This window comes from Poecilia reticulata, linkage group LG13, assembly GCF_000633615.1.
Source record: "Poecilia reticulata strain Guanapo linkage group LG13, Guppy_female_1.0+MT, whole genome shotgun sequence".
Lineage (NCBI taxonomy): Eukaryota > Metazoa > Chordata > Actinopteri > Cyprinodontiformes > Poeciliidae > Poecilia > Poecilia reticulata.
This window is the reverse complement of record NC_024343.1, coordinates 27,842,855-27,914,943: the sequence shown is the minus strand read 5'-3', so window position 1 is coordinate 27,914,943 and position 72,089 is coordinate 27,842,855. Positions and strand designations below refer to the sequence as shown.

The 72,089-nt window shown below is 37.2% G+C and overlaps 4 protein-coding genes across 7 annotated transcripts in view; 2 read left to right on the top strand and 2 right to left on the bottom strand.

The window, feature by feature from the left end:
• fndc3a (fibronectin type III domain containing 3A) overlaps window positions 1-9,128 on the bottom strand; it is a 56,665-nt gene extending 47,537 nt beyond the window's left edge. Inside the window, exons 1-2 of one of the 2 annotated variants that reach the window (XM_008426371.2) lie at window positions 8,684-9,128; window positions 3,436-3,579 (exon numbers count right to left, since the gene is read on the bottom strand). In XM_008426371.2, the coding sequence (XP_008424593.1) occupies window positions 3,436-3,546 (111 nt within the window). In that variant the 5' untranslated portion in view covers window positions 3,547-3,579; window positions 8,684-9,128. The remainder of the gene's footprint in view (window positions 1-3,435; window positions 3,580-8,683) is intronic. The other variant, XM_017308326.1, reaches the window with a different exon arrangement.
• A 3,382-nt stretch (window positions 9,129-12,510) lies between these two features.
• On the top strand, window positions 12,511-27,480 carry rcbtb2 (regulator of chromosome condensation (RCC1) and BTB (POZ) domain containing protein 2). 2 transcript variants are annotated; one of them, XM_008426368.2, is made up of 12 exons: window positions 12,511-12,698; window positions 13,837-13,976; window positions 14,754-14,904; window positions 16,251-16,417; window positions 16,512-16,670; window positions 17,354-17,461; window positions 17,543-17,685; window positions 18,491-18,681; window positions 19,741-19,867; window positions 22,750-22,889; window positions 24,569-24,699; window positions 24,798-27,480. In XM_008426368.2, exons 2-12 carry the CDS (start codon window positions 13,851-13,853, stop codon window positions 24,936-24,938), a joined length of 1,584 nt encoding a protein of 527 aa, XP_008424590.1. In that variant the 5' UTR covers window positions 12,511-12,698; window positions 13,837-13,850; the 3' UTR covers window positions 24,939-27,480. The 2 variants fall into 2 exon arrangements, with proteins under 2 accessions (XP_008424590.1, XP_008424591.1); XM_008426369.1 differs by lacking the exon at window positions 12,511-12,698 and adding an exon at window positions 14,104-14,285 and having other exon boundaries at window positions 13,884-13,976.
• A 9,890-nt stretch (window positions 27,481-37,370) lies between these two features.
• Window positions 37,371-39,790, top strand: LOC103475007 (lysophosphatidic acid receptor 6). Its single transcript, XM_008426367.2, has one exon. It carries the CDS (start codon window positions 38,113-38,115, stop codon window positions 39,166-39,168), a length of 1,056 nt encoding a protein of 351 aa, XP_008424589.1. The 5' UTR covers window positions 37,371-38,112; the 3' UTR covers window positions 39,169-39,790.
• A 17,537-nt stretch (window positions 39,791-57,327) lies between these two features.
• nek3 (NIMA related kinase 3) lies at window positions 57,328-66,183 on the bottom strand. 2 transcript variants are annotated; one of them, XM_008426365.1, is made up of 14 exons: window positions 66,092-66,183; window positions 65,866-65,993; window positions 65,531-65,624; window positions 63,377-63,477; window positions 63,190-63,273; window positions 62,950-63,017; window positions 62,764-62,850; window positions 61,341-61,395; window positions 60,963-61,163; window positions 60,667-60,781; window positions 59,765-59,932; window positions 59,563-59,685; window positions 59,333-59,447; window positions 57,328-57,796 (listed from the first exon to the last, which is right to left on the bottom strand). In XM_008426365.1, the coding sequence occupies exons 2-14, from the start codon at window positions 65,980-65,982 to the stop codon at window positions 57,730-57,732; spliced, it is 1,395 nt and encodes a 464-aa protein (XP_008424587.1). In that variant the 5' UTR covers window positions 65,983-65,993; window positions 66,092-66,183; the 3' UTR covers window positions 57,328-57,729. The 2 variants fall into 2 exon arrangements, with proteins under 2 accessions (XP_008424587.1, XP_008424588.1); XM_008426366.1 differs by lacking the exons at window positions 65,531-65,624; window positions 66,092-66,183 and having other exon boundaries at window positions 65,866-65,951.
• Between the last annotated feature and the right edge of the window lie 5,906 nt (window positions 66,184-72,089).

Here is a 72,089-nt window from a genome sequence, read left to right as displayed (position 1 = left end):
AAGAAATGCAAACTAAAGAGTTTTGAAAGCCAGTTTACAGGATTTAATGAATGCATCATGACTCACTGAATGTGATATTTTTAAAACTATGCAGTTCAAAACAAAAGGCTTTTTGTTCCAAAAGGTTTTAAGTATGTAGGCAACTTTAAAATGTCTGGCCTATTCTAAAGCAAAGATGAAAATGTCTAATTTGAACGGAAACTACTGACCTAGAAAATGCAGACCGAAATATCTGGTCCTGACGTCATTTCAAAGAAAAGCACATACATTATGCTGCCCAAAAGGTTGCTCCACATGTCACTCTCCACTTTTCACTCTAATTGGTGTGCTGGCAGAGTTACATCCTCCTCAATAGCATATACTTTATATAAGAAAGAAAAATCTGTATTTGCCACTCTGATACAAATGATCAATGTTTATAAATGCATTTAAAATTAGGACTAGGTTTAAATTATTTTTTACAATAAATAAAGACAAAAGAATTTGATAATGTCCTTAAACATAGAAAAACATATCTAATTATTTGGGGTGCACCGATTTCCTTAATTTTGGGAGACAGGCAATCAGAGGATACTTATTTGTGAAGCCGATCTTACCCGCGAATCTTATCTACCTCAGCAAAGGTCTAAAAAGCAACCACTGTCCTCTTCTGCCTTTCGGTGAGAGGTTTGACTGATAGACCGGCAAACCAGGTCATGTCTGCACGTTTCCAGTTAACAATAGTCACCCCACTGTAACTCCTTTCAACCTCTAATGAATTTTCCGCTGATGTCTCACTACCAACTTACCGGCCTTCCTGTCCTTGCTGAAGAAAAATATTCCCACAGCATGATGCTGTCGCCACCATACTTCTCTGTGGGGCTGGCGTGTTTTCAAAAGCCACCTGCAGCATTCGTTCAGACCAGAGATAAAATTGCACGCCAGGAGACTACTAATTAGGAGACTTCTCCATTTTATTTATACGTTTTAGAACAAAGGGGGCTTGAATACATATGCAAATCTTAAACCATGGTTTTTTCCCCCCCCCTTATATTTAGGAATTCAGCACTAATTTGTGTTTGATCTGTCACAAAAATCTACATAGAATGTATTCAAAATAGTGGTTGTAAAGTGACAGTATGTGAAATAGCCCAATTCTTTTGCAAGGTACAAAGAAGCTGTACATGTAATAGTTTTATAATTATACACTAGATCTTTCTAAATGCATGTACCTGAATCTTTAAAATTAACTGTATACTGATAATACTGAAAATGGTGATTAAAAAGAGGAAAGAAAAACAGGCGTTATTCGTATATTAGCTGTGTCGGAAAATCTCTGAGCAGCAGAGTGGTAATGATGACAGTCAGGAAGCGGCAACAGCATTTTATTCCTTTAGCTCTCATAAAACTGAGTAAACACACACAAGGGGCATGTTCAGGCAATCAGGAAACCTTTGGGAGAGAGGTGGTAAGGTAACTGAATTCACAGAGAACACCTCCCTCCCAAATGAACAAAACAAGCAAAATTTGATCTCCAAGTGAACAAAGCCTTATTCAGGTGTGGGTTTTTCCACAGTGGAAAATGACTGAGGCTGGGTGGAAAGGCAGTTTTATGTGGCAGTGGTGATATTATCAAGCCTTGCCAGGAGTAAGACTGAGGAAATGACTGAAAGATCACTGTGGGGTCATTGCTATCCTCGGGAAATCAGGAGGGAAAAAAACCCCCAAAAAAACCGACGCAAATCAAACAAGTGACAAGCGAAATGACAAGAAATCACTCAGGCTTGTCAGGATAGCTTAATCTCACGCTGATACTGACGGGGCATGATGGGAGATAACCAGTATTATGTACATATATGGCAAAACGGCTATCAAAACTGAGAGAGATGCGGTTCATTAGCAGTGTGCAGCTGCTGCCTATGAACTCCGTTCAGTGAGAAACTGATGAGGACAGCAAATCCATTTGGTTTGTTTCAGTACTTAGTTGAGTAAGAACACAACCTGTTAAGCATGTTAAAAAGCTTTAAAAAAAACATAAGGGTTTCATAAAAAGGAAGATCAAAATGTTTTTAAAACACTCTCCGTTAATGCATTTTTCTATCTTACCAAGCAGGAATCTTTGAGAATTTAATGAAATCATTACCCAAAGAGGCATGTCGTCAAATAAATAATGTTAAGGTAATTAATGAATAGCTATCAGACTAATTCAAACAATGACATTTTTCTGCTGTCGATAAACAGCGCGACATGCAGGGCTTCAAACACTTGTGTGTTTTCTTAATGACACACAGGCCCCTGCAGGTTTATCCAAACAACCAAATACCACATCACTGCTTCCCTGCAACGCTCAACAGAATCTTACACTTTTTTTTTTGCCCCTGGTGTAACCACTTCAAGAGCTAAATATAAAACAATGAGGGATGCTTGACAAAAAAGAAAATTTATCGTTCTTCTTTCACAGTTCACCAGTTGCCAACTTGAGGCCACTGACAGAACATAAAAGAATTTCTCACAAATGTAACTCCAATGCATTGACCTGTAAGCAGACTAAAAGCAAAGAGAAAGGTTTCAAAATCAGAGGAGCCAAAGTGTTAAGCACAGTGGTGACATCATCATGTTGAGGGAGTTGGCATTGCGGAAAGTAGATGGTATAATGAAAGAGGAAGATTGCCTCTAAATTCTTCTAATTCACCTCCAGTGTCTCCTGTGGGGACTTCTATGGCTTGTTCTGTATTCATCTTATATGTGCTGTATTTACATCTCTCTTAATTTATATATCCATCTTTTTTATCCATCTCTCCCTTTATCATCTTTTATTCGTTTCACCAGCGTGCAAGTGTGTCTCGGAGGGTGTGAAGAACGTGTTATTGTCCAGCTTTTGTCAAGTTTGGCCTTTCATGAGACAGTGCTGAAAGTAGAGGTAGAACCAAGAAGGAGCACAAATGGGTAACAATGTGATATGGTATTAAGTAGATAGGCTGATGAAATGAATAACATTAACTGTGAACATGTACAATAACTACATGCAGTAATCTTCTCAACAGCAGGGTGTCACCCTTTGATGATGGCAGGTGAAGCTTTGACCTCAAATTAACAGCCGGTTAATTAGAACTTGGACACAATTATCCAAAACAACAAAATTGGTTTTCACATGGCTAAACTGAAAAACATTAATCTTATGAAATTTTCCCAACTAAATCTATGGACTATCCTTGAAATGATCCCTGATCGTTGGATAATATCAGCTGTACAAATCTCGGCTGATCACAGATCTCCCAAAATTAAGAAAATCAAGGCCGATTTATCAGTGTCCCCTACTCAGAACCTTTTTGATGGGTAACTTTTGGAAAAGTGGTTTTCCAAAATTAAAGTACAGCTCTAAATGCCAGGCATTTGGATATGAGAGCAACTGAAAGCAGAGAGCTAGTGAGTGAGCACAGAGATGTGTGTGTCTACCTGCTGGGGACCTTCTCCGTTGACCATGGCTGGGGGTGGTGGTGAGGCCAGGATTGGGAGTTCAGGGCTGAGAAGCTGGCCAGACTCCAGAGGTGGCGTGCGGTCTGCCATGTCTCCCTCATTCACACCACTGAAGAGGTGCTGCTGCAACAAACAAGACAATCATCAAAGGGAGAGTAATTGGTCAATGACAAAGGTTTAGGTGTCAGTTTTGAACATTATTTGGAATGTGCTGCTAAGAACATTTACTCAGATCATGCAAGGGATGTGGTTTCTGTCTGCCTGTTAGTAAGTTGCAATGAGTGAATCACTGAGATCAGTGACAAACTTCTGCAGTCACTGTTTATTTTTTTAAAACTTTCTACTCTTCTCTGAACAGAGTTAAGAATTTCATTTAAATGTCTTACTGCTTTCTTGTTAAGTGGGTTTACCACAAACAAAGTGCTAACATTTGCCACATCCTGTGATGTGCAACACAAATTAGTTGGTCAAATAGGTTAAAACTAGGCACGGAAGATATAGCTTAAAAAGAAAATATATTTTTTTTTATACCAATTACGATCTTAATTGATTTTTTCTTTTTTTTTCTTTTCTTTACCAAAATAACATTACATATGACAGAAAGTATCCTCCAAAACTTTTCATCCCATCTGGGTGTTGACCAGACATGACAAAGTCCAAATAAATACAAGTTGCAAAACAAGATGGTAGGCCCTGAACAGGAAACGCAAAAAGTGTATTAGTGGAAAACAAACAAAAAATAAAATAAAATAAAATCTTCATAAACAATTATGCACTCAGAACCAATGAGTAAAAGTAATGTTTGTAGTGTTCTGCATGGAAATAGGACTTTTAATAAACAATGTCTACCAGTAGGTCATTTAGTCATTTTGGTTCAATCAGGGGTTATAATCTGACTAATAATGCAACAGTTAGCTCAAATGGGTAGCAAAACTACAAGCAACAGAAACAGGGATATAATAAAAATTTTCATGAAATGATGCACAGTTAAATTGAAATACATGTGGTATTTGAGCATTCTAATTACTTCCAGAAATTCTCAAAAATATTTAAGAGAGATAAACTTGTCTGAAATGAAGCCTCTCATCACATGGCTACATTTTATTTTATATCCATATATCCATAAAATTATATGGCAAACCATGAGTCAAGCCAACTAGTAAAACAGAGCAGTTCATAAATGAACAGAAGAAATAGCTCCCTTCCTCTCTGTTAGGTGAGAGGTATCTGACTTATTAGAGATTTATTTTTAACCTTTTATTATTTCAACCACCATTTTGGGGCCTTATTTCTGCATTTAAACTATTCCGACGACAGATTAACATCAAGTAATCAATAAAGGTCTTAAAAAAGTAGATGTTTGTTTGAGCTTTATTTAATGTGTGAAGGAAAGCAAGCACACTTCAGATATAAAAATAAAAAAATCAGAATTAAATAACCGCAAATGGAAAACTGTTCACCCCCTCATTTCAAGAGAAGTTTCCAAGTATCTTCCCCACCCACAGCTGAGTCAAGCACTTAATACTACCCAATGTCTTCTCACACTCTTTAAATGACAAACACAAGAGCAAAGGCTTGCAGTGGTGCCACACTGTCTATAGTGGTAAAAAAATAGGCTTATTAAATCAAAGAATAAAAATGTTCTACATTCAAATCTGTAAAACTTCAGACTAAATCCTCACAGGGCAACATGTAAGAAAACACTGATATATTAAATACTCCGTCAAACAAATAAACACAATCGTCATCATAGAACAGTGGCATGTGTCCTTGAACCTAATTGGACTCCAGCGCATGCGTCCCTAAACCTCACAGTGATCTGGCTTATCTGTTCGATTAGCCCCTCCCCTCCTTATGCTGAAACAACAAAGTCATTTTGCAGTCGAATGGTGAATGAAACAGATTTAAGGGAACTATTCATACAAGTGTGGACTGACATGAGATTAGCAAAGTATTACGAGCAGATTTCAAGATAAACTGCAGACGGGGCGGTTCTTTCTCTCTGGTTCCAATCTGTTGGGATTAATCTTCTACAAATATTAGACTGTTTGTCCGTAAAAGGCCGCACGCTTTTTATGTAAATAGAAATGCTAAATCTGCTGTTTGATTCTTTAAAAAAAATTAAAAGTTGCACAATATGATTACATTTTAGTGAAATCACTGCTTATTTGACAGTTATACAAGATACATCCATTTCCTGCCTTGCCCTCAAGTCTCTCTTTCTGGATAAAAACGATTTATCTATGAACCTTTACACCACCCTCTAATAAAAGCCAGACAAAAACACCAGCTGACTCAAACGTTGCATTCTTATTGTGGCTATGATACACTAAAACCAAAGTTCAGTCCCTTCCTGTCAAAGCGCGCAACACACATAACTCCTGTAGCCAAACTGCGGCGACATCTGTTGTTGCCCTGATTATATATATATATATATATATATATATCTTTTTTTCGTGTTCATCCACAAAAACACCAGCTGCCTTTCGGTTACGGTTACAGTTTCAGTCGACACCTTGAACCAGATGTAGAGGATACTTTTTTAAAGCTCGATCGCCATTTAGTATGAACCGGGACCAAGCCAAAATAAAATTATTTTCTGGTTACTATGTCTTTAAAACAAACATATGCAAACAAAGTTCAATCAGGTGTAAATACATTTTAAAGCACTCACAACCGAATTAGATAAATCAGTCAAACTGCTTGTTGACACAAACATCAACCAATACACATGGAAACAACTCGGTGCATTTAGACATCAAGATGTTGTGAAGACTTGTTGAGGTTTAAAGAGAGCATCCGAATGGGGAAGAAGAGGAATTTAAATGGACTTTAAACATGGTGTGGTTGTTGGTGCCAGATGGGGCAGTCTGAAAGTTTCTGAAACTTCTGAATCTACTTCTGGGATTTTTACGCAAAACCATCTTTCGAGTTACCAGAGAACTGTCCGCAAAAAAAGAAAATGAGTGAGTTGGAGCTGTGTAGACAAGCTGGAGATAATGGCCAGTGTACAGGGCCAACAGTAGGTCGCATAATAGTTTGGGGCATATTTTCTTGGAACATGTTGCACCTATTCAGCATTTTTTTAAACCATCACAGCCTTCCTGAGTACTTCAGCATCTCCATTAGGGCTGCACAGTATTAGTCTATCCAACTACTGGGGAAAATGCATTTAAAAAGTTGCTTTTGGCAATGAAACAACTTGTTTTTTACAAATACCTTTACCTTGCAAAGCATTTCGCTGCAATAAACAAATATATTTCTAGGACAAATAAATCCATTGTATAGTACTTGGATGATCACCCATTAGCTGCACAGTGTACAGGGATATTGAGATAAACTTGCAAAGGGTTGACTACATAGTTACGAGTTATTAGACATTTATTTTATCCACTAAAAGACAGAAAATTAATCAAAACTTATGTGTAGAAAGTTTTGTGGGAATCCCTTTAATGAATTTTGGAATGAAGCAGTTTTTGGGATTTTGGGTTACTAATTACTCACATATTTAAACATAAATTGAGGGACTAGGTATATCCAACAATGTAGCTGTTTTGACTTTAACCATCACACACAAACTTGCCTGATGGTTAATTTAATATTCTAAGAAATCCGTTTTGTTTTTTTAGATGGTGTCAGGCAATGTGACAATCGAAAGGAGAAGGGGAAATGTGCATTAATCATAACTGATACTGACATTGCATCATTTACTAACAATATTGCAACCACATAAATTTAACTAAGCAGCCCTACTGTATACAATGCTTGAAGAGAGTTTGAATATATATAACATCTAACATAAAATGCAAGTCAGAACAACAAATCAAATTTGTTTCTTATTTCTGTACTTCACAGAAACCATGCTATTGTATTGCTTATTCACTTTGGTCAATATTAATATTGCATAAGGTCACTGCACAATCTGCTCCAAAACTTTGCTTTACAAACAGAAATGTAAGTATTTTTTAATTTTGCAGGAATGAATTCTACTAAGTCCTATAATTATAGATACATATGCAACTATTAGCAAATCTCTGGCTGCAGCTTGTGGACAATTTCCTTGATTTATGCCAACATTAGTAGCTACTCCCCCCCCTTAAAGAGCATCTTTTTATTTGATTTAGTGAATCCTAAATAAGGATGTGACCGTACCAGAACTTTGCAATCATTTTCTTTGAATTCATATGAAAATCATTTTTCAAACACAAGTTCAATTTATCACTTAAACTTAAAAGGTCTGTGGTAAGATAATGTCTTCCATTATGTATGTTCCAAAAAATAAAAATAAAGAATAAGCTGATTTAAAAGGCATTGATATGCCACGAGTTACAGATAGTTTAAATAAACAGAACATTAGCCGTATGATTTAACTATATTTCATTTAAAAATAAATGAAAGCAATGTAGTATCTTGCTTTAATTTAATATTATATTAACTTATACGTTAACAAAGGTGTATGAATTAAGTAAAATGAAAAACATTAAGACTCCTTTAGGTCTTTAAACCCCCATCTTGACAGTCTTGGTTTCACTTTAATGTTGTGTGAATCATCTGTAAATAACTCGTTTTTTAAACTAAAACGATGCTATAGATCAACTCACCCAACAGAAACCAATCCTTCAACCATGTAAAAAAAACAACAACATGTTTTTCAACGCCGTTTAAGCTAATACTTTAGCTCATCCCAGTCTGTTAAACTGAACAATAGCAATGCCAAAACTGTTCCACTACCAACTCAAATATTAAGGCACACGACTCAGCTAAAAACTGCCTCGAGTTTGTTTAAAGTTCTACTGAAACCCAAACCTAAAGCTGAAGTTCTGCTGCAACACCTGGAAATCATGTGTTCTGCAGACATGTAACAGCTGGCCATCAATTCAGGGAACCCATTAGATAGGCTTGTTGTTTTGCTCTCTTCGCGACTCTACAATATTTTTAATCAACATTAAAGTCATAAAAACACTAATAACATAATTCAGGGTCTGTGCTTCTTATTTTGTTAGCTAAGTTAAGCAGCCACCGTGCAGCTAACTGAAGTGACTACAGGTGTCTACTTAGCGTTATGTCATAGCTATCTATTATCCAAGTCTAACATAACCTTTCAGTCAGCACACTGACACATAATGACCTTACGGTGAATTTAGAGTTTCTTTAATAAACGGGAGGGGTTCATACATTATTGACTGTCGCAGCAGAAGTGGGGAATGTTACAGCTAATGTTACTCACTCAGTCAGTTGGCACAGCAGCAGCAGTCTTGACTGACACGCCGATGCACAATGATGTTTCCAACACAAGCTCTTCCTGGGAACCTTTAAATGTCAGTAGGCTACAAGCTCCAGCTACCTTCTGCGACACCTGAGACTGAGACCTCGCTAGCTACCTGGATAAACACAGGAAAAGGCTAAATTTGTCATGCTAGCATTAGCTACCTAATGCTACCTAGCAAAATAGTTCGCGAGATGATGATGATGTGCTTTTTTCTCGTCGTGTAAGCGACGGCGTCTCTGTGCTAACTGCGCCCTAATCAGATCAGGGCTAACCAGTCAACGACGACAAAGCGTAGCTGTCAGTTTTATCGAGATAACTTTCCATCCGCAGCCTTGCTCCACGAATAATAAAAAGCAGGAATTTTGCTTGCTGGAGCTTAGCGCGCATGCGCGACCGAGTAACTCTGACGAATCCCCTTTAATTCCAAGATAACGAAAATAAAATATACACAAGGTTGTTATACAGGGGTTAACTACCTTCGCAGGCGCGTGTGGGGTAAATTTGTGCTGAAATTAATGAACCTCGTTTGTTTGCGCAATTTTCTGTTGATTTTAAGGGGGACGCTATGGTTGACGTGTCTTAGAGCGGTTCGTCCAAGTCAGCCACAGACAAACAAATGTGTGCAAAGGGAGATAGCTTTTATTTTAATTTGCATTTGTAACTCTCTGCTGTATAATAACTAAACATCGTATGCTTTCTTAAAAATCTTAATCTAATCTAAATAGCTACTCATTTCCCACACAAACTTCATTCAGGTAAGAATTCAAGTAAAAAAGGTTAAGGTTCTAAATTTACAAAAAGTAAAAGGTTAAAACAGTAATATATGTTAGACTGCTTAAGAAAAAGAATTCTTTGAACTCTAATAGGTTGTTACAATCACAAGCTGCAATAAATTTTATAAGAATTTTATGTAGACGGAGTGATCTTATGTTGAACAAAAAGGGTAAGTGCGGAGAGGGGTTACAAAAAAGTGATGCACATTCTTCAGTCCACTTTAATTAGATGCCCCTAAGTAAAATCAATTCTAACGAATATGTGCTTATTTTCAACTCGAAAGATCCTATTCATAAAAGACCTCAGAGATTTGCTAAGAGAATCTTACTGAATAAACAATAACATGCAGACCAATTAGCACAGACAAGGCAAGGATAAAGTTGCAAAGAAGTTAACAGGGTCAGGTTATAAAACAGTATTCAAAGCTTTGTAGATCTCACAAATCTCATTCAATGAGGAAGCAGAAAGTGTATGGTAGAACTGAAAACCTATGGTCATCCACCTGAACTGACATTCCGATGAAGGAGAGCATTAAAAGCAGTTAGGAGGCCTGTTGTTCGAGATCTAAAGTTCCATTGGTAGGGTCTATTGGCAAGACATTGGTCAGTCACACACACCACAACCATGCCTCTGTGGAAGAGCGACAAGAAGAGAGGCATAACATTCACATTTAATGTTTACTGTAGGCCATATAGGGAACGGAATCACGCTGAAGATGGTGATCTGGTCAAATGAGACCAAAACTGCATTTTTACCCAACATGAAAAAACTATTATGAAAGATGGTGGTGGAATCATCATGTAGGGATGCTTGTTTTCAGGAGCACAGGATAGCCGATCAGGACTTCCTTCATCTTACTTTTTATTGAACAATAGGTGAAAATTACAGTATTTCATCTATCTATCTATCTATCTATCTATCTATCTATCTATCTATCTATCTATCTATCTATCTATCTATCTATCTATCTATCTATCTATCTATCTATCNTATCTATCTATCTATCTATCTATCTATCTATCTATCTATCTATCTATCTATCTATCTATCTATCTATCTATCTATCTATCTATCTATCTATCTATATATCTATCTATCTATTTTTTGTGTCTAAATAAAAGGATTGATTGATTGATTGATTGATTGATTACAATGTGTACGATATTTGTATTTCACCCATAGAGAAGGGTATTCACTCATATAAATGGGTTCAAAAGTATGAAATCCAAAAAGCTGAAATGTACAATCCAGTGTTTCGTGGCACCCATTTTTTTTTATAACGAAACAAAGCTCCAGACACGTTTTGTTTTGTAACTACTTGTATTGGAATAGGCGTCAGATATTCACAAATATGCGCATTGTCTTATCCCCCAACCACGCACAAATATGAGATTATCTAGAACTCCCCCTGCTGGACACATCAGCGTATTTAGAAATAATAATAAAAAAAGAAAAGTCTTGTTCTCTGTGATTGATTAAATGTTGAGCAAATACATGGGCTTTTAGGTAAATACTTTAGATAAGGTAATGTTCAAATTCTATTACCTGTTCTCTTTTTAGTTATGTTTGTAGTATTGTTGTAGTATATTTGTGGAAAAAAAGGAAATACAGATTTAGAAAGTGTGAGGTAGACTGGCATAAGGGACACACTGGCATATTTTTGTGAAATTAAATCAGTCTGATTTATACTTTCCTTAGAAAATTCCTTAGAAAATCTGTAAGTTGTAATATTTCTGATTTATGCGAACGAACAGTGTTTCAAGTATGAGCCATTTCTTTAAAAGAAATCTGACCGCCCAAAAGCATAAATTCTTTGTGGGTTATTGTGATTTCCTCTGGCGGTTGACTCATTTTGAATTTGCCTAATAAAATTATTCAGTGGAGCAGGAACCAAAGTGTGCGCCATAACAGACTACTCAGTAGGAGAGCAGAGAGCTTTCATAGTCACAGCTGTGCAAGAGGAAGCTTGCTATTTCTGAAGAGTTAAAATAAATGTGAGCAGTCCAGATTAATAAATATATAGCAATTACTGGTGACTTACATTATGATATCCTTACAAGATGTTTAGCATGTATGAGTTTAGTGAGAGCTCTACTGCCTTGCAGCTTGATATCTTTTTTTTTTTTATTAGTATAATTATAAGAAATTAAAATACAGCAAGCATACAGAGAAGAGTATACCAGATAACTAACAACAGCCAGGGGTCATTATGAAATCAGTTTAAAAGACTGAAGCGAGATAACAAATTTCAGGGTTTTGATTGTTTTACAGGTTTTTGAACAAGATGGTAAATCAAAAATAGCTATATAGACCAATCTTAAAATGATAATCATCATAATCAAAATAATAAACCAGAAGAGGGTATAAATTTGTTCTTAAAAGGTTCTACAATACCTGAAAGAATGACCTTAATCACAATATTGAAATTAGTCACAACATTATATTTTGTAACGAACTCATTGTAAAAGAATAAAGTACCATGATTAAATAATTGACTAACCAGTCAAATTGCAGCCTGGGGTCTTTCTGAATGCTGACACTGCGCATGCTGCCCAGGTCACTCTGTCAATAAACATGAAAAGATAGGCACCAACACCTCCCTCCCTCCTCTCATATAGATTATTATGCACACACAGCTTATATTGCACTTAATAGAACTTAAAATTAATGTTACATGAGCCACTACAAAATATAAAAGGATATTTATAAAAATACAAAAGTATATTTGCCATTAAAGCCTACTATATATCAATACCAATGCGGATGAAAACTGGTGTAATCACTGCAGTTTCCCAAGCATCAGAAAATTGCCACTACTGTCACATATGTTTTTTTCATGAAGACTTAAATAAGTTAACAGCTGTTAATATTTTTAACTTATGTTACTACTGTAAAGTAGAAAATAGGGAAATCAGTGCATAGATGAACAAGAGATCATTTGTTGTGCAACCGTATGAATGTTCAGCAGCCTCGTTGCAGTCGAAGTTCCTGTCTCCGAGTTTCCGTGAAGCCACCATCAGGCGACAGGAAGTAAACTGTTGGACTGCTTTGCTTTTCTTCAGGACGTTGATGTAGCCACCAAAGCTAGCTATGACAACCAACAGCCGCTGCCAATATGATTCCCTCTGCAATATTTAAGTTTTCCTTTTGATAAGAAAACTACTTTAAAGAGGAAACAGTAGCTGGAACAACTGTCAAGGTAACGTCAACAGTTTAAACCCCCCCGTAACTACGGGACTCTTTATGCTAAGCTCTGTGGTGTTTTGGTGCAAACTTTATTGTTGCTAGCTTGTTTGATGGAGTGTCTTTATTTGTATGTTTTTAGTATATGAAGTGATGGCAAACCTTTTGCTTAGTGCCATGGGTGATGTCTGAATTTATGCTAAATGCTGTTTGAAATGATTACTAATGAGGCGACAGCAGAACGATTCCTATTATTCATTAAAACGTCCTTGTTAGGATGTTTGAAGAACTTTGTTTTGGCGTTGAACATTGCTTGATCAGCCTCATTCTACTGTATGCTTTTCACTGACAGCAATGTACTATTATGTTGTAGTCATTTGTTAATACTTTTGAAACATTCAATAACACACTTTCAACTACTGAGACTGGAACTAGTTTTAATAAGCAGGGATGCTACTCACTGACACATTGCTGATATTAATCGTTTTTGTCAGTTGAGTTTATTTTCTTACAAAGAAAATAAACTAAAAGCCATAGCATTTTTTATTTCATCCATCGATCCATCCAGATCAGAGAATGATTATCCATCCATCCATCCATCCATCCATCCATCCATCCATCCATCCATCCATCCATGCATCCATCCATCAAACCTTAATCTTAAAAAAGGTTATTTAATGAGTAAATATAATAACTCAGACATTGATCACAATGTTCTCACCGTCTTAGTGGAATGCAAACTTAACTCAGCAGTGGTGTGAAACAAAGTTATCTTGTAGTTAATTGTAGATGGAAGACAGGATTTGTAGAAAACTGATATTAGCATGATTTAAAAAACTGGCTGATCAGTCATTGTGCTCTCTTTTTTTCACCTCCCAAAGTACTGTTCTATTACACAAGTATCCAGATGAGTATTTTTGATCCACGGAAATGCTTGTATTTTAAATGGTAGTTATCTGCTATGTTGTTCAGGAAGTCAGAGAAATGCATTGGAGTGGTACATATACTGAAATGGAGAGGGTATAGAATGTACTCCAGGTTTTATGTACAAGTAAGAGGGTGACAGCTTTTTTTCTGAATAATTGAAATCATGAAAAACGATAAGGACCATAATTACCTAAATGCTCTGTTTTCTCTGTGTTATCTTGTCACAGCTCTGCTGAGTAGCATGCTGGACGTGGGGAAGTGGCCAGTGTTTGCACTCCTTCCTCCTGAGGAACTACGGCTTATCCGCCAGGCTTGTGTCTTCGGTAGTGCTGCTAATGAAGCTCTCTATGTTACTGTTAATGATGAGGTAAGGCTCCGGCTTTAAGCAAAGGCACCTTAATCCTGCTGTTTGGACGGAGGTGTGCTGGCCTGACTTGATAGACCTAACCTACTTTGAGGATATTGATTTGATCGTTTCTTTTTCGTGTCAACAGAAGGGGAAAAACAATGCTTTAGGATCTTGATTCTCAGGTTGAGACGAGGGGCAGTTCTCGGCAGAGAGATAAGCAGATAGAATGAGACTATCTTTAGCCATATTGGCCTAATACCCCAGCATGCTCTATATTTAACCATCTGTGCATCCATGTTTGTTCATTCCTACAAGTGGACTAAACAGGTAACAGTTTCAAGCAAGCAGACATTTGTCCTGTCAATGGTAATATTTCTTTGGTGGCAGGTTTATATTATTATTATTCCCTAGTAAACATGCCCCATAAATGTTATTGGGTATAGTAATAATAATAATAATAATAATAATAATAATAATAATAATAATAATAATGATAAATAGTAATAATAATAAAATAATAATAGTAATGCAAAGATGCAAAAATATTATGATAAGGATATTATGATAATTTTACTGTAGCTGTAGGACATAACAACACCAACAACCGTAACAACAACAATAATAATAGGTTTTTATTTGAATTAAATACTTATTGATTCTTATTGCATACAAAAAAAAATAATTTCAAGATCAAAGACCTTTCAGTCTCAGTCAGTATTATAGTAGTAATATGTGGCATATATGTACAATTTCTTTGCATCAGCATGACTTTGCTGTGATGTTTGGTGTTTGCAGGTCTTTGCCTTAGGCACCAACTGTAGTGGCTGCTTAGGCCTTGGAGACCTTCAAAGCACTATTGAGCCGCGCAGGATTGATATCTTGTGCGGAAAGAAGATTGTGTCCCTGAGCTATGGTACAGGACCGCATGTGGTTATCGCCACTGCAGGTAATCAGTTCGCAACACAATACTTCAGAAAATCTTTATGTGACCTCCAGGTGAAATTGTAACGGCAGGTAGAGGAATGGAAGCCAAAACAAATAACAACACATGTTTTCACAGTGACGTGCAAAAGTATTCATATTGATATTTGTCAAATTTTTGCTGCAGTGATTATTTGTGAAGTGAAATGGCATTTTCAAGTCTTGTGGATGTGTCTCTACCAACTTAGAACATTTAGAGATTGATTTGTTTTAACCACTCTTCTTTGCCAAATTTTGGTCAAACTCATTCAGATTGCTTTGTATGTTTGTAAATGGTATGTTTCAATCTTGCCACTGATTCTCAGTTGGTTTGATTTCTGGACTTTGATCCGGACTATTCCAACACAGAAGCATGACTTCACATAAATCTTTTTCATTGTATCTTATGGAGTTTATGTTAAAGGATGTTCAGTCCAGCAGTCTTAGCGTGATGCTCAGGATGAGCACTGCAGGTATCACGGTCGGACAGCAGAGAAGCGGCAGGGTTAAAGCCCCAGACATGTATTTTTTTGCAGGTTTACTTTGACCAGATTTCTTGTACTGCTGAAGAAATTTCTTGTTTAAGCATAACATAGAACTGCCACCACCAGGTTTCACCATGGGAATTATGTTTAGAGCAATGTGCTGTGCATTTAGCATCGTATGGCTTTCTTTCAATGATGACTTTCTTGCCTGTCTCCCATAATCATAATAAAGGATTCTTAATACAAAATGCACATCACAGTTCTCACATTTTTTATCAGTTAAAAAATGAGAAATACAAAAATGGTGTGACTTGTGTTTCAGTTCACAAGTTTGCACTTCTTGTATTTACCCATCATGTAAAAGTCCAATAAAATACATTAAAGTTAATATTTGTAGTGTGAGAAGATACAATGAGAGTCGTGGGGTATGAATAGTTTAACATTGCATTGTTTGTACTACCAATTCCATCTAAATGTTTAAAATTTATAACTATATTAAGGTGCAGTTATTTATTAAGCCAAATTAAATCACATTGAAATAGTTAATTTTGTTTTTTCATTTAAAGTAACATTAATTTCAATTACAAGACAAGATTGTTGTGTGTATATTTGTATGTGTTTTTCTTTTATTCTCGCGATTTGTTATTCTCTATGAAAAGTGTCTTAAACTTCTCTTTCTAGCTAATGGGTTTCGAGCTCTGTTAATCTGATTTTATCGGCTGCATATGTTGGGTACACTGCCAGACCTCAGCTATACATCATTTGACTTGGATTACTTCTTATCTTGTGTTTATAAAATATTAACCACTTTGACAACATAAATACAAGTTTTCCTGCTGCTATGTAGATGGGGAGGTGTTTGCCTGGGGTCACAATGGCTACAGTCAGCTGGGAAATGGGACCACCAACCATGGTCTGACCCCTGCCCTGGTCTCCACCAACCTCATCAGCAAGAGGGTGACAGAAGTGGCCTGTGGCTCCCACCACACCATCGCTCTCACAAGTGATGGAGAGGTAAGTCTTCCCTTCTTGTCTGCTCACTTGTCGTTGTCCATCTTTAGCCTGTATTTTTTTGGGACTGTGAACTTTTTTTTTCATCTGTGACCAGGTGTATGCGTGGGGCTACAACAACTCGGGCCAAGTAGGATCTGGGTCGACTGCCAATCAACCAACACCGCGTCGGGTTAGCAGCTGTCTGCAGAACAAAGTGGTGGTCAACATAGCCTGTGGCCAGCTCTGCTCGATGGCCGTCCTGGATAATGGAGAGGTACCATTATGTGCTGCTTTTATATGAGAATAACACCTTCACACTAGTGTGTCCTATGTATTGATACCTCATAAACCACAAACTTAAAGTTGTGTTGTTGTAATTTCATGTAACAGACCAACTAAACTGTAAAGTGGTAGTGTATAATCACATTTTTCTTTGTTTTGGGGTTGTATATGTGCCAGCTGTTGACGTGTAAACATTAGGGATGGACCAATAAATCATCCAACCAATAATATCGGACCAGATTTTCTCAATTTTGGGTGGTTTGCGATTGGCTGATACTCATATGATTTATTTATTTATTCTTTGGTTTTGAAGCATTGAGAAGATTACAAGAGTTTATTATCACCTCTAGTTCACAGTTCCCGTCTGTGATCAATTACACAATTTCTTCCCTTTACCATTTCCATTTATATCAACAAAACAAAACAAAAAAGGAACATGAACACAAAGGGGAAATAAGGGGGTACTATTCTGAAAAGTTGTTACTTTTATGTACATAACTATAAGGAAATTATATATCTAGTAGACTCATTCTGAAAGATAAACCAGTGCTTTTTGCCATTTCTTTAAAATCAATCCAATATTCTTGCCTGTTCTGTTTGACCATCATTTCTACAGTATTTTACAATATGGTTTTGAGATTATTTTATAATACACCTCATATGTGTGTTCTGTAGATTTACGGTTGGGGCTACAACTGCAATGGGCAGCTGGGTTTGGGAAACAATGGAAATCAGCAGACTCCATGCAGGATCGCTGCTCTGCAAGGTGTCAACATTGTGCAGGTAAGAATCCACAGTGTCAAAAACTTTCATAAAACTATTTTTTATATTTTTCATGAATGTATTGTTCACTTCCAAATGTAGGTGGCATGTGGATATGCACACACGTTGGCACTTACGGATGAGGGATTTGTTTATGCGTGGGGAGCCAACTCCTATGGACAGCTGGGCACAGGCAATAAAAGTAACCAAGCGCTCCCCATCCTAATAAATACAGACAAGGAAAGGTTAGTAAATTGTTTGCACTGTGTTGTAAAGCAATCAGATCAGCTTACTGGAGCCTCCATATCAATGAGGGTCAATGACTCCAAGCAAATTATTTTTACCTGTAAAATTATCCTTATAGTGCCTTGCGGAAGTATCCATACCCACTGAAATTTGTAACATTTTGTCATGTTATAAAAACAAAAATCAAAGTGTCCCAATGGAGTTTTATGCAGTAGACAAAAACTATGTTGTCTGTAATTGTGATAACACAAAATCAAATCAAATTAAGTCTGAAAAGCGTGGCATGCAATTCCATGAATTTGAATTCAGCCCTCTTTAAATAAATAGAATCCAGAAATTTGTGTCGTCAAACCCACCAAGATATGACCGTCCACATAAATGGCCAGACAAGGAGGGAATTAATAACAGAAGCAATCAAGGTGTCCATTGTTTACTCTGATGCAGCTGCAGACATCCCCAGCCCAAGTGGGAGAATTTGTCGACAAGATGGTCATTAACTGGATGTTCAAAAAAATCTGACTTCTGCGAAAGATATAGTAGCATGAACTTTCTGGGCTTTATGAAAAATTGCGATGGATTATGAACATATAACATTCCTAATGTTTAAAAACCGCAAATTGTTTTATTTTCATGTCACAGCGCATGAAATTCCAATGAAAATATTAGAGCCTGTGACTATAATGCAAGAAAAAAAAAAAAAGTACATTTAAAGTATGTGAGCACTTTTGCAGGGCACTGTAGCTTAGACTTGTTCTCTTTATGTTAGAAGGTTGAATTGGGTGTGAATTGAGATTTTCTGCCCAGGATGGTGGAGGTAGCTGCCTGTCACACCAGCCACACGTCAGCTGCTAAGACGCAGAGCGGACAGGTTCTGATGTGGGGTCAGTGTCGAGGTCAGGCCGTGTCCAGCCCCCATCTTACCCACTTCAGCAGCACTGATGACGTGTTTGCCTGCTTCGCCACGCCAGCTGTCACGTGGCACCTTCTCTCTGTGGGTAAGATTCGTGCAGAAACAGAACGATTGTTAAAAAAAGAGGCTCCCAGATGTCCACAGTTCTTAATAATTCAGGGATTTAGCTGAATACTTAAAATTGTTCTCATTGCCATATTTCCCCTCTTGACCTTTTTAGAAGAAGGGGTCTGTCGGGTACTAGTACTCCTCAATAATTAAGGGATATTTGTTGAATACTTCAAATTGCTGCCATAGTTATCTTTAACCTTTGACCTGTTAGAGATACTCATTCAGGAGGCACATGTTTTTGTGTCATAAGTACAAATTCCTGGAAGTGGCCTAAGAAATAAACAGGAAATCCTGTTTCCTGACTGTGTCAAGCAAGTGTTTATGAACTCTGTTTTCAACAGTGTTACTTTCAGTTTACGGCCCATTTTGTCAAGCTTATGGCACCCAACTGTTAAATTACAAATACACTCTCATGTGTGCAGCGTTTACTATTATTTTCATGTGCAGTTTTTATTTTATTACCCATTCAGTCCCAATGTTGTGTGCAAGCCCTTACAAATAAATTCATAGTTTACAGCAGAATAATTTCAATCAGAATTTATTTTTTAGAAAAAATAATTGACTTAATATTACAATTAATATAAGTTATAATAACAATTATAACTGATGAAAAATGGAAATTTGTGCATTTTAAGTTAATCACAATCACAGAAATGTTTTTGTTAGCCATAACTTCCTGTTTTGAAAGACATCGGCTTCATGTTACACTAGAGTCTGTTTATCCCATTCTTCAAAAAGGAAAGATGGGAAAACATTGTACTAAAGGTGTTTCAGTAAATAGCTTCTGGCCCAAACGGACCCGGTTTTAACTTCCAAAATCTAGAACTGTGAGAAACGGTCCTGGACAAGAACCCATATTTTATTTTGCCTTCACTCAAAATGAGCAACATGGGAGAGAAGATTTAAAAACTTTTTTGAAAGCTTACTGTTGGAGAATCATAGATAATTCTGGCAGTGTGTAGTCACCAAGTTAGATGGGACTTTAAAATACAGATAAAAACATTGAAGATAACCAGTGGTTTTTTTTCCCCAGATGGAGATGACTACTTAACAGTTGCCCAGTCTTTGAAGAAGGAGTTTGACAGTCCAGATATTTCTGACCTTAAGTTCTTAGTTGACGGGAAGTGCATCTATGTTCACAAAGCTCTTCTGAAGATCAGGTAGGAAAAATTAAACAGTCGTTTGATTAATGGTTGCTTTGTTTTCACACGTTTTGCAAACTGACATGAACTCTTTTGATTCAAAATTTAGACAAATTTACTACAATTTACAAGTAGTCTAGAGTGTGTTGTTTGGTGAGAAGTGCTATAGCTGGAGAGTTTATGAATCAAATATCGTCAGCAATTTGTTTCCTGTTGTCCTCTGTGTTCAGGTATTTGTTCTTGTCACATGAGGGTTCAGATGTTTTCTTCTTGTTAGAAATGTTGTTGGATATTACTGATTGTTAGATAATTCTACATAGCAAAAAAAGCAGAGGACACATTCTATAAAAACAAATTGAGCATGAACTCCTATACTTGAACGGTATTTGCTGGACAGTGTTCCCTCTGAGTAAAAGGGAAGCGGAGAGCAGCCTATTGTTTCCCGTGTTTCTTTTTATAACCACACTTGAAAAACACAGTGTGTGCATTCCAGTCCCTTGCTCTTTTGCACTGTCAGGAGGAAGGAGCCGGACTGTCTGCACAGTCAACAAAGTGCACACTCTCGCACAAATAATGCCTGGGGCGCAAAACCTCTACTTTGACCATATCTCATGCTAACATGTTAAAGACACTTTAGAGACGAGGAGTTTGTTGATTGTTCTCCTGTGTCCCTGGGAAGCAATGACAGCAGCTGTGTTTATGACTACAGATGCTGATAGCGAAGGGGGCAGCTAAGAGACAAAAAAGTGTCTAAAGTATCATAACAGATTGAAAAATATAGCGAGTTATTTCATCCAAAGATGTCATGCTAAGAGTGCACCGATTGCAGCTTTCTGGTTACCAATTTTTAAAAAGCCTGACCTACTGATTCCAATTTTGTCCAATAGCATTTTTTTGTTGCTAAATATAGCGACAAAATCGCTAAGTTGGCAACAGTGGGGTGGCTATTGTTTGGTCGGTCAGTCAGCCATCTAAACACAGCAAAACAAAATGGTAGAGTGGCTGATTTTCAGACTTTTGCAGAGATGGATAAGATCAGTTTTTTATGTAAGTATTGGCCGATCTCCCAGATTTATGGACATCGGGTCAGTTTATTAGTCAGTCCACTTTTTGGTGAACCCCTACTTTCTACATTCTTTGAAAATACAAAGACACAAACAATTCTAAAGGAAAACTTACTTTGCATGCTCTTCATCATGCATACTAAATAGATCATTTTTCTCAGATCTCAGGTTTATGAACTCTCTATATACCTTTGCAAAGACAGCTGTGTAAACCAAAAAAATCATCACACATTCAAAACCAAACAGTAAATGTACCATTGATGGCATGTTTGCCATAACAGTGCATATGATGGAAAGTGAAATGATGTGTCCACCTGCTACACAGGGGCAATCTGTTGCTGTGAATTGTAGAAATTATTTCCTGAAGTATGTTCTTTATGACGGCGGCGATGTTGGATCGAGCCCGGCTGTCCCTGTTGTGCGTCATGGAGCAGATGTGACGGATTGTTTGTTTGGTAATGTCACGTTCCTTCCTGGCACAGACGTCTCCAGGCTGAATCCCGTTATTCTTCCAGGTTTATGAGAGAAGTTATTGACACTGCTGCTGCTCCCCCAACAGACCAAAGCTCAGAATATACTGAATATAGTTTCTGTCTGAGATATGAGAACGATTTCCACCATTTTACATCAAACATGAGAGGATCTGTTATCTGTTGGCTCATTTGATTCTCGCACATGGCTTGAGTTTTGATCCCCCAGTCAGGCGTTATTCAGCATAGCTCAAAGCACATCTCATGCTATTTTGATATTATTGATTTGTTTCATCGCATCAATAGGTAACATAAGCAATAAAAGAATATGCTTTCAATATTTTTGTGCATATTATTAATTTATCCATTCATTAAACTTGATCAGTTTATTAGGCACAGAATGGATTAAAATCCCGGAGCAAACTGTTTTTTTTTTAGTTTTTTTTTTTACTGTTTTAATTAAGAGAAAACTCCAGGTTCTGAACCAATTAGGCATTACTTGGAGCTTTAAAAGTGACGAATCGTGCTGGGATGAAGGGTTATGTCTCCAAATCGCTTTTTAACTGAGTATTTGAAGATAAAACCCCCCTAAAAAACAGACTGATGTAACAAATGTTTCAGATTCTGAAATTACTAGGTGTGTCTCGACATTTATATTGCCAGTCTATAGTTTTATCGCAGCAAGACAAACAGTTGTACACGATTGCATCCAGTTAATTTGTCTTCAAAAAAGTGAAGTGTTTTGTTTTTAGTGTGGTGTAGTGTCTGTGTGCTTGCTTGCCACTTCCTCCTTGCTTTTTCACAGAGGATGTTATCACGGTCCACTTGCTGTCTTATCATGCTTGCTGCATTTGACTAAATCTAAGCAGACTATTTCTCTTGATGCAATTCTCAAATAGTCCAGATATTTTTTTTCCTTTCGTTAAACCAAAACTAAAGAGTTTCAGTCACTGAAACTATGTAGAATCATTCACTTTGGGTGTGGCATGCTTTCCTGTTTTACGTTTTAGCTGTCTTTCCTTAATTTTCTGCATCTTCAGTCTCATCTCATTTCTATCTTTGCTACTATAACTCCTCCAGTACTCCCATGTTTTTTTCCATCGGATTCAACCTTGTTGTCCTTTAGGCTTCTGAATGCCTCGCGCCCAGCTGTGATCCCTTTTGTATTTGGTCTTTTGAAGTCTAGGAATTGGTTTGATCTTGAGGCACGCTGGAATCTTGTGAATAATCAGACTGAGCATTGACTCATGAACAGCAGCTATGTTTATGTAATTTGTAACAGATAAGCAAACAAATGCTCGGTTACTGCTCTTGTTATCTTTCTTCCTGTCATAACAGCAGTCTGTTCTTCTTTCCCCCTCTTTAGGTGTGAGCATTTCCGTACTTTGTTGAACGAAACAGATGAAGATGTTATAGAAATTCACCAGTTCTCATATTTAGTGTACAGAGCCTTCCTGGAGTATCTCTATACAGACAATATTAACCTGCCACCAGAGGATGCTATTGGTAAGCATAAACTTAGACAGATGTGGTTTAATACCAGATTGTGATGATATATACACCTCTTGAATTCATTTAGATTTTGCCACCTTGAAACCACAAACTCTTTGTGTTTCATGTCGGTTGTAAATTAAGAACTAGAAGACTGTAGCGTGTGAATCTCGAGCTTCATGTGGCTTCATAGGCCCTCCACACGAGTTTTATTAACATTAGTCAAAAATGAAATTGAAATGAGCAAAATAACATGTTTTTCATTGCATGTTTCTGAGCAATATTTGCTTGTTTTTGCATTAGAATCACAATAGTATAAAAGAAATTTTAAGAGCTGGCATATAGTGTTTTTGATAAATTTTCTTTAGGTTCCGTTACAAAATAAAATTATATATATATTATGTAATATATATATAATTTAATATATATATATAAAAAATAATTTTTATATTATAAAAATGGTAAGTAATTACATTTTTAGAAGTTATGTGCACACTGCCGCTAATCTTGTTTTGTGCTTTAGCATTTCTGCTAACTTTGAAAATATTTAGTGCACTTAGCTTTTTTCTTATATAATTTTTACTGATAAATTCTGAAGCACTAATTTAGTTGGGCTTTCAGTTGAATAAAGTTTTTTATCTGTGTTGAAGTTGTGGTTATTGACTCTTTAGGATTTTGAAATAGGTGAAGACTGCTTAGGCAGCAGTTATGTTTCGTCTCCTCACATTCTTTCCCTTCCCCCAAACCTCCACCCATCACTGCCCCGATAACTTTATTCCAAACAAGAAAAAATACAGGAACAAAATTGAGCTCTTCTGCATTAGCTTCCACTAAATATCTTGTTGGTGTAGCACTTTAAATCAAATTAAGATCAAATCAAATTTTATTGGTATAGAACATTTCAGCAACAAGGTATTTCAGACTGCTTTACATCATAAAAACACAAAAATATAAAGTCATGGAACACACAGTCAACAATAGAAACATTACATCCTGCTAATGCAGCTTTAGCATTAGTGAAACTAATGTTTATGATTAGTGCTTCAGGGTTAGCGCAACTGACGTTTTAGTTAGCACAGACTGTTGTATTCAAACTTTTATTTTTTCTTTGTAGTTATGATGATTTTCTGCTAACAGCTAATGAAAACACAACAGTTAAGATTTAGAATAAAACCATAAAAACATTTTTAACATGGAACTGTGGTTTTAGGGAAATGTATGTTTAATGCTTGTTTGTTTTTAAGCCAAAAGTCAGTTTTCCGCTAAACAGCTGTAGTTATTCAGAGATTAAATTACACACAGGTGGAGACGGCAAGTCTGTCTGTTGATCCTTGATGCAGCTGTCAGGGTCTGATTCCTGACCTTGAAACCTTTGATATTTGCCCCCTTTGCTTTCTGCTCATTTCCTGTGAATTGCGCCACAAAATCTGGCTTAAAAAGTTATACACATCTGGATGTTATGTACTAATTAAGAAACTTCTAAAGGGCATTGTGGACTTTAATTAGTATATCGTAGTAAATAGGGCTACATTAATTTTCTTCTATTTCACAATTAGTCACTGCTTATACATATTCAAAGATAAACATAAATCCCTGTAAAATTCACAAAATTGTCAAGGGTGTCATAAAATTTCTTAAACAGAAGTAGCTGTAAATATACTCAGATGCAGTGGATTCGTTTCTTCTGTTTGCAGGGTTGCTCGACTTGGCAACGTTTTACCGAGAGACGAGGCTCAAAAGATTGTGTCAGGAAACTATCAAGCGGGGCATTTCTGAAGAGAACGCCATCACTCTGCTTTCTGCCGCCGTCAAGTATGAGGCTCGGGTAAGATCACTGCAGTGCGTTGGCAGGGGGGTCCTGCACAGTAGCCTCTAGTCACTCATACTCCTCAGCACTCACCACATAGCCCTCTTCGTTTTTAGGACCTGGAGGAGTTCTGCTTCAAGTTTTGTGTCAACCATCTAACGGCTGTCACTCAGACCCAGGCTTTTGCAGACATGGATCATGACCTGCTCAAGAACTTCATTAGTAAGGCAAGCCGCTACGGGGCCTTCAAAAACTAAGGCGCCCCTGCAGCGATGGATTCTTGACAATATGTTTTAATTCTGCAAAAGGAGAGCCGACCAAAGTAAACACTGAGCTGTTCAGCTCTGCAAAGACTTGTTACTGGGGATGTAAACACTGAAGAGGCGAGTGGTTTCGGGTGGCAGTGGCTATCTGATCCTGCCGTGTTACTACTCTAAGCCTTGTCCAAACATGGTGAAGTGGCGCAGAAGCATTGGGTTACTCTACTAATCCGGCCTTAACATGAAGAAGTACAGCAGAGGTTGCAGTTTGTCAGACTTGGATTACTAAGAACAAGCTTAACTGCGCCTCCATCTGCCTGGTTTAAAGCAGACATACAGCAAACATACAAATGGATACCTGTTGCTTAAAATGTTGTATGGTTATTTACATTTATTCCTATAAAGGATCAGTTTAAGGACTTTTAATTGCAAACTTCCAAATTCCACTGGAAGCTCCGACTGAACTATAAAGCAATCAGCAAAAAATAAATCAGCCCTTCTTATTCTGCTGCAACCTACATGTCAATCAGTCAATATCTATCAGAGAGACGTGTGTATATACTGTAAATATGTTTTCTGTTTTTACATTAATGTAAAACAAAAGAAGACACGTGTGGTGATTAGAAATGGTTCCATCATATTGGGTGATCCAGTGGAAAGCTTCATACTCTGTTGTTTACAGAATCTAAGCTTATGAAGAGCAGAACGTAGTGCAGAGTTGATACGTTATCAACTCTGCAGTGATTGGTCTTGAAGAACCAATCACTGCTCTGAAATAAATTACTAAAAAGTTAATTATCATAAAACTTAGATTTTTTTTTCATATACCTTATGTTATTTGGATGCCTTGGTTCTCGTAAATATGAAAAGTGAGAATTTTGCAAAACGTCTGAACTGTTCTGCTTACAATGCCCTGCAAAGTATTTAGCAACTCTATAGCTATTGGCATCTCTGTTAAAGATGTGTTCAAAACTCTCGAATGGAAGGATTGTTAACATGGAGAAACTGTGATTACATTCTTTGTTGTGGTTGTCTAACCATAAGCTTTGAAATGTGTTTTTCTCCTTCCTTCCTTACTGTTGGTTCTGTCTGCATCCACCCTTGTTTGTATGTTGAAGTTGTTTTAAACTTTTTGGGAGGTTATCTATTGTCCTGTTGCCATTTTCTGATATGAGCACATACCTAACTTCAATGAAACATTCTTTTGTTTTCCCCACTTTAAAGACCGACTTTGGAAAAAGAAAAGAGCATGAACAAAACAGTAAGTTAATAATTACTGATTTAGCTACTTAACAACCAAAACATTTTGGAATTGTAGCTATGACAATAACAACTGATTATTATTATTTTTTTTTTGTCTTTTGGTATCTGATTTCCATTTTCTGACCCAACTTTACAAAAAGCTTCACAGACACTAAGTAGATTTCAATTTTATTTAAGAATTATAAAATAATTTATAACAGCATTCAATAGTTGTTCTAACTCACTTTTTTCAAGCAGAGGTTATGTCACACTGTATGTGGGAAAGCCCTTGCGGTGCACTGCTGAACCTCTCTTTTTTTGCGCAGAACGTCTTGCTGTCGCTCACTCTTTCGTAGCCTGAAGGAACTGCAGACATTTCTTGACAAGTTGTAGCAAATACTACCTTTTACATTTCCGCTTCCTCAGATTTATATTTTAAACACAATCCTGTTTTTGAAAATAGCTAAGTTTGAGCATTCTTTTTATATCAACAGCGTCCCACACAGAAAAGGTTTTATTGCCTGGACCTGACATCTGGTGCTTCCAGTTATCTGAAAAGTAACACATTTTTCTTCCCATTTCTGGCTGGTCAGAGACGATCAAGTTGAAAATCGTCTATCAGTTTCCTGCCAATTACTTGCTAGAGCTCCATTAGATTTTCTTCTTTTTCTCAAAATCAGAAACCCAAAAGCAACACATATATTGCATCTTCATCCTGGGTGACAGTAATTGTAGAGGATGCTATATGCTTGACATCCCCAATTCAAAACGGTTTGTATGGTAATTTCACATTTAATGAACAGTTTTACCACATTTCTTATTGTTTACTAATTCATGCCATCAGAACATGTAACAATTGTTGTGCAATTGTTAACTAACACTTGGCCAGAATGGAAAAGAAATTTATTTTTTTTTAAATGCAAAAATGTACTTTTAATGTGCTTTATATGATGTGAACTGTGCAGCTGGAAATTGTGCTTTACTCACAACAAACATGACAAAATCCATGTTTACTGTTGCTGTGTGGATGAAGTTAAATAGAATTTTCTTTTGGTATGTTTACACAGATTTGTTTTTTTATTATTATTATTAATGTTATTGTTAAATCATTGTCAGCAGGTGTTTTTTTACAGTAATATATCCTCTTACATCACCTTATGGTATTAGGTACTGGTGGTATTGTTTCAATAGGCAGTTTATATTGTTTAGAAAAAATTGGATAAAATATCAGCTTGCTTGTATGATTGATGCCGATAATGTCTGATAGACATGCTGAAATAAATAACATAATCATAAATTACTGTTCTTTTCTTACTGCAGAGCACTCCATCCTCGTATGAGTTTTAATACAAACATTAAAAATTTCGAGTTTCTTTTGCTGCGTTTAGGATCATTCAGTGCTGAGACGTTCATTATCAAGAGTGTGCCAGTATATTTATCCAGTACCACACACTAAAAAGCGGCCTCATACCATGATGCTTCCATCTTTAAACTTTACTGTGGTTATAGGTTGATATGAAATGCTGCAACATTTCTACTTCATAGGTGTGCAGTGACATCCACACAGAGCAGTTTTTTGTCTCCCCTAACCAGAACATAATTTCCCAGGGTTTGATGGGATTACACCCATTTCTGGGAGACTGACTTTCTGTAACATTCCTTCCTGTTTTAATAAAGGTGACAGAACAGCATGTTTCTTTCAAATTCCATCTCCTGTTACTATTTGTAGTAACTTTCAGGAAATGGGAAGTACAGGATGGGTTTTACCCAGACAATAATTTGCATACATTCTTTTGATATGAGTGACATTGTCTCTAAATGCACACTTTGAATGTGATCTGTCAGTGAAGAGAGAGATTGTTTGATTTGTAATCTGGTTTCATGTGCACATTTTCTTTTAGAAGGGTTCAATCAGTTGGATGTAAAACTTTTAACTTGAACCATTTTTGACACATTTATGCCCGAGTGATATTCAGAGAAACGTGCAGATACACCGTACTACATCTGCAGAAAAAGAAAGAATGCACAAGTGTACACATTTGATGACTCTTAACTGAATACTCCAGCAAAATAAACTTTTTGTTAGAATCAGCATTCTTTTTCTTCAGCAGTGGAGTCTTGTGCAGTGAATGCACATGCAGACAATGGCTCTAAATGGATTTCCTTTGTTATTTTCTAAATTTCTTTAAAACTTATATTCTCTATCAAATTAATGGACACAATTTTACTTTTTGTATTATTTGCATCTGTGGATTATAATGATGTAAATAATTATTATTTGCATCATTATACATGATTGAAATTTCAGTATAAATACAGTACACTTATTGAAACCCGGTTTGATTGGAACATGAAAGGATGCTCTTTGAACAACAACAAAAATGCAGCAAGACCTTGTTTGCCCATAACAAGCTGAACTGAATGTTCAGTTTGTATGAGTGGTGTTGTCATTTATGACGGAAGTGGTTACAGTGATCTAACTTGTCACGTGTTGTAACAACCTGGCACATGCATACACTCTCACATTGTGCAAGATTTTTTCTGGAACAGCAATGTTTTGCAAGTCTGCCTGCAGACTTTCTGGTGTGTGCTGAGAAGTGTCTGGTCATCAACTAGCTTTGTAATGCTTTAATTCCATCCTGGTTATAAAAATGTTGAAATATGGAGATTAGGTCATCGAACAGTGAGCTGGAATTCTTTGTACCTTTTCCAGATGGAAATTCTCACATTTTTCTAGTGAGCCTTAACACATAGTAGGGAATGTTTGGGTGTTGCTTTATTCAAACGGCCATTCCCAAAACAATTGACTCATCTACTAACAGGAATCAGGAATCGCTTTTCTCCATGCATTTAAGAGTGAAAACCTAATACTATGCATATTTAATTCCATATGTTTATCACATAAGTTTTCATTTTCTGCTCTATATTACATTTAAAGGACAAAATACATATTTTTAGGAACATAGTGAAAGCAACATAACAAAGACAAAAAATGTTTTTTCCCCTAAATAATCTTTAAAAAATATAAAGCCACTCTACCATTAATCAGCTTATCACATACCATTGCCAACAAGGAAGTTCATCCAACAGCTGCCTAACTGTAACTGACACTCTTCCAGATCTTTATTCAAGTAGTCCAGTACAGTTTTTTTGTTGTTGTGACTTTTACACATTATGTCAGGTTAGATGTATATTACTGGAAATATCTGCAATAGAAAACATATCCGAAAAGTTCTAAAAATAAAAAAAGTGTGACCTCCATATGTATTCAACTCTTGACACTCTGGAATCCAGTGCAGTCAAGTGACTTAATTGTTACATACCTTATCTAGTGTGTAATTTATTCTCAGTACAGCTCTTCTGTGAAGGCCTCTATGGTTGCTTAGAGAACATTAGTAAACAAACAGCATCATGAAGACTAAGAAACACAGACAGGTCAGTTTAAAATACTGTGTTAGATAGATCAGCTAAAAAACATTATTCATAGCTTTGAGCCCAGTTCAAAACAGTGACATCATTTTAACCACTGTTAAATAAACTAAGGTAAGTTTATTTGTAGAACAAAGTTCTCTACTCTGATTTGTTGAGGGATTGCATTTGAGCATTTTGGCTTTACATGTAATATTGCATAGGAGGCAGAAACCCACCACTTCAAATCAGTGTGAACACAACATCGCCAAAAGGAAAAAATGGTGGGGGACAGAGAATCTTATTAATGTTAATCGGAAGATGGACATTAATAATGTTTTCTTTCAATCCTGAAATCTTGTTGAAACCTGTCGATCTTGCAGCAATATAATTCCCTTCAACAGAAAGACCAAGCTACATTGAATACTCAAAGCATGTTTGGTCTAGAGCCGAGTCTCATTCAGAACATTTGGCAAGACAGATACTGATGTTCACAGATACTCTGTATCAATCACTGAATTTGAGTGATTTTTGACAGACAAATTGGCAGAAAACTTCAGTTTCTGGATGCCTAAAGCTACTGCAGCTGCATCCAAATAGACTTGAAGCAGTAAGTGGAGCAAAAGGTTGCAAAGTGTCGAAAAACTAAACTCAAACTAACACCAAAAGGTGTAAAAGGTCATGGCTGTAAATAAAATTATTTATTACTTTTAAATCAAATAACAAATCATTTAATTTATAAATGATTTGTTATATTACTTTTTGAGAAAATTGCACATGAAGAAGTTAATGTCCTTGTTTATTTATTATTGCCTTTAATTCCGATGAAAACGTTATTTTTCTCATAAGTATGTCTTTGCAGATTAGTGTGTTCTGGGCAAAGGTAAAGCAGTGACACCTGTTTGGCACGCAATCTGTTGACGAACAAATAAAGATCTGTGTCAGTTCACACTCTCGGTTTGTGGCTCCCATGTGGTTTGCTCTTTTGCTTTAGCGATCTACAGCTAAACTGTTTGTCTTATTTGCATGGTATTTCCTTGATGATGCAGTACATTAATGTACAAAAGGTACATTAATGAACCTTTTGTAGTTGTGCTCTTGTAATGGAGAGACCTGAAGAAGAAACATTCAGAAGAACTTTCCAAACACAATCCTATACCCTGCATGCAGAATGTGGCTTTTTTCATTCTAGAAACAGATCTCGTAATTGTGGTGTCATGCTCGCTGAGGTTTTAGTTTGGAAGATATGTTTGTTTAGTTAAAAATAAATTTATTCTGATTAAAAAGGAAATCACATCAGACGAGGATTTTATAGGTTCAACTGTAGATGCAAACTCATCTATTCTTCATAAACATGTTCTTCCTCTCAAGCCCCTAAATGTTCACTGCATTTCTCTATTATATTTTATGTTAGTAGTCAAACTATGACTCATTTCTATTGCCATTTGCTTTTTTTTTTTTTTTTTTTTGAGAAAGTCAAAAGAAAAGTGGCATTGCATGTGAAGGAGGAGGGGTGATGCAAGTGTGTGGGCAGGTTTTCATTGTTGGAATAACCCAGACTTTGGTATTTTTTGATAAACACATCCTGGTGTTAAAAAAATATTTCCACAGACTTACGTTGGGTTTTTATAAGCAAATGTCACAACCACTTTCACTTTTAGAGAAGCTGTAGACAAAGATAACGTATGTCGTAATTCCATCTTATCAGTGCCAATGTCTCATCTGTCTCATGCAAGTATAAGAAATTCTCTGGTGAAACAAAATTCACCATAAAGTCTCTCCAATTGGTGTTGACATTTAAGACCAAAAAATACCAAAAAAATGTTTTTGGCCTTGAAATTGAGTGAAGTTTGCTCCTGTTTTTCTCTCTTGGAAGTAGTTTTATAAACTGTCCATCTTAATGAATGCAAGCTTTTTCTTGTTCTTGTTTTGAGAATTAACCGCTCTATTTCTAAATTAGACAAGAGTTTTACTGTTTTCATTTTAACTGCTCTATGTTTATCTTGTAAAAATATATTGGTACAAAAGTATCACAATATTATGTTTTTGCAGTAAAGAGCTTAAGCAGGCGTTTCTTCTGTAACTTAAAGAAGTGCACTGATGTTTGATAATTCCTGCACATATAGTAATGGTGAAAAGAGACTACAGATTTTTAGTATTTCGGACATAACACTTTGATCTGACTCCAACATTTACAAAACAATGTTTAAATTATGTGCTAAAAATTACACCGCACAATTTAATTTTCAAACTTGGACCACTTGGCATAACTTTAACTTATTATTGGCATAAACTAAGTAGAGCTATCCAAACTCCTCACTGCCCAGTGGTGAAGGGATGATTATCAGGGATAGTTTTGCAGCCACAAGGACTGAGCATTTTAAAGCAAATTCAGATTTGAGTCTGTGGATACAAAAATGACAACTTCAAAGTAAAAGGCTTGTTCTCCAGGAACTGAACAGCCTTTATCTAATCTAAATAGAGATAAAAATATATAATTTTTAAGAACATATTTGCATGATATTATTAATGTCCACTTTTAGCTACCATAGGGTACACAATTAACCTGTTGATATGGTAATGTTGCACATAGTACAAATAAGTTTTCTGTAATGTTTCTTAAAAAAGGAGCTATAGCTGAGAAGGATGTGAATCTTTCCTGTTAAAGGTGGCGCTTCAATATATCAACCATGGACATTTTAATGGAAACTAACGATTCATAAACACCCTGTTCATGTGCATTGTAGCATAGTAATAACTGCCACATGGATGACTCTCAAATTGAACTTAAGCAATTTGAAGGCATTCTTTCACTGTTAAGATATTGCAAAATGTGGTTCCGTTTAAAAAAATGAAATTGTAAAAGCACTTCCTGCAACCTCTTTTCAACCTTCTTTCCCCTTCGCTGACTAGCATCTTGGTCTTTATTTTCCGATCTACAAGACACTTTGAAACATGATGTCCGTTGAGACTACAAAACAATATTTTTTGTTTTTTTTAATACACATTTAGTACATGGCTTCCTCATAATCTTAACTTTTGATAACCTATTTATACTTGTGTTCTTTGAACCTACATGCAAATTGTGTTACTATTGCAATGAACACTATACCTTGTTTATTTGCTAACCAAAAATTATTAAAACTCTACAATATGTTATTACGTTAAATTAGGCTTAAAGCTACAATTCTGTGTTTTAGGTAAACTAGATCCAATATCATCCAATTTCAGTTGTTAGAAAATATACTCATATTTGGAAAAAAACAAACAAAAAAACGACTTGGTAAAATTAAAGCCATTAAATTGACCAATAATTCCTCTGTATGAGACCATTTGTCTAACTGCTGGAGGTCGACTTAAACTGTGTCATCAGTTGGACAATGATCAGAAGCAAAGCAGCTACAGAGGAATCAATGTGCTGTTGTGTCTCGGTTAAAGTCCAGACCTCCATGATACACTTATGACATATCTGAGCATAAGTGAATGTTTACGCTTCATTGATAATCACTGACTCATCAGCAATTCTGTTTTTTCTGATTTGTTCTGAGGAAGGTTGCATTATCTCATCAACAGAATCTACTGCGGTAACACGAGGTGGCAAGAAAGCGATGTCTGCCACTAGCTGATTAACAGGTTTCCTACCTCACTGCAACGACGCTAAACAGGAAATGCTGCTCGAGAACCTGTGTTTGTTTCCTCAGGGCTTCTGTTGTAAGATTTTCCTCAACACTCTAGTGTGACAAGCAGTGGAAGTATGAGCATCTGACAAAGTATACGAATGTATGAAAAAATTTAACATTTTCACACTCATTCCCGATTGAATGTAGGTCTGACAATTCCTCTTGCAACAAGTCAATGTGCAAGTTGCCTCACTGTGATCTGAGTATTAGTGTGTTAGTTTTGCTGGCTAGTGAGTGCAACCAGATGGATCTGGCTCTAGTGGAAAGTTCTTTTAGCGGTTGGTATGACGAGAAAAGCGCAATGTGTTGTGTAAATTCAGTATTTTACCATGAACTTGTTCTCTAATAAATGCTCTTCTGATGTGACTTTAAGTTGCAGATGTATGCAGTTGTACTTTTCCCATTTTCAGAGAGCGTTTCTTATTTCAAAAATGAAAAGCATATTTCATTTTCTTGAAAGTTTACGATCTCTGTTAGTCTAGTAGTCGCATCATAATACTGGATGTTTGTGGCCGCGATGTGGCAAAACATGTTCGCCAAGCAGTGGTAGTTGTGTATTAAATTACTGGTACTTTTACTTAAAAAAAAACAATGTGAACATTTCCTTTTCTGCTTTCACATCTAAACACTGTTAAGTTTTGTAGTGCGTGCGTCATCAAATTGCGTGTAACCCTGTTGAGTCACTCACGTTGTTTCCCTGTTGCAGCTAATTTTTTTTGAAGATTTGAACAGCGACTTGTCGCCCCCGAGGTCATCACGTTTGTAACCTCCGTCTGACCACAGTTGTGACGACTCCTCATGATCATCACACCGCCACATCATGATCTGAGTCTGAGCCTTGGGGTTTGTGGGGTGGAGGAAGGTGTCTGACAGCTTCCTGCCATTGTGAGAGATTTAACAACCCAAGGATTTCACCCCCCTTTGTTTTTGTTTAGAAAGCACATAGTTGCATGTGAAGAGCTTGTTTTTTATGTTCTGGATGGAAGTATTTTGGATGTAAAAGACAATGGCACAGAACATTTCGCTGTAAGGCCTTGATGGTGTTTATTTTGCAGCAGATTGACAAAGATTGTTTTCGGGCCATAACACACAGCATGTCCGTTTGTCTCTTTGATTCTCTGGGAGATTTTCCTTCATTTGTTTGACTGTTGCTGGTAACCATGAAGTCATGTTTGTATTAGTCATGACTCTCATCTCTAGAGTGGGCAGAATATTACTGTAACAAACAACACAAGAGTTGAAGTTATCCTAAAATTGCAACATTCCATTCAATCAGAGGAAATCTACAGTGCACAAACACAACATCTTACCGTCTTATTTTTGGTCTAGTTTCTAGTGCAAATATATTGGTATACTGGAAACAATAGAAAACTAACATACAAGCAACTTTTCAGCAAAATATAGGAGCTTGTTTTGAGTCAATAGTTTTTTAACATTGACAAGAAAGTGCTCGTTATAAGTGAATTAATCAGTCAGTAGAACAATATATTTGTCCCATATTATAAATTATAATCTTTTGTTTCACTGGCAGATCATTACTGTTACTTTTTCATCAGTATCAAGGAGTTATTTCTTGATGAAAAGTTACTTGTTATTTCTGTCTTATTTCAGGTAGACGAAAGTTTTGGCACTAGAAACTACATCAAATATGCTTGGTAAGATTTTGTGTTTTTTGGAGTGCACATTCAGATTTCTAGTTTTCAGTCTCTAACTCACAAAATGGGGGAAATTGAGGATCTGAGAGTTCTTTCAGAATAGCTCTCCTCTTTTAAGCGCTGCTTAATGAACAGCTGAGTCTTTACCAGCTGCCAAGAAGACTTCCTACTAAAGGAAACCTTGAATGCAACATTAGAAATGTGTTTTAAAAAGCTGTGTGCATGCACTATTGCACTGAACAGAGAAGGCCTTCTGCTTCTCTCTCTGTCCCGTTCCCAATGTTCCCAGGAAAACAGAAAGCTGTTCTCCTTTGGCAGAGCTGCGGCCCACACAGGCCGTAAAATCGACCCCCATCGGACCTGCGGAGGCAGTCACCTCAGGCACTTCCAGTGTTGCCGGAGACCTTCTGACGCTTCATTGACCCTCCGTCCTTATCTGGGGTTTAACTGATTCTATCAGCTTCTGTCACGCTGCACAGCCTGCGCACTACGTATGTTGACATTACTGGAAGAAAGGATCCAGACATCATATGTAAAAGTAGACGTGCGTCAGAGTAGAAACACAGAGTCAGTAGGGCTCATAAAAACCTTTAAAAAGCAAGGAAATAAGCTTTGTTTAAAGTTCTGATACTAGATCACTCTATCAAAACTTATGTATCCTGCATATTGCAACATTTTATGACGATTTTTCATAACTGAAACAGGAAATACCAAAAATAAATTACATGTAGAACAGGAACATGGGAAGAAGGCAGAACAGGACTGACTTGGAAAAAGTTTTGTTTATTTCAACAAGGAACTGTTGAAATACCAGTAACAGTTAAACAAAAACAACCAGGAACTACATGGTGGCTGTGAAAAAATAACACACCCCTGTTAAAAATTCAGGTATGGGATGTAAAACCCTTCAAACTATCATCCTCCCACATCTTGACAGTATTTGCCGGTTCTACCTGGAAAAAGTCTCTGAATCTACCAAACAGCACTTGGTTCACGTGACCTAATAGATTTGCCACTAAATTTCGATCTAGACTCTGACTAGGCCATTGCAAAGTGATAATTATGCTCTCGTTAAGCCATAAAGATAAATACTTTGACTCATTGTGAAACAGAATAATTAAATACCTCTATATGTAAAGCTTTCAAGCAGAAACCAGCATGTTTGGATCAAAGCTGACTTTATTTCATCCACATTGTTAAATACTTAATTAATTCATTCCTACTTCTTAGTCTACATGTATGGAAAATACTGAAGATTCTTGTTGCATTCTCACAGCCAGTTCTTGTTGGAAAATCATGCGGCTCTCTCTGTTTTTGAGATCCTCCTCCCTGACCAGTTTCAGTCTTTTCTCTCATCTGTTGTTAAGAAATGTTGATCATATCTAATATTTTAACATTTTTGGTGTGGGGACTTTTGTCAGGCACTGTGCATGACTCTGCAGTCTCGAGGCAAAAATTAAGTGTAACGATTCACATGTTTCAAGTAGACCTGAATAGGAAAAGCTCTGACCATTACATATTCATACAAGACTAGAAAACATACAACAAAAGCAACAAAACTGCAATCTAAATGTATAAAAACAAGTATCAAAATTTCTGTAGCTGATGAAAACAATATAAATGCACAGTACTTATATTTACTCTCAGGGAAGATGTATAAGAATTTAGTCTCAACGGACATAGATGTAGATGGATGCACCGCTTGCTCAATGGGATTTGATCATGCTGTGATGATACTTTTCAATAAAATCTAACACAGAGCAACGGATTCTGCCCAAATCAGTCATTTGTGAAAGATTGGGAAGAAGAAACACATGTAAAATTACGTTTGCACTTTACCACTAGCAGGGGAAACATCAAGCATGTGTTCAGATGAAACCAAAGGGGAAATTTTTGTCCTCCAATCCAAATCTTACTCAGCACAAAACCTATTGGACTACAAAGGACCTGAGACTTGAGCTTCCAGGAGGACAGTAACCATACCACCAAAGCATTTTATTGAGTTAGAAAATAACTGTCAATATTTGAGTACTAAAGTCCTGACCCTCTCCATGCAGTGTGACTGAGCTGGAGCTGGGTCTCTTGAGGGGTAAAGAAGGCAGCAAAAGATAAGTGTACAAAGTTTAGGAGCCGACTACAAATTTCATATAAGAATATGCAGAAAACTAAGATGGTATTTTCTTCACACTTTATGTTGAAGTGCGACTTTGTGTCCTGTCCCAGCTTGTGGTTATGATGTCACAACATGGTAAAAAGTTTAAGAGTTTGAACGTTTAACCAGGTTACTGTTCATAAATGAGAAGCACTTCAGTAAATTCCCCCTGAGTGCAGTGTTGTTCTTTGCTGCTCATGACTGATTCTTTAACTGACAGACAAAGGGAGTAGGAGGAGCCACATGGGAGGAGTGTGGGACGGAGCTAGAACAACTGCTTACTCTCTTCCACTAAAAAGTGCAAAACTGTCTGATACCGGCACAAAGGAGAAGTGGAAATCCTGAGTGAGATGAGAAAAAGCCTGCGACGCTGCTCAGAGGAAGAGCTTGAGACACAAGGCTTGTTAAGAGGAAGAAGGACAGGAAAGAGGGAACAGATCATCAAGTCAGAATAATAAAGACTTTCATCTTATTACAAACCCAGAGAGCAAGAAGATTCGGGCAAACTTCAGTTCTACTGCTGGAAGGAAAGATGTTGCTACATGGTCCCGACTCCGGGAGGCATGGACTACTTGTGACACTTTTGGTTCTTTGGAGGTGAAACAATCCAAAACACAGCTCTGAGTCTGGACAAAGGGACAGAATCTATTCATGAGGACAGCCTTCTGAAAGTTTTGAATGAGGATAACCCAACACCTTATGCCAATAATGGACCACACGAGTGAGAAGGATTTTTGTTTGACTCATTTAACTGAGTGAGTCAAAGGGAGTGTGTATCTGGTGGGCTGCAGCCTGGTGAAGGGAGCCCGAGCAGGGGGAGGGGAAGAATCACCAGCCTGGATCTCTGTCCTCTGGGAGGAATCTTTTCAGTGTTCATCAATCCCCAAAAGTAAGTACACCCAGAGAGGAAAGATAATCAAATCTACAATTCCCCAGCCAGAAGAACTATCACTGCTGATGGCTTGACGGTGCCTTGTTGTTTTCGACTGCTCTGGTTTTTGCTTCTCACTCATGGACAGTTGCTTTGTCTCATAATGAATCACACTGCAAGCCCGTTGGACAATTTAAACTGCAGCAAGAATGACATGTTCAAATACCCCCTGTACAGCACAGTCTTCAGCATCGTGTTTGTAGTCGGACTCATCACCAACATAGTGGCTCTTTACATATTCACATGCTCTCTGAAATTGAGGAACGAGACCACCACATACATGATGAACCTGGTGGTGTCCGACTTGCTGTTTGTCTTCACACTGCCTCTGCGGGTCTTCTACTTCATCAACAAGAACTGGCCCTTTGGGGGGATTTTCTGCCAGATCTCCGTCTCGCTGTTCTACACCAACATGTACGGCAGCATGCTCTTTCTCACGTGCATCAGCGTGGACCGCTTCCTGGCCATCGTGCACCCCTTTCGCTCGAGGATGCTCAGGACCAAACGCAACGCCAGGATAGTGTGCGTTGCCGTGTGGGTGCTGGTACTTTCGGGGAGCCTCCCCACTGGGTTTCTGCTAAACAGTACCACAAAGGACACTGATGGGAACACTTTCTGCTTTGAGAACTTTTCATCCAATACCTGGAAATCCCACCTGTCTAAAGTGGTGATCTTTATAGAGACAGTTGGTTTCCTCATTCCTCTTCTACTCAACGTTTGTTGCTCCATCATGGTGTTGCAGACGCTGCGGCGCCCTCAGACCGTCAGTCGTGGGGGAAAGGTGAACAAAACCAAGATCCTGCGGATGATAATCGTGCACTTGTGCATTTTTTGCTTTTGCTTCATCCCCTATAACGTCAACTTGGTGTTTTATGCTCTCGTCCGCACCAAAACCATAAAGGGATGCTTTACTGAGTCGGTGGTTCGAACAATCTACCCGATAGCCCTTTGCATCGCTGTGTCCAACTGTTGCTTCGATCCCATCGTGTACTACTTCACCTCAGAGACAATCCAGAACTCCTTCAAGAGGAAGTCTCAGGCCTCCCGTTCATTTGATGTCAAGTTCTCCGAGGCCATGCAGTCTGAGAGCAGCCCCAGTTTGCAATGGAGCCTAAAGAATCTGAAAGCTAAGGTCTTCCACAACGAGTCTTCTGTATGAAAATTCTCAATGACTTTTATTTGGAGAGTTTTTCCTATTTTGGACTTCATCTCAGGGCAAATTCTTTAAACTATGGATTTAACAACCTCTGCTTTGCAGTATTACCACTTGACCCTGCTCTCACATGTGAGGATTTGTTACGACTACTTACATATTTCTGTCTCCTGTGGATTATACCGTAATTGTGTTTAACACAGTTACTCGGCCAGTGATGATGATCACCGAACTTCAGCACCGTTTTGATATTAACATATTAATGTACCTGTATAGCTGTATATATGTATGGTAAATTGTGGTGCTAACTTTAGAGTGTTATCTATTAAGTTAACAAAGAGCTAAGCTATATGTACAGGGCTTTTTGTATGTTCGGTATTAAAAGTCATTCTGTAATTCACTTTTGTGAATGTGTCATTTTTTGTAAATGTGAATTACAGAATGGAAAAGCAGCCTTGACTTTGTTCTGGGAACATTTCATTGTAGTCTTATGAATGCACTGACAGACTTCCTCATACTGCACTCACGCTATTGTCATGAATAAAAGCCATGTGCTGCCTCATGCAAAAAAAACTGCACTTTGAAACTTTTTTTTAAACATTTGAATAAAGTGTTTTCCTGTTATTTATCACACTGTCATACACCTTTAAACAGGAACTTTTAGAATTATATCTTGGTCAATTTTTTATTTTTTTTTTAAATACTGGTCCCACTGTAGTATTGTTTCTAATTTTGAACTAAATGTGGGAAGCTTGCAGTGCCACCAATAAAAGAGTGAACTTGCATAATTTAACACCAAATGCCCAAATTCAGAGAAATCCAAGTCTTTAAGTTGTTTTTTTTATTGCTCTTTGATTAAATCATATAATGTCTTTTTTTGGAAGACCTAAAGATTAAAGTGCATTCTCACTCCATTTAAACTTCACTTTTATAAATAAAATACAACAAAAATTATGTGCATAGTTTGTGATACAATTCATTGGTCAGAACATACTTTGTTTTTAGTATATTTCTGCAATGTCTTGCAGTCTGAAAGTGTATAAACAATATTGCTTTAGTAAAGAAAATACTATGAATGTATGACCATGATGTATCAATTGCATCATAAAGAGATTAAGAAATTCAAGTGATGCTTAAAATAATATTAGGTAAGCATTCAGGTTACATTTTATTTCAAACTGCTCAATTTGAAATGTTCACAAAATAATAAAACATGAAAAGGGATTCATTAAAAAAAATGAAACCTTGAACATCATACATCAAATACTTGCTGAAAATTATTTAATGGTAATAAATACTGGTGTGAAAATGTATGTATAATTTATTCTGCATTCATCAAAATATTTAAAGTGTTTTTAAGGGTAATTCTTATAACTATGTAACTATAATTGGCTGAAATATCAATGATAACACAAATGTGAGAAATCCAGCTGGCATTTCCAAAAATAAATATATGATTTATATTAGGTAAGTATAATTCTTTTAATATGCACCACAGAGGTAAGAGCTGAGAATCTCTTTTCTTTATCCTGCATGATGTAAAGAAGCGAAAGCTATGAGTTATGATATGTTTCACTTCTCCAAGGGACTTCTCTATGGCTAACTAGAACAGGAAATGCATATGTAATTGTTGCTCACTGACATTTAGAGATTCCCCACAGTTTTAGGTCATCGACATGTGAATCCACATCTGTGCTGCTGAGACCACATCGAAAGTAGGCAAAATCCTCTTAGTAAAAACATTTAAGCACAATGGGTTGATCATAGAAAGAATTGAAGCACCATGGCATTTGTTCCTTTTAAACCTACACTGGAATTTCATTTTATCTCCTGTAACACTTCGTCTTCCCTTCCCTCACAAGGACATAGTGTTTTTGTTTTTGGCTGACGAGTCTGTCTGTAGGCTTCCACCAAACTGGTTCAATTTGTACAGTCAATCAGGAAGACTTTAACTTTCAAAAAGGGATAAAAATAGAGGTGTAATAATTAAAAAATATGTTCAACTAGAGAGAAAATGATGAAATAAGTAGAAATACATTGTTTTCTATGTTTTCGTTTGGTGGAACTTTTTAACAATACAGGTAAAAGTTTATGTAATAGAAACTCATTGTTTGCATTTAGACTGAACCAGTTAGACAGCCCAAGGCATAAGCAAACCATGTAGGATACAAGATTTTTCATGCAGGAAGTATACATCATAAAAATTTTACAGTGTAGTTAGGTTTGCTAAAAATGGCTACTGGATGATGAACAAAGCATAATTTTATGTATTTAGACCCATAAAATAAACCTAGATCTTCGATAGGACATGTACTGTTATCAGTTAGAATTTATTTTATCAGACATTTAGTGTTTAAAAATAATCAGGTGTTTTTTGTTTTTTTATATATATATTTTATGTCTTGTAAAAGAAGAAGTTTGAATTATTTGATGAAGAAGTACTTTGTTAAAGAGGTCAAGGTCTCATGTTTACACACAATAAAATCCACTATACTTCTGGGTTGATAGGATTTTACTGATATATCTAGTTAAGTTCATAAACAATTATAAATGGTGAATTTAAGATTATTATTACTATATATTTCTGATTTAAAAGTATGGTCAAATGCGATAGTTGTCATCATAAATACAGTTCTCATGCAGTTTAATAGCTATGTCAACATATATAAAAAAATTTCTACTCTAGGTTTCAGTTTTCTGATGCAATTTAGGATTTTTTTGCACTTCCATGAAACACGTGGCATTCTGTGCAATTGCAATACATATTTTCACAAAAGAGCTGACGAGCTGAATCTTGTGCATAAACACAAATGAGGAACTGAGTGACAAAAAGTGACAAAAGCTACACTTTGCACGTTGCTGTTGCATGCATGAATGCTATGAAATGTTTTGGACATCAGCAAGCACTTTCAGCACATTCTTCTGCACGCTCTAAGGTGACGGAGTCATTCACAAGCCTTATGTGATCCCAACCCACCGTTGAGCATAAAGGTAAGGTTATAATAACCTTATTTACCACACACAGAAAAATATGGTTATGTTTGAGTTCAGTGCTCTGAACCCAAAAAGACAGAAGCCGATACAATTTATTTTAAGACTAAAAGAAAAAATAAATAACTGCAAGTCACGAAGAACCACTGAAGCAGAGCGTGAGAGTGGAAATCTCAAACTAAAATCTTGCAGAATTAGTCCCCGTTGTCACAGGAAGCAATGTGCTGTGAAGTCAAAGTACCAGGAAACAAGTCATCGTACGAGAAACTAACAGAAGCACATGCTGCTAAAACCTAAAGGTCAGCCAGCGACACTGTATTTAGACCTGGACCAAAATTCAACAGGACACTGTTCTGAAAACAAACAGCTTTCTGGCTAAAAGCTAACATCATCCCTGGTAAGGGCCAAACGTCTGGTTCTGTGTTTACAGTATACAATCTGATCACCAGGCGTTAATGACTGTTAACGTCGCTGCACAGAATGAAGACAGGAACAAGAGCGGATAAATAAAGGAAAACACAACTCCAAACCACTTTAGATAAATGATAGAAAACTTTTCACTCATTCAGCACCAAGAGAGACAATACAAAGTGATTTCTGTCTTAATAGTTCAGATTTACTGATTTGGTGAGGCAAACATTGAGGTACTATTCATGTTAGAGGCAGAGACTGGCATGTTTTGTGCATTCACAGCCGGTATGTTTTCAACTTAACCTTTCCTTCCCAACAGGCTGCAGGATGAGAAAACACAGGCGAGCTGCAGGTTGTCGTCACATATACATTCTGTTCTTCATTCTGTTGGGTGTGTGGACCAGCAGCTTTGTATGATAAATCTCAGTGGATGTGCATATTCAATTTTCTGGACATTTCAATTGTCTAGAAAGGTGAAAGTAGCTTTAATATGAGTAATTATATCTGCGTCTTAAATAGAAATTCACTAATCAGATTCAACAAACAATTTAGTGTCTGACAGACCAATATGTATTTTAAGTTGTTCCACTTTATTTTGTAATGAAGCAGACTAAGTATTATTAAGAAATTAAAACTTAAAATTTTTGGCAAGTCTGGTTAATTCAAGTTGACAGTCTTTTATACAAAGGCTATTTTTTAGCCTTTGTTTGGGTGATCAACTATCAATATAATACCAGAGGCAACGTCACACTGTGTGTATGCGAGAGCAGTCAGCGTTACACAGCTCTGCAGTGGAAAAGAACAATACTATTATACCACAGCAGACTAAACAGATTAGAGTTGACATTGTAAAGTAATGTGATTAATAAGCACAATTAGCACAGAGTTTTGTTAAAGCAACCTCTTAGCACTTATTTGGGATATCTTCACAGATAGTAAAAAGACTGGATTGGATTTTGAGTTTCTGGCCTCCCAGTCACCAATCAGTGCTGGTCTAATGCAGGATCTACAGATTTATCTTTGAAGAGTTCTTTAAACTATTTTCCCGCAACACAAGATCACTAATCTAATGTTTATGCCATCAGCGGTGTCATCACAGCACCATGTCGCTCTTGAAGACCCTAAAGTGTTCTTGATCAAGACTGTCAGCTTTTGGGTCCACATCACCCTGTGATAAATCTGACACGTTTCTCCTCTGATCGTCCTGATGAGCTCTTTGAAGCTCTGTCAGCCTGTATCAGCAGAGCAGTGATTTCTGCTGGAAATCTGACACCAGGAAAGGCAGTTTGGGTTGGGTCAGTTGTGAGGTTGGTGGAGAGGTTATTGTCCTCAGATTCAATCCACATCTTGGGTCACATGACAGGGGGGAGCACCATTTTGCCCAATGGATTTGGGGGAAGGGGCCCACTACATTAGATGATCAGCTATTTTCCTCTCCACACAAAGAAAATTTGGCAGGAAATGGCTGTTATTACCCTGACATGGCTAGTGGCTATTTGGATATTTGCACCGTTCTCTTGTAATTACAATAAACATGCCATATACTTTTGTTCCATCAATTTTGCAGAAAGTGTCGACTTTTATAGCAGTTAGTCACATTCTGTTGTGTTGTTGGGATGGTGGGGGGGGCTATTATTCAATACAAGGCTTGTTTTCCTGGCAAAGATAATGCAATAAAACCACAAAACCTGCCTTCAGCTATCAGGATGTGGTTAATAAGCAGAAAAGGGAAATCTTGCTGTGTTGACACAACAACATCCTGGCTCAATGTAAAACCAGATGCAGGGACCATTAACAAGCTGCAGGATAGAATGAGACGAGATAGCTTTGCCAAATAACGAAGCAACACAGTCGCATGTAATCTGTGTAACTCCCCATTGTCTCCACCATAAGCATCTCTTATCAATCCTCTGGAGCAGTTATGTGACCAGTTTAGCTCTTTGTTGCTCAAAATCTAAGGAATGAAACAGGGACTATGTCTGGCATGTTTAAAATACACTCCCTAATTTGGGAGAACATGGTGTTTATGAAAATACATGCATTTTGTCCAAAGGCTTCAATAGATTCATTTGAGAGGCCCCACATGTAGCTCAGCGTCACACCCAGGAAGCTTAATTTGGCAGCAGCCATTAGCACAACGCCTCAATGTTTCTGTCTTAGTTAACCCGATGAGTCTTCACCTTCAGCCAAGAATCCAGTCTGCCGAGACCTGCTTGTGTCTTAGCACATGAGTCAGGAAGTTCCTGCTTCGTATAACTGACAGAAGATGATTTATAATGGGGCTTGCACCATTTGAGCAACCGAGTGTTTTGATTTGAAACACAAGAGGGAAAATATTGTGATTGCTTCACTTTCAGATGGTGTGTATTGAGACAGAGGGGATGACAGCATCACTGTTACGCATTAAACTCAAAAGCTGCAAGTCCCAACATGCCAGGGTATGTTAAAGGGATTGGGAAGAAGCAGTTCTCACACAGCGATCTGCGCAACTATCTAGGAATTTGAAAATCACCACACACACTTTGGCACACAGTGTTTTTATAGTTCGCACAGCCAGATTAGATTATATAGACATTTAGGATTGTCTCTGCACTCTAAATATTGCTGAATGATTTCTTCACTTCCACAGTGCTCTCTTAACGGTGTTAGTAACAAGTTTGTTCAATAAAAGGGGGAGGAGATGTTATGTAAAATCAACTTTTTTGAGGTTTATTGACATTATATCAACAAATTGAAGTCAATAAAGTGAATAAAGCTGGGAAATATTTATAGTGCTTCATACACACATATACACACATGCGTCCAAAACACTTTTGGGCTATATCTTTATTTTTCACATGTCTTGTTATGGCATTTAATGCAGGGAATAAGAAATGCAACGCCTGTTTGATTTCATGAAATTCAGACTGCATTTCACATAAATACACATGCCAAATTAGTGAAATTCTGTCTGGTGAAATCTCCCCAGAGGACCTAAAAGGAAGCTGTCCACAACCGAACATATCCCAGGCCCCAAAGACCACAGTTGGCCTCAGAACCTCAGACCACCAACCAGAAACTCATCATCCTGCTGAAACAGCACCAAACCAAGGGGGATGGCCACTCCCACCCCTAAAATCATCACCACATCACCAAACCTGTGCATGCGTAGGACATTCCACACCCATCGACTGTTCAACTCAAGCTGTGCCAGAAACAAGGCTCACACAGCAATAAAGCATGGAAAAAGAAAGGAAAGGAAGCCCCAAGTGACTAAAAAATGTATTTAAGGGTGCCTTTAACGGTCAAGTACAGAGAAAATTGCAGTGGACCTAATGCCAACCCCTGTGGGAACCTGCTGGGCTAGAGGTTGTTTTTTTCAACACACTTAGTTTTCACTTTAGAAGTGATCTTAAATCAAGAAAATGTTGCGTTAGTATAATAACACAAACTACTACTGTTTTTTTTTATATCATGAATATACTGCCTCTGTGTAACACACTATATAATAGCACGTCTAATCTTTTTCTCTCGGCAATGACTGTTTGAGTCTGACTCAGCCTGGTTTCACAGAGGCTTTTAAAGAAGCATAAAAAAATAGAACTGGGTGTGTTCAGCTTGATGATACAAGTTAGGCTTTTTGATGCTGTGAACTCCTCCTTCAGAGGGTTAAGAGTGGGACTGAGCGGCCGATGTGAAGACACTAATCCTTTCCAGTAGCTTAATCAGACAGAACAGACCACAAGTGAAACTGACATTTCATGAGAGAAATGAGAGGTTTGTAGTTCCACAGTATTATAGCAACCCTAGAAAACAGCCACATTAAAATTACATTCAGTTCTCATTTTTTATTCTCCTAAAAAAAAAAGAGATAATAGTGTAAAATTAAACTGTAAATTTTTTACGTTGGCTTTTTAAAATTGGCACAGTCATAACTAAAAATATGACTATTTCAGTGTATGGTGAAAGTTTTAAGACTGAGAAATTTAGATTTTTCCTAACTTTGCAGGTTGAGTTTTTATGGTCGCAATTTGATTGAAAAATATCATTAGCGTACAAAAATGTATTTTTGCATTATTTTAGCCCCATCAGACAATAATTATGTTTAACTACTGTAAAGAAAGTGTAGAAAGCCACTTTTCTGTACGAAAATAATTTCTTACAGAAGTGCTCTGGACTGCAGAGGACTGGGGTTCAGGTATTTTCTCCAGTTAAGCTCTTTCAAACTGCTGGAACGTCTGGAAAAAAATAAAAAAGATCAACACTCCCACGAGTCATGCCAGCAGTGAAGGATTAAAAAATAAATAAATAAAAATGTCTAGTGTTTATGTGTTATGAATAAAATAACTTATAATTCCCAGCAATCCAGTGATTTGATGATAGACAATGTTTTTTTCTAGCACGATGAAGCATCCATTCATAATACAAATGTATCTCAGGGACAAAAAGATTGAAGGTCTGGCTGAGAAGCCTGGTCAATCCTCAAATTCAGACAAACTCCAAACATTAATGAATTAAGAATGAGTCAACACCGGTCAGGATTTTAACTTGTATGCCAGGTCAAATTTCAGACATCTTGATTTCTTTTTTCTTTTTTGACGCTTTTGAAAATGAAGTCTGCATAAACATTAATTTTTTTCTTGATTAAGAAAGTTCTAGCCTGTGAGATACTCCACCTCATGTTACCATAGGAACATCTGCAAAGAAGATCCAATAATGCAGAAACAGTAAATTTTGTTTTGAAACCTCTGGTGAGGACTATATAATTAAAGCTTCTGTTCAACCTTCTTGTTTTAGAGCAGTTTCTCCTAGCAACCCTTATAATCCTACAGCACACACTTAAGAAAATACCCAAGTCACCCTCCACAGCACAGCCATAAAAGCCTTTGGGTCAGCCTGTCCTCCATTAGGAATGTCCACAGAGTCTCGTAAGAGCTCTCAACACTTTCCCTCTCTTCCCTGGCAGAATCAAGTCTCCTACATGTTGCACACAAAAATAGTTGACAACACCTTCTCAGCCGACATTTCCCCGAGAATCACATTTTTTTTTCTTTGAGATATGATCACGTCATTTAGCATTTTAAGTTCCTGTTGAAGAGGGAGAAAGAGGTGCTCAACAGACGATTGGCTCAAGACTCCATGTCCTTTTGAACCAGGATCCTGGAAAGGCAACCCCCTAACATTTTGGCCTCAAGGTGGGAAGGACACAGTTCATCGATAGCCCTGAGGTTATCAGCACAGCTCCAAAACAAACCCCACAATTAGCCCCCATGGAACAGACAGATAAAGCCAAAAGAATTCAAGCAGAGCCAGAGCCTGAAATCAGAGTGTCACAAAAATACATAATGGACATCCTGTACGGGTATTTTACAAGGATATCACATTAGGGGAGAGGTTTTGAACCTCCTGCCTAGTTTATGAAGTTGTTCTTGAGAACTTTATGTTTCAGAGACAGGGGCCTGTTTTATATCCAGCTGTCCACAGTGAAAATATGAAAAATATGTGATTAAAAGTGTGCCAAAGCAAAGTAGATAACATTTTTCTTCAGTTCTTGTCTGCTCTTTCGAGCACACTCTGTGCCTTGAAAAGATGATCATACTGCCTTATGTTTCGGCTTGTATTTTAATGTCAGAACCACAAACAACAATATTTATAGGGATTTTAGGTGAGGCTAACACAAAGTGGAGGATAATTGTGAAGAAGAACAAATATGTCATTGTTTTTTGCCTCTTTTATTCTGGTACCCTGTGGATAATTTATCCATTCTCCATGCTAAGTTCTTGATGTGTGAGATTGAAGAAGAGTCAGTAAGTTGAATTAATAAATTCTATTTTATTGAAGGTTTTCTTGGCTCTAGTGGCCTTCATTTGACAGCCAACCAGGCACTGAGAGAGGGGGAAGACATGCGGCAATATCACCAGGCTGGGAATCAAACCAGCGACAGCCGTGTCAAAGGACTAAGACCTCCACACGTGGGCTGCGCTCAACCCCTGCACCACCACAGCACACCACAAATTCTGTTTATAAATACCAAAATACATCTGCTCCACTCCCCTTGCTACCTTTAGGAGTTAGCAGGACAAAATGGCATCAAGCAACAGTTGGTAACTTCCTTTGTTAGCCTCTAAGCTTCGCCCTAAAGAGGGCGTCACATCCACCATGTAGCTTTGAAGGCGTTTCCTAACATGTCATTTCTTGTAGCTTTAGCTTTGCAACTAGCTAAAAGAGATAGGAGGAAAACACAGAATTATGTATTTTCAACAACCCCCAAGGAAAATACTGTGAAATGTTGCACATTTAGCGACTTCATTTTTCCGCCTTTCTTTTTTTGCATGACAATTTAAGTTCAGTCAAACTGGATGGGGAAAACAATTCTAACAGGAAGTTTCTAGAACTAATACTAAAATCTAGTCTGGGTTCTGACCAGGCCGTTCTAACAAATGGATATATTTTGAGCTACATGTTCAGAGTTTTTGTCCTGCTTGAAGGTGAATCTCTGTACCATTCTCAAGTTTTGTGGAGTTTCTAACAGATTTTTATTTCAAGGATTCCCGTGTTTTTAGTCTCATTAATCTTCCCATCGTCTGACCAGCTTTCCTGTCGATGCTAAAGGAGATTATAAGTTTTAATAATAATATCAGCTTTGTGTGAGAAAGAATCAGGAGCAGTGTTATACTGCTGTCTAAAATTTGTTTTTATTGGTCTTGGAACCAGTTAAACAGCACTACAGTGACATGAGCAGAGGAAGAGGCAGGACTAATGCATTTGTTTACTACTGACCACACACTGATCCTTGCTTGTTGTCGGGTTTAATGCAGCAGCCTGGCTTGTATCAGCCGTTATGTTGTGACAACACACTGACTCATTAAATTCATTTTGTGGTGCCTCGGCGGTTAGCTGTGGGTCTGGAAGGAAAACTAAATTAGGAGCCGCATTACTCTCTGGAATTTAAATAACCCTATTCTGGACAATTGCTTTTTTTTTTTTTTTTTCTTGAAATAAATAAATAAATAGGAAGCAGCATTATGTCTGAGCAAAGCACTGACAAGAGATGGGGAAAAAAACAAACCTCCCCCCCCCCAAAAAAAACATGTACAGTGACGTCAACTATATTAGACGGCTTTACCCTACAGGACCTCTCAGGTCACAAACCGATTTCATAGAACGTAAGTTGTATTTCAGTGAAACAGGAAATGAGACAACACGTAAGCACAGACAGGATTTAACACTATCATATCAAGCTGCTATATTGGATGCTGCACTAAATACAAGATAGAGATGAGACCTTTACACACACTTGTGCATTTCAGTGGTGCAGTTTTCAGAGTAGGCGGATAATTCAGCAAAGAGCCTCAATGTTTTTGTTTTAAAGAAAAAAATAGAAGTGAGGGCACAAGTTTAAGTTTATTTTGATTTTTTTGGATGAAAACAGCTCTAACGTACCACATGCATCCATATATATTTGAAAAAAAAAAGTTTCACAAAGAAACCACAACCTTTTATAGCTATCAACAACCTTCCGCTATAATTCCGGCTGGATAATTAACCACTATCCAGTCAGAAGCTATTTAAATTGGTTGATTTCCTGGCATGGACCTGACCTTTGCACACATTTCAAAAAGCTGGGGAAGACATCTGTGTTTTGGGAAGGCATTGTCCTTTTTAAAACCAGTTTTGGTGTCTTTTTGGGGTCATATCCTTAATGGTACTTCATACTTTCAACAAGTTTCAACCATCTGACCCACACTGTTTAAGCAATCCAGCAGTTGTCAAAGTACAAGTGTCAGTGTCAATACTGAAAACAGAGGAAGAGAGGAATCCACACTCCAAAATGTATGCTTTCAAGCTTGACAAAAAATTTGCAGCTGGAGAATCCAAATGTTTTCTGCAAAGCGTTTGGTTAGATGAGACAAAGATTTAGCTTTTGGACAATAATTAGAACATGTATGTGTGGAGGAGTCAAGGCGAGGCTTTCCAATATACCAACTGTCAAGCATGGTGGTGGCAGCATTATGCTGCAGGTTTAATTATTTTTCTGCATCTGCAGAAAAAAAGACAAATAATTTTCATGTAGAGAAAATAATTTTCACTACCTATGTTGAAAAAAGGAGCATTACATTTGCGGTCCCACATGAATAGCTCAGTCAATTTAATATATGTGGGCAATGAGGCCTTAATATAACATTACTAAATAACTGAATAGACATCAACAAAACGCTTCATTGCAAGTCAAGTGTTGGGATTTTTTTCTACACTCAGTTCTCACAGTTAAGCCCTGCTGAGTCTCTATTGACTTTGCTATCTCTAGGTAATGCGCAGTCATACACAAACATCCCAATAAGGCATGTTTATTAGATTAAAAGTATATTTTAAAAACAACAACCTGTATTGTTTCACATTGTCAGTTACTGGAATAAATGAACTTTTTAGTAATATTCTAATTCATTGCCAACTTTGCCTCCCACTGTGCTGTTTGCTGTTGCTGTACCTGTTAAGGTGTGTCCATCCTGGAGAGGCTTGCAGAAGATTACCAGTTGAGTGTGTTTGCTTCTGCATCCCTGCGATACGAAAATAAATATGCCTTTGAATTAAACGAGTCTGTGTATTTTTTTTCAAATCCCTTATTTTCTCAGCTGTGTCCGTTCTCCATTTTGTTCTTTGGCTAAGTGGCAGGTTCCTTCTAGCTAAATGTACTGTATCTGTAATAAAACGTATGACTCAGAACAAGTAAATGTCCAAAAATAAAGTGGCTTTCTTTATCTTTTTCCCAATTTCAACCTCAAAATGTTAATGTATTTTATTAGGATATAATGTGACAAACTGACAAAAACCATGGTGTGGCTTTGTGAAGTTAAAGGTAAATGATTTTCAGAAATGGTCACATGCGTGCCTCTATATTCAGCCTCCTTCAATCAGTACTTTGTAGAACCAATCTTCTCTAATTACAGCTGCAGACCTTTTGTGGCATGTCTTTAACAGCTTTCCACATTTTCACAGATTCCTCTTCACAAAATAACTCAGTCAGTCAGACTGAACTTTGAATTGACAATTCAATCCATGATTATGTACTTCTTTAAGCTAAAAAACCTCTATGGAAATATACTGTATGTATATGACATTCTCAGACGTTTCTAGCAGCTTTAGATATTCTATAAGCCAACATAAAAACGTGATATGTGCTCACATTGCTTTATATTGTCTGTAATTGTCTTTTTTTTCCTCAGGCTTGCCATTCTGTCTATGGTCCTTGCGCATAGTGGTTCTACAATTATCTAAATAAGGAAGGATGACACAGAGACATGGTGGCAGAACTAAAGGTTGCACTGCTCATCAGGACCATACAAACTTTTACTCTAAAAATAATCGAGTTTTAAACAAGCCTAACTGCATCCCACTTCATATAATCACCCATATCCAAATTTAAACGTTCATGGTCTTTTAGCCACTAGTAAATTGTTCCACCACACCAAAACCCTCTTGGCCACGCCAATTTCTATTGTGTGACACAGAGCATCAAAACAGTGGCGAGCACACACAATGGAGGGTCTCTGCAACGCGCTAGAAATAATCATAACAATGACGGCTCTCGTATTTATAGTTGCAAAGAGACTCCCAAGCAGCGCCGAAGTGCTTTGTTATTAACAGGAAGAGCTGCTCCCCATCAAGAACAGACAGCACTTCTCCTTAACGGTTGATTCATGTTCAAGGTTCTCACTGTCTGCAAGTTACCAGTAAGGCCGTAAATATTAACCGAAAATGCAAATACAGCATAAAAATAGATCCACATGTCGTGTCCAAGCAAACGAAAACAAAAGGGTTGGAGAGGCAACGGAGCGCTCTGATTGAAAAACGGCTTTCCAAGCATCAGTAGCCAGACAGAGATCATTGGGTCATCTCGCATCTGTAGAGCTTTTCCTGAGTGAAACTCGGGACAATCGAAAGCAGGAGCAAAAACAGAGACAAAAGGGGAATAGAGATTGCTGCTGATAGCCAGCGCCAACATTTCATCAACAGTAATGACAGCAGCTGAGAGGGCGACGTGTGCAGGCGAGCTGCCAGATAGACAAAATGAGGGGTCCTTTAGTGCATCGTTTGATAAGAGAGGATGTTTCTTGATTGTCTATCAGGTCACCAGAACTAGCAGGAAAAGAATAAGTGACTCACTTAAGATTAAGCGCCCAAGTGAAATACGATTTCACCGTGACACAAGTGTCCACGCCAAAACACCAGATAAGACACATTTCAGAGCAACAGAGACTGACAATGAAATGCTACACCACTGTTAGTGCTTCAGGTTTACAGATTTCTCTCATGTAAACAGATTCGACTCATGGAACACCTCTGAGGCATTGTAGCGTTTTTGCTCACTTTTGTCAGCAAACACAGCTGCAGGCTTAAGCATGCCTCTCCGTCTCTAAACACAGTATTAGTTATAATAATAAGCAGATATGCTTAAAGTTGCGCTTCCTCTTTTGTGTCCAAAGCCTCACTTGTTGAGAGAGTGTGAGTGTAAGTGATAAACAGATGCATTTCATCCCCAGACATGGCTTTCTTTGGCTCATTTATGACATACACCAGACATAACTCAACATCCTTCCTGCAAGAGGAAGCCTTGTCGCTCCGTATTTTGTAGAGAAATTTTTTTTCACGAGCTTTCAGTATTTTTTTAGGCTCAGGCAAAGTCAAAAGAGAAGGAGAAAAACACATAAATATTAGCAAACTACAAAGGCTTTGTCCCTCTGATCCACACAAGCTGCTTGATATATTACAAGTTTTTTTTAGAAATCAAGAAAATTAAAGAATTATAAGTCACATGTGCAAAATAATGTTTGTCAGATGTGCAGTTGTTTTGGTTTGTCGACTCTTGCACCTAGTCTGTATCAGCTTAGCCTGGTAAAAACCAGCCCCTTGTTCTACTTCCTTCTGTTGAAGTTTTAAAAGACTGGATGTGATTTTACTTGGTTCTTAGCATTTGTCTATGATACATGTAAGGTGCCAGATCATTGAAGTTTATTGAGATTACATGTGCTGTTAACAAACCTGTGGGGACGAGGGTAGTGACATCTTTGCCAGCAACGAAATGTATTAAGCATTTATTTTGCTCCAACTTGAATTGCTCAATGGCTTCATTCACTTCCTCTGCTGTCATTGCCAAACTAAAACCCTATATAGGCCTACAAGAAATTGATGCCATTGTTGGTAACGTTTCCTTTTTGGCTGAATTTGAAGTGGAGATATTGAGCTGAATGGGAGAAATCTCAGAAATGGCAACAAAAGGAGATGAGAATCAAGATTAAGTGCTTTGAAAGGCAATGGCCAGGCTAGCATCATGTTTGCTGCTTTTCTCCTATTCATAGGTTACTGTGACCAGAGATCGAAGCCAACTCTACATTTTTATGAACTCTTCTTTACTTTACAAAGTCATTTCATGCATGTGTCATTTTCAGCATTAGCAGCATGCCTGATTACAAAATAATGCTGCACTGAAACATTATATTTTTGGGAAATATAAACATGCAAAGTTTGTCACAGTTATTAGCACCTTGTGAAAGATGTGTAGAAAGCAACAGCGGGAAAAAAAGAAATTGTTCAGTAACATTTTTTTTGTTTTGTTTTGAAGTGGGATCTGATGAGTAGGTGGATTCAGGTCAGAACTTGGCAGGAAAGCATGGATCATTCCTGCCTTTTTTCACCTCTGTAGGCTGCTGCTGGTGGTGAAATGGTTCCTTTTTTAACCTTCTCTGTGCTTCTCTTTTAGTCTCCAACATTAACAGCAGACAGAGCAGCTACTTATTTTATGCATTTTCTGACTTATGATGAACACAAATTACCCTTCATTGAATAGCACTAAGCACCCCCTATGACCTTGCATTATAATTAGGTATATCCAATGGAAGGATGGGTAGCATGTATTATGTCATATTTATAACTGAGACAGATATTTGTGGCTTTTAAAGCATTTATAAACAGTAACCTAACTTGTAGCCAATGTGATTTTGACTGAGACAATTATTTCTCAATGTGGGATTTTCCTAACAAGATGTTTCTTATTACTGGAACTTCCAGTCTGGAAGTCGGAGTCCTGACATGAACTCCATTGATGGTCCATGCAGGGAGCTAAAGATTATGGTAATGGCAAGGAGGCCTTACAACAAAACAAACAAAAAAATCAACTAAAAATACTAGTATAAACATACTCAGCAACTGCTAACTATGTTTGAATGCGGTAAAGCCACTGACCACTGAGAAGCGCATAAATAACTTGACATGTCAAATATAGATAAAACAGCAGTGGTGGGAAGTAACGAAGTACAAGTACTGGGAAGTACAAGTACAAGTACTTCGTTACTGTACTTAAGTACAGTTTTCGGGTATCTGTACTTTACTTAATTAGATTTAATAATGGGTACTTTCTACTTTTACTCCACTACATTTTACAGTAAGTATCTGTACTTTCTACTTTACATTTCTACAAAACTGTCTCGTTACTAGTTACATCCAAGTCGCGTTGCTCTTTTTTTCCGTTAAAATGTGAAGTTCAGGGATTTAAGGTGGCGCCGTAAAATCCAACCAATAACGTGACTTAGTGTCTGTTGTCACCCATCGGCTCCACCTTTACTCGCACGCGGAGCTCCAGACATGCGCAGTGGTTTCCTCTGAGCGGCAGGAGATGTCTGTCTAATCGTCAGTAAAATAGTAGCGCTGCATAAATCATAGATATGGCGACATATAAAATCAGCAGCGCTTCGCTTTCACAGACGGTGGGACTTCCTCCAACTTTTAGCGTCACTTGGAAGGAAAGCTTAAAGAAAGGTAAGATCTGTGGACGTGATGCTAACAAAGCATCAGCATCAGCATTGTCACTCATGCGCTGAATTATTGTATGTTGACTGAGGTGTCGCATATATGGGACAACGCTGTGACCAAAGTCTGCAATATAGTGATTTAACATTCAGGAACGATCCGATTCTTCTGGACGGATCTTTACTAAGTCCTAGGGACTGAAGCTTCACTTTGAGCACTTAGAGCCGTTCTTTGTTCTTRTGTACACTGCACTACACACATTTATTTAATYGCTGAATAAGTAAAAGTTGAACGTATGAACACAGAGCATRCTCATTGCTCATTGATTGATTTCGTCTCCTGTCATGGTGGCAAACATCGCAGTGGGAGGGAGGGTGAGAACAGTCACGGTGCTCATTCTGCTTAGTTACTTGTTGCGCCGWTGGACAGTGTTCATAGTTGAACGATATTTACCGTTAATTGCAATGTTTCAGTTGTGGTTTCTGACATGTGCAATATGGACAACCGCCCAGGGCGTTATTTTTCTAGGGATGGCAGGAGACCTCTGCGGATTGTAGCACAGCGATGAAAGCAAAACAGAATGAAGTGAGTTTTAATTGATACTGGTTAAATATATTTCAGCTCTAAGTATTTAATATCTAGGTGTTTTTATGGGAATGTGGATCTTTCAGATCAATCTGAGAACCAATTTTGATAGGTAAACTTAATTTTATTGTGTCATTTAGCGCGGGGCCCTGGTCTTGGTCTCGGTGGTCTTGACTACAACTCTGCTACATGGCTCCTTGGTTGCCTCCCCTTACCTTCTTTACATCCCCTTTCAGTTGGATTTCTTTCTAAATAAATGTCACTAATGAAGCTTGCGTTATGTTAGGACAGGAGACAAGATATTTCCATCCCTGAAATTATGATCCATAGAATCACATATCTAAGTCTAAACTGTTACAGAGAATAAACACAATAAGAACATGTTTAATCTGTGGTAGTGTTMATTAAAATGGCACATTTCTGATGTATTAAAATTAAATACGATCGGCACACTTAATGATATTAGCGATTAGGTAATGCATTCAGCAAGTACTTTTACTTTTAATACTTGTATACAGCTTTTACAATGTTTTATTAACTTTTGAGAGGTACATTTTTCATTTCCTATTAGAAAATGACTGAAGGTCTGAAACCACAAAAAAGAAAGTTATTCATGTCATGTGGTGAGTTGTGAGGACACAGTTAAAATACATCTCGACCACTGATGGGAGACCCTCCTATCTGCAGGACACAGAACTCGGTGGCACTATAAGTCAACTTTGCAGCTCCACTTTATCTGTATCTTCACTGAACATGAGCATTCTTTGAGGAGGCTGGAGGGGGGCATTAAAAAAATAGTCAAAACAGCAGGGAGGGGGGTGGACTGTAAACTCTGGATGTGGATTTTTTTTGTGAGTTCACGATAAGCGCAGAGCTGCATCACTGAGCTTCCTTACTAGAAAAAAAAAAAAGAAAATTTCCCAGGCAGGCTGAAAGGCTCATGGCGAGGAAACTCCTGTCATGGAGTAGGAGGTTTCCTTCTCCGGATAAACTTTGGCAACCAGGATAATTAATCTCTGGAGTGACTGTTGGTGAATCAGCCTCTTTATAGTTTAGTCTATATCCTGGTGAGCCCAAAACGACTTGGGCGAGGCTTGGGCTTGGCTTTGTTTGTTGCCAAACTTGTGGTTTTTCTATTGTTCTCTTTTCCTCCACAATGTCAAGCTTTTAAATGGGAAAACTAGATTCTTTTCACACTAGGACGCCTCTGTCTTAATCTCCCATATAACGAGAATAAGCATTCATGTTTAGTTCAATTTAAGATATTCTTTATAACTTCGATTCAATCCAAGTCCAGGCAGTAGCTTTAACACCACCTAGTGGAGGGAAGAAGAACAAAGCCCCGACCCGTCTGCAACAAGATAAATCAAACAAAGCAACAGACAAAAGAGCCAGATGTGTACAACGTTAGTTTTAATACAACAGCGTGAAAGTCAAACAATATTAAAGACAAGACATGTTTAGTCTACTTTTGATATCAGAGGAAATGAGCTTCTGTGGGTCTTAATACTTCCTGCTTTCCCAAGGAGCAGCCTCTGAGACGGCCTTCAGTTTTCTGGGAATCTTATCACCGACGACCCAAAAGGTACAGAGCAGATGCTCCACTCGGTTAAAAAAAAACAAAAACACACACACACACCTCACTGAAAACAAACATTTACAGACACAATTATTTCACTCACATATTCAAAGTTACTTCTTTTCCCAAACTAACGTTGTGGAAAAAAAGAAAAGGAAGAAACTTTGACACATTTGAAAAGTTAGTGTTTTCTGTTTGAGGTCTAAAGGAAAGAGGCTTTAGTGTTCTGAAAATATTTTCTCAACTTCATCCACCCAGTCACAAGGAGATTCTTCCTCAAAGTCCCTGTGTGGACAGAACACACAATACAATGAATTTTAACAGTGTTTTCGTAGGAGAGCCGTTTTATAGAAACGATACAAAGCTAACACATTCCAGGCATTCTGCAGGTACTCAGACAGCTCCCTCTGTCCACATCAATATTCAGGGTCTGAACTGTTTATTTTTACACAGACTGGCTCAGAAATATACGGAAAGTCCAACATATCCATAAAAATGTACAGGAAATGTTCACATTTTGGGCATTCCTTTGTATTTATGACCATCTGGAGCTTCATTATTGGACTTTATATGTGATACTTGGGTTTTTCAGGATAACTTCTGTTTTTGTTTCAGGGCGGAATGATCACACAACAAACAACTTGAAATTCAAAAACTAAAATTGTGTGCAGAAGGGTACTACCACTAATATTAAGTTTCATTTTAATCACACTCTCTTTGAAACCATTAGTAAGACATTTGCATGAACACTCTTGTTATCATAGTTAGCAAAGTTTATCCTGGGGCTTATGTTGTGTTCCAGTCAGAACTGGGAAATTCTAACCTCTCAGTCAGAAAAATCAACTGGAACGGCCTTTCAAAATGGCGGCCACTCTGACCACCCCAAATCACGACGTGTAAGGTCGACTTTGCATTTCAGCGTGGCTGCTCCTCACATCAATAGTAGTCAAATGTGGTGGAAACATGTTTAGTTTACAAGACACACATGAGTCAAAAATTAATGTTACATTTACTCTAAGCAAATTAAAAGAGGTGTTTGCAATGGAAAGCTTAAAATTATGTTTATTAGAGCTATTGCAAACAATGTTTGTGGGCGCCGCCATGTTGACATTCCGACTTCTTCACTGGAACCTCAGGTTTGACGTCAAACAGCTCAGAGTTCCCAGCTAACTGGAACGCAGCATTACTTTGCCTATAAATATTATGGATAAATGTTAAATTATTTTTGCTGATTTTGGATAGATTTGGCGAAACTATTCGAAAAGCAGAACATCCCAAACTGAGCTGCATCTTATTCACTGTTTATATTTTAGATTGTTCTCTCTACAAGAGCCTTTTGTTAAACCTGTTGGTTTCTAATGTGACTCTACATTAACCTCCTAATGTGGCACAAAAAACAACATGGAGTGCTTTACAAAAATAGTGATAAGCATTTAAACTTGTCACATTTTCTCACGTTACAGCCTCAGTGCATTTTATTGTGATTTTATCTGTTAAACTAATACAAATACTGCTTTTCCTTCCGCTTAACGGCCAATATTCTCTCAAAAATCTAAACTTCTGACTAATTCATGACACTTATGTTTTAGCCTATTTTTAAAGAAGAAAAAAAACTTCAATGTACATTTTTAATATATTTTTACTTTCTTGTTAAGCACTTCTGGATGGATGCAGACTGCCTTTCATCGCTTTGTACTTGTGACGTTCAATGACAAAAAAGTTGAATTCTAATTCTAATTGACACTACATGACAAGAAAGACGACGCATCAGAATAACTAGAACATAAAATGTGTGGGGGGAAAAAAAGCAAACGTTCTCACGTGTCCTCATCATCAGAGCGAGCCTGCAGTCTGTACTCGTCCACTACTTCTAGTTCGGGCCCATCAGTGTCATCACCCCGATGCGGGGAGAGGGGTCCAACCAGTGGGTTGTCATCTGGAAACGGGAAAAAAAAAAAACCTTTTACACCATCTGGAATGATTTAGATGATTCATTGAGGATGTTTAGGGCAACAAAAAAAAAAAAAAGATGCTCAAAGCGTGCTCTTGACCTCCTCTGTGAATTAAAAAGGTGCTGAAAGCTTTGTTCAGCTGGGCCTTCTCCAGCAGGCCCAAGAGCCGCTCGGGAGGGTCCCGCACCCACTGCTTTCTCTGCCTGCCGGCCTCTGAGTCACCTGCAACAACAAGGAAGGAACACTGGGATCTAGTTTTCTTTCGAACAGCTCAGGAAATTTAATTTCGCCGCTGTCGTACTTTCACGGGTGGAGCCGGTCTGGCAAGCCGCAGCCATGCTGTCTGATGACACCAGGCTGGCGTTGGCCAACATCTGCAGCACAGCGCTCGGTGACTCAGCCGTCCACTGCTTCCTACAGCCTGGTTCTGAGCTCTCACAGTAGCTTTTAGGTAAATCTTCACCTAAGCCTGTCGCAGTAAGAAATTAATCAATTAATCACATTACAAACTAAAATGAGCTCAATAAGTTAATTAATATTTTTTAGAGGGCAATTTTGTTCGGAGACCCCATAATCCATTTTATTTACGGTTTCTGTTTTTATTGTCCTTTTATTGCTTTTGGTCATTGCTCAATTTTGGATATTTAAAATAGATTTAGGTTCCAAGTGTTTGCAAAATGGAGGCTTATTGGCGTTTGAGAGCACGAACTTGCATTATTATGCTATTATCAACATATTACTTAAAAACAGTCACATAACAATATTAACGTCTGTCGCAATAATGTTATTCATGTGATAGAACATATAAAATAAAGTAATAAATTATTGTGAAGTGCAAATATGTGTTATTAAACCCCACCTCTAAATAATATTCAAATTATTTTTAATCAATAATCCAAAACTCACCACGTGTTCATGTTTTATTCTTGTTCATTCTAAATCTATCCAAATTATTTAATAAAATTATTCCATAATATTACAAACACTATTTTAAGGAATGTGACTGTACATCACACTATTAAATTCCACATATTCTTTTTCTTCCTCTTCACAATTCTGCTCTAATTCATGTTGACGGTTGACATGAAACCCAATAAAATACACTTGGGAGTTTGTGGATGTAGCCTAAAAAAAGTGAAAATGTTTCGGGATTAGGAATGCTTTGCTAAGACAAGTTAAAATCAAGCGTTTTGAACTTTCCACCTTCAATTGTTGATGTTTTTATTAAACTCTTCTCTCCCAGAAAATTGGCCACTTTCCGCCCTTCTTCCTTCCTCCATCGACCCACTCGCCTCTTCTCTCCCTCCTCCTCTGAAACCTGCAAAGGGTTCAAACCAGAGCAGTAAGTGCAACGCGTAATAAAACCTGAACCAACACGAGCTCTGTCCGATTCCACAGATGAGGGATATGAGTAAAAGTTTCAACTGATTTTGACATTCCCTTCAGAGGACAAGCTGTAAAATCACTCTGTAAAATCGGAGCGTATGTCGTCTTTCCACCTGTGGGGGCAGATGAGAGCGCAGGAGTCTGGAAACCCGGTGAGAGGTCAGGATTGTGTGCAGCGACGGCCGGTCTTTTGGATTGGTCTTGAACATGTGCTTGATCAGGTAGTGCAGCTCGTAAGGCAGGTGGTTGGGGAGTGGAGGGTACGCGCCCCGGCACACCTTCAGGATCAAACTCTTCCAGCTGGACGCCTGGAACTGAACGCAGGAAATGGGAGTAAGGGGTCAGAGAGACAACAAGCCACAAAAACACAGCAGCTAACTTAACTCAGCTGACAACATGAGGCTGATCTAGCTGATTTATGAGTCAGTGACTCATAAATATTTAAGCAGAAGTCCCAGTCGGTTAAACCCAGGGCACGGGAGGACGAGTACCGGGTGTCGCAGGGTGCAGAGCTCGTAGAGGACGCAGCCCAGCGACCATACGTCACTGCAGAATACAAAAAGACAGAAGTGGTTATTCATACAATGCAGACATTCGTCATGCACAGTCACAGAGAAGCACGATTACATCAGTTACATAACTCCAGCTCAGCTGGGAACTGAGACTAAGCCTGACTTCAAAACTCCACCTTGTTTTTCTTTGTTTTTTTTTTTTCCTGTCCTGACAGCTTAGCGAAACAGTAAACTGCCCTGGACTGTCAGGGATAAAATGACACATCTCTCCTGTTGCACCACTGACTTTATTGACTTAGCTAATCAATTGTTCCAACGATTAAATTCTGCAGATTTTTTGTTTAACTTATTAAGCTTATTTTCATACAATATTTGAAATACGTTCAGAAATGCAAATAAGCAAATAACTTAAAATAAAAATCTTATTGCCCAAAATGCAGCAACACAGCATTCGGCGCATGATCGATTATTTGTAGCAAATGTTGCATCTGCACCTAAAAAAATACTTTTAACTTCAACATTTAAAAAGCTCTGTCCTTCCTGGTTGATTTAACATTAATACAGTTTAGAACTGATCTGTTGACGGGTTTATTTTTGGATTAAATGAATAATAGTTGCACAGCAAAAGGGACTTAATAGGAGATTTATTTTTTTATTTTTTTAGTGGTTCTCGCGTCAACGCAACCACACTCAAAGTCTGCAACCCTTAACTACCAGCAATTCAAGAAAAGCAACAAATTCTCCATCCCCCAGTACTCCACATGGGACCACCCAACCTCCCAAAAGACGGCCCCGTCCAGCACAACGCCCGGGGTGCTTCTAAAAAGAAAACCACATGTAGAAGTGAATGATCATTTTTCTAATTGTAAAACTGCAACTGAATAACTGAAGGATTTCTGGACGTGGTGCATGATATGATTAATCTCTGCAGACTTTGTGCAGATATCTGTATGTAGGCCAGTGTTTTGATCTGCAGGCAGAAGCACGTTAAAAATTGGCAGGAATCGGTAAAGGCAAGCCCAGCGTGGGCCTAGAGAATCTTCTGAAAACAACTCCTCCACAAATCCTTCTAAGCAGCAAAACTTATCGCTGGAAGGGGATGAAGTTCTTCAGGAAATCTGCGCTAGGTGGTTACTTAATTATATATATATATATATATATTTTAAAAGATGGACGTACTCCTGACTATAGAGAAAAGAAACATCCAGAAATAAAGAAAATTGAAGTCTGGTTTTATGTCTGGCAACATGTTGTTGCCAACAAGACAAACCAAAAACATAAGAGTTTTTCAGCAACTAATAAGTACTTACATATTTATTGTTGCAAAAGTCAAATCAGTTTGGTCCAATTATTTTCAATCATTAAATGAATCATAATTAGGTTTATAACTGCTGCAGCGTACCTCTTGTTGTTGTACGGCTTGTTGTCCCAGATTTCTGGAGCCACATAATACGGCGTCCCAACATATGCCTGAGCATAAGCTTTTGAGCTGCAAGAAATTCACAGTCATTCTTTTTAAACACAGCAGCGAAAGCGGCAATGAGAAATCAGCCTGAAGAGGCGATCTAAATGTGCTTTCCTGCAGCACCTGTTCAGAACACAAGCAGAGCCGAAGTCCCCGAGCTTGACTGAACCGTCATCAGTCAGGAAAATGTTCTGCGACAGGAAATGAGACCGAAGTGGTGATTTAACATGAGGCAAAACACAAGAGCATTCAGCTGTGGCAAAATGACATTATGCACAAGAGGGTGATCATGCACTCGTCTCTGTTACGGTTGAAAAATTCACTTCAGCCCGAATGTTAATCCATACTTTGATGCTACTCTACCTTGGACTTTAAATCTCTGTGCAAAACCCTTTTATCATGAATATGTTTTGCACCTGCACACATCTGAGCGAACCACTTCAAGATCTGGGGAAGAGGAAAACATTTTTTAGAACGGGAACGAAAATAAGATCAGTAGCAAAAAAAAACAAACAAAAAAAAAAAAACAGCTGCAGGGAAATCGACCTACATTTTCAACAGTGAATTGAGAGGATTTCTGCTGCTGCTGGATCCTCTGAAGCAGATCTCCTCCACCGCAGTATTCCATAACAATGCACAAGAGGCCATCCCCTGGAAACACACAACCACATTTCCTTTCATCTTATCCAAAGATATTTGCACAGCTCGGAGTAAAAAGTATTCCCAACCCTTGATTTTTTTTACATTTTGTCCAGTTTGACCACAAACTTTGATCTGTTTTATTTCTATTTTATGGACTAGACCAGGGGCCAGAAACTTTTATGACCCCAGCTCAATAAAGGAATTGAATACATTTTCTTCAGTTTTTATTGTAAAAGATTATGACAAAAAAACTTGTTAGGAACTGCAAACGACTTGAGACTGTGGCCTCTGTTCACCTTCAACCCAAAACATACAGCAAGAGCTACAGTGTAAAAGTTTAAATCAAGGCATGTTTGTAGCTCAGTTAAAGTCCAGACGTAAAATTTATGTAGTCAAATTTTCTCCATCCACAGCTCTAGTTTGTCATACAATGTAAGAAAACCACAACTTTATGTTGGTACAACGTGAATCAGTGATTCTTGAGAATAGGGACAAAATGGGTTTTAATTTTCCCATATATTTTTTTAATTATTTCTCAACCTTATGTATTCAAATATGACAAATAATGTTTTGGAAATGTAAAGATGCTAAGGTGCAGGCTCCCAGTTCCAACATTTTTTTAAAAATTACATTTTTAATCAACCTGACCCAGAACTTTGTCATCAACATCTGACAAAAATAAATCTAAAATGATTTTTAAAATACCCTATTAGTGATATTTTTACTCATTTTACAGACAAATGCTTCTCAAGAAACAAAAGAAATGTTATGTAAAACAAAAAACAACAAAAAGTCCATCTGACGAAGTTGGCAGTGCATGACGGAGTTGACACAGAACTGAAGGTGGTGACAAACTAGTGAGTAAAAAGAAAAACTTGATACATGTGAAGTAATGCAATTTATGTAAAATACATTAAAATGAATTAATAGCACATGTAAGTGATATTTGACAACAATTTCACTTAAAGAGTCACAAAAACTCTGATGGAGTTGACATCTGACGGAGTTGACAAAATCCAAAACTACCTCAATTTATATGATGTTATTCTGAAGGAGGCCATATTGTAGCTCATCAGGTCCATGAAATCTTTACAGTATACTAAAATCAAGCTTTTATTTCACAAAATTTCATCAAAGTTTTGTAAATTGTCAGTTATGGTGTTGACACATCATGGTTGTGACGAGCAACTTAGGAATAAAAAGAAGAAAAAACTAAAGAATAACATATGCTAACCAGAGCTAACTAGCCCTCTTAGCAAAGGAAGAGCAAAGAAGAGGTCATGGGGTCCTCAGAAGTTCTGGTGCCCCCAATAATGCCTGATTTTTTTTTTTTTTTTACATTCTTTTCACGTCTGACGTTGTTGACAAAAACTAGGGACAAATTTCAATGGAGTTGGAAAATATATAAAAAATATTTTTAATTCAATTTATTGGTACTTTTATAATTATTTATATGACTACTTATACTTAATTGCCATAATATATAATTTTAGTATTTCTTTAATTGCTTTAAACTATTATAATACTATAATTATGATAATAACTATAATAATAATAATAATAATAATAATAATAATAATAATAATAATAATTATATGCTTAGGGGGAATGCTTCAGTGCATTTATTGATCAAACAATTAATGCACTGAAGTCTTTAAAAAATGTGGCTCAATATCGCCTAGTAGTGTCCTGCTCACCAGCAACTGTTTAAAAACAATCATTAGGGTTTTTTCAGACCAACATTTGAAAAATGTTTAAAAAACAAACAAACTTGATGCCAACCAGAGACTCATATGACAAATTCTTCTCCATTTTTTAGGTTTTTGCTGAAAATAGTCAGCAAACACCAGGAAAATATACATTGTTGTGCTCACAATTTAGTTTAGTCAGATATTTGAAAAAATAATATTTTGTGTATATTTTATTCAAATATTGTGCTTTATCCATAGGACCTGTTTTGTCCCTATTCTCAAGAATCACTGGAATAAGAAAACACAAAAGTCAATAAAAAAATATACTTTAAGATGCTCTAAGTCATTTTAATTGTACTGTGTAAAATCACCTTCAAATGCCTCCCTGAAAGCCACAATATTGGGATGCTTCATTCTGGACAGTAGAACGGCTTCCCTTCTTGAACTTAGCAATTTGGACTGGTTCTGTAAAATGCGACAATAAACATTGTCCAACTCCTGTAAATGAGCAATAATCTGCATTTGCTTAAAATACACTTTAATCGGTCACTTTCTTTATAGCTGAAAACTATTTAACTCTTTTTCTAATGTAACAGTCGCCTTTGAGAGTTTTTTCCCCCTAAGTTAAGAATAAATCCCCACTGTATGGATTATTCTATTGTAAATTACGTCAAAGCTACATTTAAAAGATTATGCTCGTACTCACTTTTGGCAGCTGTATTTCCTTAAGTACATACTTATCCTGAGTGTTTCTGCATTGCACCAACACAGCCCGACCAAATGACCCTTCCCCGATCACTCTAACGTGGGAATATTTCTCCATACTTCACCGAACTACACAACAAAAAAAACACACACACCAAACATAAACCCAGTCATTGTACGATCAAGAAATTTCTTAATAAAGACTGAAACTCTTTTTTTCTGCTTACTGTTCATGCAAGGTCAAAGTTTTATAATTATAAATCAATCAGAGACAATAAATCTACCCATGCACCCATGGTGCTTGGTCGCTACTTCCTTGTTATTGTATGACGTAGCGAAGGACGCCACTGCATTGCGCAGTATGGCCACTAGATGGTGGCAGATCACCATATGTATTTCCTAAAACTGCCTGGAAGTATGTCCTGTTATTGCTCGGATTTACAATGGTGACATTTGATGAAACTATATTACAGTGAAGTCATATCTGCTTTACTTCTTTTCCGTGATTTTTATTTATTTATTTTAATTTTATATGAGCCAGTCTTGATAATGTATTTTCCTCAGCTCTGGCTAACTTTTACTGAAAAATATATTTTGCCACTATGAAAGGTTATCAGTATATTCTAAGTACTTCAATGCTACTAGCTAGACATGTTAATTTGATCGACATCACTCTAGAGACAAAGCCACTGGCCACTTAATTAAATCCTGCCCACTTGTTGTGTTCAAGAAACAAGTCTGCTATAGTGTAAGCTTTGTGACATTTTGCACTATCTTGCTAGATGTAGCCATTCGGATTAGCCATTAATAATATGATTTACAAAACTCAGGTGGTGTTTGAATGGCCACTGGGATTAAGAAACCAAAAGTGTGTCAAGGAAATTTACCCCCACTATTAAACCAACAAGAAAATTCATGACCCTATCTGAATGTAACAACTGAAATGGAGGAGCAGCTGGTCATGAAGCATTTTCTCAATCCATTAATGTCCAGTTTCAGTGATCATGCCGTGTTTACCTACCTTGATAGTGAGTGGTTGTTAAAGTACTGTTACCTTTCTATCAATTTGAACCCATCTACCCCTGCTCCTTTGACATCAACAAGGCGTCAATTGTCAGTAAATATTTTCTCTCTGGTTGTTTGTGAAAAATTCCAGTTAAAAAAATAAGCTGTCCAGATAAACTATTGCAGAATGAGTCCCGACTACGTGCTTCTGCTGAGTTATCAGTAGTAGTGCCCAACATTGTTAGATGGACTAGGGATCAAACTCTGACTCAAACAGGTAAAGTTGAACTCCTTGAAACTCAAATGCAACCCAAATCCTTCAGAATCTATGTTCAAATATGTCAAAACTTTATAAAATTGACCAAAACCAGCATTTTTCTTGTGCCTCTTCTGATATAATTGACACAAGCGCACATAAAGCAGAATAAGCTGTTTTTTTTTTCTTCAATGCATTCTTTTAAAACTCTATATTATGTGAAATCCTGCTGTGAAAATCAATACTTCATTACCCAGCTGTGCTTTTATTGACAGCTTACATTTGTTAGTAGAAAAAAAAAACACTGGGTAAATAATAATTTACAGACCATTTCTGTTTGACTCAGAACCAGCTGCTCTGCGAGGATTTTGTTTTTATAAGAGGAGGTTCTGAACAGTCCCTGGTGAACTTTAGTGCTCTATTTAGCTGCTGACCTCAAGCTAAGGTTGGAGTTGCTTTTCTCCTGGCAGAACTACTAATCACACTTTTTAAAAAGTAGGCAGAGTGTGTCAGGTTGCAGGGTCAAGCCGTCGTGACATGGATAAAATGATGCCCGTGAAGGAAATGTAATGAGGGCAGCTGAAATGATCCCTTTACCCCCTGCTTTTGCAGCTATGAATGCATGAAGAGCAGCTAACATATGATGGCATCAGTGTAAAAGGGCTTTAATTGGTCACAGATGGAGAAGCCTGATATTAGTTCACAAAGATTGGGTATTTTGGATCTGAGCCAGAATGACTGGCAGCTAAATTAGGAAAGAGATGGAAATAAAAAAGTGGTCTTCTGACAGCAGAGGGCCTCATAGAAACTCTTAATTAGGTCTGAAAGGCTGAGTGTGGAGAGGAAAATTTATCTGAGAGCACACAACTCAAGTATTTAGATGATTTGAGATTTGAATTAGAAAAATATTAGGCTTTATTTCTTCAGACACAAGTAAACCACTGGCTTAAGAATATGATACAAAGTATATTTGAGGAAAATGTTTTTTTCTCACCTTGATTCATTTGTTTATTGAAAATGTACAGTTGTTTGCAAAAGTATTCGTCCAACTTAAGCTTCTTTTTTTGCATTTTGTCAAGCAACAACCACAAACTTGTCTGAGTTTAATTGGATTTTATGGAACACAAAAAAAGGATGTGTGCTAGTTTGCATATTCAGAAATTTGTGTCAATTTCTTTGTGAAATACCTCAAATTTAGAATTACTTTTAACATTCAGATTAACTTTATTTTGGTAAATGTACAACATTACATAATAATAATAATAATAATAATAATAATAATAATAATAATAATAATAATAATAATAATAATAATAATAATAATAATAATAATAAAATAACATTTTACTAACCAATCATTTACCATTTACCAACAAAGGAAATGGTAAATGGAACATCAGAGTTCAAACCTTGGCATTCGTTTCCAGTTGAACATTTGACTGGGTCATTTCAACACGCTTAGAACATGCTGAACTATTTCAGTGCATCTCTGGCTGTAGGTTTATGGACATTGATATGCTAGAAAGTGAATATCAATATCTCCAGTCTGAGGCCTTTTGCTGCCTCTAAAAGGCTGTGGAATAATAAAGAATATTAAGTAAACAGAATGCAAGTTGTTGCCCCCCAAAATTTCTGAAAGTCATACCTTTTCAGAATATAATCCCCAGCATGGTTGGTTCATTTGATATTCTTCCCTTTACTTCTTCTGAATAATATTAAAGCCCAAGTTCCCATGATAACAAATATCGTCTGGATGTCCCATAACCCTGGTTCTGTTTGCTAAATTAGAACAGAAAATGTGGCAGTGAGCACATAATGTCATAATGTGATCTATTCATTGCCTTTGCTGGTTCTTATTCATATCCACATAAATATAATCTTAACGCTGTGATGAAATTGGAAGCATAATCTATACTAAACACATCACATACTAAAAAAAAACTGAACATTTTGACATTCAGTGTGATGGATTAGTCCATTCAGGCAAATTATTGGCTGATTGATTTCCATATCACCCATTATTGAATGAAACGTGGCAGTCCATGTGTAAATTGCATGCACAAATTGAAGTGCATTTGATTTGTCAGTTCAGGAGATGAAAACCTCACCCACATGCTCCCTCGGTGTTCAGCACTAAGTCCTCATGCTGCTCTAACCAAATGCATCACAGCCTGACGACAGCATACACCAGGTCAATTTTCTAACATTTGCCTTGTTATTTCCTCTTTTTCGCTCCTTTCCCATACGCTTGTCCCACCTCTCTGCAAATGGTCAGCCAGAGCAGCAAAATAAAGGGAATAAATAATAAGGCACAGAGAAGCAGTTTGCTCATAGCCTCTGGACTAGGGTGCCCAAGCTGTTAGGGGAAATATGGTGGGCATTTTCAGCTTTTCTTGGTGTGTCAAAAAATGTCTCATAGGTTTGAGGAGAAGCAGTGAAAACATCTTGGTGCAGAGATGCCAGGAAACTGGGTGGGGACTCAACATATGTTGGCTGAAGTATTTCAAAACTCTGGAGAGACACATGTGAAACATTTCAGAGTTTAACTCTACAGCTAAATCAGATTGAACAAAAAAAAACTAAAAAACTTAAATGATTAAAGAATAAAAATAAACTCTCTGCAGAAGTCATAATGTCCTACTTCAGCTATGTAAAGCATAGCTGTGAAGAGCAAGATACATGGTGAAGTCACCTAATTGGTAAATAGAATCAATTTATATTTAATCTCAGTACATTTCAATTGTTTATTCACTTCTGTTCTGAACGTCAGTAACATAAAGGATGCAGGGAAACAGTTGTCGAAAAGCCCAAATCATTGCGAGGTTATAAAATTATATCCAAAGATCTAATGGACCATTGTTTAATTCAGCTTTTGAAAGAGACACAGTTGCAAGGAGTATTAATAAATAGCCACAATGTCAATGGTATTGTTTTTCAGGAGAAAAAAAAGAAAAAAAAAGTCATTTTTCTGGCAGTATAACCTTTAAAAGGTTCCAACCAGAGCTGTGTTAGAATGGCCCACTCAAAGTCCAGATCTAAATCCAATTGAGAACCCGTAGTTAATGCTTGCTGGTGCACATAATGAAATTTGACTGAGTTTGAATGCTTAGCAGAGAAAAACTGATATAACTTTTTAGTTTCTACAAGTACTACGCTTGAATAGATACGAGCTTAGAGATTTGTATCTGTAAGGCTGAGCTCATGTCACAAACCCAGGCAAGGAAAAGGTAAAGGAAAGAGCAAACTAAGCTGAAAACAGAGTCAACTAATATTCAATTCAGTTGTTCAATGCAGTCTACTTATATAGAGCCATTTCTCAACAAATGTCATCTTGAGGTCATGTTAATCCAATCATACACATATTACAATTGAGAAAACTATATTGGGAACTTATGGAACTATCAGATCTCTGATGTATGAAATCTAGGTTGAGCATAAATATAATTCAAACGTAGAAAGAAGCGCAAACAACAAGATCACAACAGGTGGTTCTATGCAGATATCAACAAAAGTTGCTGAATACAAATGCATTAAAAAAATGTATTAAATCATGATTAATTTTAAAGTTTACTGCACAGTTGTATCCTACTTTCTGTTAATCACATAATATCCCAGTAAAACACACAGAAATGGAAGGTTTTTGGTACTTTTAATGCCCACAAATGTAATGTGTTTGAAGAGCTTGATTGTATAAAGACCTTGGTTTAATGAGTGTGTGTCGCTGTTTTGATACTGAGGGAGCTTCAAAATGCAAAATAACCTCCCTGGTTTCTGCTTTTGCATAAATGACGAATGAGTCTCAGGAAGCAGCTGTGGGGCAATAAGGAAAATTAAAATAAATGAAATTAAAATCTACTGTAGAAAGAGTTTCACAAGCAAATCAGGCTCCAGTGGTTTTTAAATGATACCCTGGCAAGCATTTTAGATCCGTTTATGGATATGTTTGTGTACAGCTCTAAAAATATAATCGCTTCAACAAGACAATATGCGCACAAGATGTTAATACTTGCAGAATTCCAGTCTGATAAGATCTGGAATCATTTTAAAACCATTTTTAAAAATTTTAATTTAAAGCATATCTTGTAAAATTAAAAACGCCCTACTAATCTTATTCATAAGAGCTTAACACTTTAAAATATCAAAGGTTCCATCTCCAAAACTTTAAGAGTGAACACACACAGTAACAAGCAGAGAAAGCTGCTGTTATTAATCATTTCGGTTCAGTTTTATATACATATTTATGTGGCTTCTTGAGATATTGCAGCAATATGCTGTGGCAACTCAGGTGAAACATTTTAATGTGTAAGACAAATTACTTTAAATTTAGCTCCTGTGGGAACTTAGATAAGGACAGCACGATATGAGAAGCAGGGATGTTTGATATTCACTGATACAAAACACACTTTCAGGGGGAATACAGAAAATGTGGCCTCGCTACAAATCACCGGGTGCAACTTAAAATCGATCAGGTGCTCAAACAAAATGAACAAATAAATTCACAAAACGCATGAAATCAATCAGAATAATCCGCAGTGAGGCCACGGCTTATTGCGATTTCAGAGGTTCCTTTATATGACATCCTGTTGTCGTAAGTTTTTAAAGAGGTTCATTTTACTCTGCTGAATAAAGACTTCAGAAGATTATCTTTAATATGGCTGCCATTTTCATTTCACTGTCCTCCATGTTATTATTGGATTTATTCATCACAGATTTTTGGAGCCTTCAAGTGAGATGAAAACATTAAAACCTGCACAACTTCTACATGGCTAGTAAGTGTGACATAAATTTACTGTGTTTAGATTATAATAGTGATTCTACATCATCATTTTACTCTTATCTTACTTCAGTTTTTAGGGGTTGCTATGTTAGGGGTGTTATCATGGTTTGTAGGTTGAGAAAGGATCCGAGCTGCAGGTGTGTGTGCAGATCAAAGAACACAGACAGAGAGCAAGTTGTACAATAGA

Bases quoted from the DNA above. Each gene is read 5' to 3' on its own strand.
- rcbtb2 (XM_008426368.2), top strand. From the start codon at position 13,851: ATGCTGGACGTGGGGAAGTGGCCAGTGTTTGCACTCCTTCCTCCTGAG. The intron at 17,462-17,542 runs GTAAGAATCCAC...TTCCAAATGTAG, and splicing joins AAGGTGTCAACATTGTGCAG to GTGGCATGTGGATATGCACA. The intron at 24,700-24,797 runs GTAAGATCACTG...CTTCGTTTTTAG, and splicing joins CCGTCAAGTATGAGGCTCGG to GACCTGGAGGAGTTCTGCTT.
- nek3 (XM_008426365.1), bottom strand. From the start codon at position 65,982: ATGGAGAAATATTCCCACGTTAGAGTGATCGGGGAAGGGTCATTTGGT. The intron at 62,851-62,949 runs GTGCTGCAGGAA...AATTTCTTGCAG, and splicing joins TCTGCTTGTGTTCTGAACAG to CTCAAAAGCTTATGCTCAGG. The intron at 59,448-59,562 runs GTCAAGAGCACG...TCCCGTTTCCAG, and splicing joins CTTTTTAATTCACAGAGGAG to ATGACAACCCACTGGTTGGA.
- LOC103475007 (XM_008426367.2), top strand. From the start codon at position 38,113: ATGAATCACACTGCAAGCCCGTTGGACAATTTAAACTGCAGCAAGAAT.